Source organism: Toxotes jaculatrix, chromosome 3, assembly GCF_017976425.1.
Source record: "Toxotes jaculatrix isolate fToxJac2 chromosome 3, fToxJac2.pri, whole genome shotgun sequence".
In the NCBI taxonomy this organism is placed as follows: Eukaryota; Metazoa; Chordata; class Actinopteri; family Toxotidae; genus Toxotes; species Toxotes jaculatrix.
The window spans coordinates 29,960,684-30,026,402 of NC_054396.1; the positions used below are offsets into that span (position 1 = coordinate 29,960,684).

A 65,719-nucleotide genomic window follows, 5' to 3' on the forward strand; every position below is an offset into this window, starting at 1 on the left:
AATCATCATGTACATTAATCACAAAAACATAATGAAGAGTACATGTGATAACACACTAATACTTTCACTTTAGCATCAGTAAAGCAGGGGAGCACTTGCCCCTCCTTTATTCTGCAGGGGCAGCTGAACAGTGAAGGAGACGCGCCTGTGCTGCCCCTGAGCAAGGGGCAACAACTTGAGGGAGGATAAAGGATTAAAAACCCAAAAATTTAAAATGAACCTTTGACTGTGCAGCTGTCAGCAGAAGTACCTTAGCAACAGAAAGGATTCAAAAGCTTCTAAATTATACAAACTGTATGTATAATTAAACATAATCAATCATCTAAATCCTCCGCACTGACCTCGTCCCGACCCAGCGGTGACTCCACCCCCGACCGGTAAAGGGTTTGTCATGGTCACTGCACCTGTCAGCCCACCGTCTTCTCTGTGGCACATGTGCACGCTGTCTCCGATCACTGTCGCACTGTTGCACTCTGACAAAGCAGACCGCAGTAAAGGAAGGAGGGCCACAGGAGGTAAAACCAGAAACACCCACAGATGGTTTGGTGCTTTTTCAATAAATAAATAAATACCAACCGAGTAAACCAAGCACTGTTCTGAGGCTGTGTGAGAAGCAGATAAAGTCATGTAAACATTTCCCTTCACACAAACACAAACAAGGAGCAAATCATCAAAATGGAGTCGTACCCACTCAAACTGTGATGTTTGAAACAAGCACACACACACAGGCCTGCACGGTAATCACCGGGTGCAACACAAGAGCACAGAGCTCGGTGCAAAAACCATGTGACAACATGTTAAAACTGAAATCTGAAGTGGGTGGCTTCAGCAATCAGTTTCACAGCAGTGAATGCTGCGAGGTGTAGGTGCAGGCAGCGATGGAACCGTCGCCAAGTGACACAATAAGCCATCGCACACAGTTTTCTGCCGCCTGTCACACACAAGCATGTCGGCACACACACACATGCCGCCGCTCAATCAGACCGAGGCAGATCCAGGGATTTAGGGGACCACCAAGATGCTACCTACCTCAAACATACACACCCCCCCACACAGACACACACACAGACACACACACCTACACACACAATGGAGGACCACCAAAGTGTGAGCAAGTGGAGGGCTTCACCAGATGGCAGCTCTTCTGTTCCACTGTTATGCTCACAGACACACACACACACCTACCTTCACACACAGATGCATCCAGAAACCCACATTTGCTCAGTGGGCACACAAATCCACAGACACACAGGCAGACACACACACACACACCTGAACTCCGAATCACGGCTCTTTTCTAAGCAACTCAAACAACCTCTCCCATGTTCCCTGTTCACACGCCTCAGCTGCTCTACGACCAGATCGTGTTCGCAGTTCAACATGTGTAGACTGAGCTCAAAGGTGTGACCTGGTACACTCTTTGAACACAGCACATACATGTTACATGGCCCAGCTTGGGTCCTGGGTCGGATCGGTTCCTCAGAACCTGTGAAGACTTCTGCTTTAAACACAAGCACCTTCGTCCTGCCTCTGTGGTTTCATGGCAGAGATCTGCTCAGCAGGTGAAGTGCTTGGCAGCCACGGCTGACATGTCCTGATCTGGTTCTCTCAGAATCTAGAACCTAGCCTCTAATGTGTTTTAGAGGTTAGTTAAAAATGTGTGTTTTCTTGTTTTCCAGTAAGTGCTGTTGTTACAGCTGTTGGGATTTTAGGGTATTTGATGTGCTACAAACGCACGCAGATACAGCTGCTGTTTATCTGTTTATGTGGGAGGGAGGGAGGGTGGATGGAGAGAGCAAGGGAAGGAAAAAAGATGGAGGTTGGGGAAGGGGAAGAGAAAAGGCAATATTTCCTTTTATTTTAGAGTCCAAATGTTCCAACAATAATGGAGAACCAAGAAAACCCTCCCTGCTGGTCTGGGCCTTATAGGACGGACATAACTCTTATTTTTTTATGGGCAAGGGATTTATTGGTCAGGTTTTAAAGTTAAAGTTAGGGAAATGAAATTAAGTCTGTATAGAGCTCTTACACGTGTAATAAAAAAGGATGCGTGTGTGTGAGTGATTGCCTGAGCAAAGTTTTGCCTGTGCATTTGTCAGATGGACAAAGCATAAGGGCAGTAAAATAAAACTGGCCGAGCACGTTCCCAGGAACGCCGCCGTGACGGGCAAACGGCTGCCTCATTATGAATACTGATGCATGGCTGGAGGCTAAGTGTTAGGTCGGGGTGGTGGTGGGGGGGTATTGTTGAATCAGACTGGACAACTGGCCATTTATTATCACACAGCCACAAATACAAGCGTTTCTACAGAACTCTGAAGTGGATTCACTGCACTGAACAGGCTCCAGAGTCACGTGTGTGAGGGTGTGACATTACACACAGCAAATCACCGTTTCATTAAAGTGTAACTGAGCATGAGAATTACAGGTGCTCTATGCAAGTATTTGCTATAGCTACACAGCCAACGTTAGCAGCTGTTTACCTTCCAGTCTAGAACGAGCTCAGCATCAAACATCTCCAGAAAGCAACATCAGTGCTAACTCTCGTTTTTCTTCTGTTTCTTCTTTTCTGTTGATTTCACTGCCTAATAAATAAACACTACTGGTTGCTCCAGTCACATCAAACTGGACTGAACCCGGACCAGTTTAAGTCAAGAGCAGTAAACAGGAGGCAAACGAGGAAAAGGTAAAGTAGTGTGAGCAGTAAGAGGTTGTTGCATTGCTGCTCTTTTGTCTTGTGTTGTGTTTCTGAGTGAAGAGCTCCTGTGAAATAACTTCATGATGCATCTTCTCTCTCTGTGAATAACAAACATACAGAGGGTTCTTATTTATGTCTGTGCAGATGGAAGCTTCCACATCACATGGACACTGCAGCTTTATTTTTCAGCGTCAGACCCGACTCTCTTTCTTCCTTTTCCTTTATGGTACTGAACAGCGGTTTTCAGACGGTGTCAGTGTGCTGGTGGTCGACTGTTGAGTTAAACAGACCGAAGCACTGACCAGGCCAGCAGACAACCTCATGCCACCAGTTTATTAAAGCCCAGACCAAACTCATTACTTGTTTCAGTGCATTTTATCATCCCTCTCTACAAATCTCCACCCACCAGGGCCTGACCTGACGTTATTGCTATTGTGTCCTGCTAATTCCCGGCCTTTTCTCACTCATTCCCTCCTTCAGCTTCTCCCTTCTTTTTCCTGCACCCACTCACCTTTCCTATCTCACTCTTCTTCTCTTTCTGTCATCTCCGCCTATCTCTGCCCCTCATTCTCTCTCCATCCTCACAGAGTCTATTTCCTGTGGTCTTTTGCGGGTCACTTGCCTCATTCTCTTTACGGGTCACATGGCTTTGCCTCAGCCAGCCCTGAAAAAGAAAAACACACGAGAAAACAGTGGATTCTGGGAGTTTCTTTAATTAGTTGGTACCAGTGTGCACAGCCTTCCCGATCACCCCCTCCAGCACCACTGTCTTTCTCTAGTCATGTGAACTGAACATCTGGGGGAAAGGTTTTTACAGTCCCACAGCTCTGTAATTCTTTAACAAAACTGGAAGCCACCAGAGTTATTGGGTTTGATGAGCTGTGAAAAAAGAAAGAGGTGGGGAGACACGGAGGGAAGGACGGTGAGACAGGGCTGTGGACTGAGGCTAATTTGTCTCTTAGGATGGTCAGAATGTGAGACAGACAAAAAAAAAGCGCAGAACGGAGAGTGAACGAACCAGCAGCTTTTTACGACCCATGCTTACGTTTCACCGTTGGACGACCTCTACTGGCCGCAGGAGGTTTAAATATTAATCATTTCCTGTGGCTTTGTATGTTTTTTGTTAAAGTGCAACACACATATGAAAAGCAGGTGTTAGTAAAAAAAGCTGTTCCCTTACGTGGTGTTGCTTGTCCAGTTTTATGTTTGCACTGTTACACGGAGCTGTCCAGAACAATCTCCGTCCACCCTGGGGGATCCGTCCTCCCTGTCCTGTGACAGGACAGAGGTAATTTCGTTGTCATGCACAATTCGTGCAGGATGAAAGAAACAAACCTGCGTGGCATCTGAGGAATGAAAGCATTGTTCACAAACATGTTCCTTATTATAAGAGGATTTTGCATTTAATTGGCATTCCCCTTATTTGTGTCCATAATTGGGCCTCAGCAGTGTTTCATTCATGCCTATGTGGCTAACTTGTTCTCTCCGGTTGATTCAGCTGTTGCTGTTGCTTTTTCTTGTCATAGCAACCAAATGTCAGCGAGTTGCTAATAATATCAGTGACCTTACTGGCTCTGGCTGGGTTTGCAGAGCTGCAAGCAGGGACTAATTTTTCTCAACTGAGACAGATTGGATCTGTGATTGAGGATTTTGAGGTTGAATTGAGTTAACTGAAATCCCACTCAGTACTACAGGAGTCACAGCTCCCTGTCAATAACAAAGCACATACACTCTACACCATGTCAGAGCTATGACAGCTGGTTCACATTAACAGGCAGTTCTAATCTGTTAAACTCTTATTTTTCCATATGCAAGAAAAAGGACCACTGTTTTCTTTTCTGGTGATGCTGGAAACCAGATTTGGACCAGAACCAAAAGGTTTATGGGAAAAGCACAGCAGCTATTTCACTCTCTTTCTCCTGCAAAGCTCTGTTACTTTGAATATGGAACAAAAAGAGAAAAAAATACTTTTCTAGCTGTCAGTATCTGTATATCTGCCAGCCTGTCAGGGTCATAACATAACAAAGACGTTCTTTGTCACGTTTAGAAATACGAAGTGTTGCGCCCCTGTTAAAGAGAAGGACACAGAAGCCATAGTTTCAGATGAGTTCCATGTTATACTGAATCTTCCACAAACATCTTTTTAACATGCTCACAACACTGTGAACAATAACACCATATTTTCCTTTTTTCGTAACAATCACACTTGATTTAAAAATTAGAAAAACACCGACATATAACGCGGACGTCGTGTTATTACCGCGATCCTGCCGCGGTCCGCCCCCACGCTGCTAGCAAACAGGCTAACACAACAACGATTTACATTTAGCCGACAAAATACACATGAAATGTTATATAGCCTCACATATTACTGCCTATCGCTTCCTAACAACGTATACACATCGTTATACACGCTAAAACTTTCACTCTTACCGGTAAAAGGGGAGAATAATAAGAACGACACAGAAGCGATAGTTTCAGTCGAGTTCCGTGTTCTGATGAATGAGCGCGAGCCGCGCGCCCCCCTCTGCTGGCCGAGTGAGACTTTAGCAATCGAACACAGAGCAATGGATTACACTGACCCCGATCTGCAAATCAAAGTATATTTGTAACTCTTTCCAACCCCTTTTTAATAAAACAATGAATTAGCAAAACTTTAACAGGAAATTAAAATGAACTACGTTTGTTATAGCCATGAATTAACCTGTTTTTCTACTGGCGATGAATTACAGCACTTTTATCATTACATTTCTAGCAGGTTTATAGCCATGACAATCACACCATTCTTATGACCATTACACAAGCAGCTCCTGTAATTTAGCAGGTGGTAATTAAAAGTTACCCTGAACCTGCAAGTACCATAAAAAATAATAAATATAAAAAGTACATAAAAACCACAAAACAACAAATTGAATCTGCTCTTGATGAGAACATCAGGTACATAAATGAAATTAAAGCTGAGGATGTAAAACATCTGATTTGACAGGAGGGAGGAACGTCGCCGTTCTGAGGTGAAACTGAGGATCTGAGTCTTGGATCAACATTTGAAAACTGCCCCCAGCTCAGCTCTGAATTCACTGTCACTGTTGAATTGTTTGCTGTTGAAATACTCTCCATTTTCAATTTAGGATTAAAATGTTTTTTGATTGCTTATTATTAGCATAATAATACAAGATTAAGAGTGAATGAATTACAAGTCTGACAGCAGCAGCGTCTGAGGAAGCAAACAGCAGATACGGCTTTAATTTGTGAGACGCCAACACAACGGATCGCAGGGCTTAGGGATGCACAACGCCGCGTGTGCGTACACAACTCACATCATGTGTAACACAGCCTGTTACATCAAATGAACAGACATCACACATGTGCTATCACACTTTAACAAATGTTTTTTGTTCTACACTGTTCATGAAGCCATTGGAGGGAAGAGAGCTCATTAACAGGATGTTTACCTGTCAGCTGCACAATCTGTGTGCAACCAAATGCACTGTCATTTTCCAAAATGAAAACAGAAAACTGGAGACACTCGATGCTGCTGAAGACGTCGGGTTTCAATTAGGATGAAGATGCCACACGGTGGAACACAATCTGTGACAACCCTCTTACTGTCTGCTGCCAAGTGACTGTGTCTCAACATGTGTAATACAGAGTTACATTAAAATGGCCATTATCTCGCAATTCCATCCCTTGTTGGATTGTAAGACATACAGGACATCAGCGCTTACAGCACATTGAGCAGCAGGAAATATTAATGAAAAATAAATAAATAAATGATGATGATGATGATGATGATGATAGGCAATGAGCTGAAGGTCTCTTTTTCAAAAAACCCAGTTTATATGATGTGAGTCATCACATCCATCAGCTCAGTCTTACATCACCAAACAAAAGATTAAACAAGTTCCAGTACAAAGAGCATTAAAAGTAAAAGGACACTCATTTTATGTTTGTCTCAGATCAGTCACAGAATCAAATTCATCACTGGACAAATTGGACTGTCTTCCTCCTGAGCAGCAAACTGACCCGTGTCAATATGAAGAGACAGTTTGCCAGCTCTAATCTGGGATTATAAAGAATTACGCAGCTTTGATTTACTGCAGATCTCATGTTTAACCATGTGAATCACTTTCTCCCTCAGTGATTAAGAATTGATCTTCAAACCCATATTTATAACACAGAAATTTTACTGTGTACAGGTAGAATAGACTTTGGTGCCTGGCAGCCCTGGCAGGAAGAATATCTCTGGCAGGAAGTAGATCCCTGTGGGAGCTGATCCTATGGATTAGAGGCTTCCAATGAGAAGGAAACTCCCCTAGAAACTCCCCTGGAAACTCCCCAGATTCCAGGACCAGAGATGACACTGATGATCCACCTCATTCCTGCTCAGCTGCAACTGATCCAAGGAACCAGGAAGAGACAGAGCTGAGGACAAACAGAGCAAAGACTCCACACAAACACTTCCTGTTTCCTTTGAACTGGGTCTGTTATTCCTCTGCAAGCGTGTGAGCATGAACACGAGAGAGACCAAATTAGAGATGAAGTTAATGACACAAGGAATGAGTTTCCTGCTTTGTGTTTGTGAACCTCACTGTGAACCCTCCAGCTCATTAGAACACAGAGTCAACTCATTTAAAATATGTTCTTCATAAATAAGCCGAGCAGAAGAGCTTCAGGTTGAAGCTGCATCCAGAGCCTTTATTCTGCTTCACCCTCTGGTCACTGGACACTTACCACATCCAACACTGAGTCTGTGCAGAATCACCTGAGCCTCCTGCACCTCCTGAAGTCAGACTTCTGAGCCGCTGTGCACAGGTCAGGTGTTTTCACCTGGTGCTCAGTTCACTGACATGTTCCCTGATTGGACAAACCAAGAGCTGAGCAAGATTTAAAAACATCACAAACACAGATGATGCTGACGCTGTCTACATATTTCTTTGAGATATAAAAAAAATTGAATGAATTATTATTGATTTTTATCACAGCTGCTGAACAGGACATTAAGGAGACAGATGGGCCAGTCACTACTGGTTTTAACTCCCTGAGCCACACAGAGAGCAGCTAACATGAACCCTGAATCAAAAAAAGAGAAAATTCAGTCTGATCATCAGACTAACCTTGGTCTGTCTGTGCACCAGATCAATTTTAAGCCTCAAAATCCGCCTTTAACGACTTCCATCATGGACATGGAGAGGTAGAAGAGAAGCTGACATTCAAAACACAGAGACGTCTGAACTCAGTGAACGGCCACTAACAGTCTAACACAGTGAGAGCTGCACCCAACACATATGCAACAGAATTAGAGGCTTGTTTCTTCCCACATCCCTGTGAGCTCTCTACAGAGGGTTCAAAGGTCAGTAGCAACCGCGAGCGATGCCCCTGGAGCAGGTAGAGATGGGGTGACTCACGCAAGGACACCTTCACTGGGCCGAGCATAATGCAATTGAACTGGAAAGCTTCTGGCTGTGGAGCGATCCTCTTTAACCACCAGGCCACCCTGCTGCACGTCCACAGGATGAAAACCCTGGCAAGGTATATAACACAGAGAGCACTCCTGCAATGGCCCAGATAGCCTGAAGAATTAATAAGCTCAATGCATTCCCGTCACACACTGTATAGTTGTTCCCATTTCAAAGAGGAGCAGAGTGTGCGATGTATATAGCAAAGTGTCTGGGGGCTATTTTTCAGCGTCTGCTTCATAATATTCAAACCTCAGACAGCGAGCGTGAAAGCCGGGGTATCTGAATGCTGCTGCAGCAGCTGCACACACATCTGCACTCACACGCACAGCTACTGTGACAGCGTTACACACACACACACAGTCAGAGGCAGCATGAAAGCACCTGAATGTGAAAGAGAATCCTACACTCGTTGAGAGCCATGCATACATAATAAAAACCCAGCAGCAGCAGGCACCGTTAATGGGCTTCAAGCTGAACGAGGCACTTTGAACTTTGAACAGGCGAGAATTCGGTCCCGTGAGGGCTGGTCTTTTTTTTCCCAGCCCCTGTATTATGTCCCCTATACAGATATTCAATAGGTCATCTCAGCTGAAGTTACACGGCCGGAGCAAACCGTGAAAGTGGGTAGCAGCTGCTGTCACAGTGTGTCCGACACTCGCTGCCAAAAAAATGCATAGAAAGAGAAAACCTGTGTTTCTGGGTGCAGAGAAAACAAGAGAAAGGAAAAAGACTTTTCTGGCTGGTGATGATGATGATGATGATGATGATGATGATGATGAGGTCTTCCTCAGTCCTCCTAGCAGCTGACGGGCATGTAAAGGTTGGACAGGTATGAAAACCACGTGTCAGAGAGACCTGCGTGCACCTGTCAGGTATCTCTCCTGACCTGCTGACTTCTCACCAGTCGCTGGCAGGAACTCAGGCACATGAAGGAAATCTCAGACAGAAACCACTGTGACCACAGCAGCTTCGTGTGATTTTCTGTGAACTTTCTTCATGTGAATTGAGTTTGCTGTAAACACTGTGGCTTTGCGCGAACATGCAGTGTGAACACAGTGTGAACAGAATCTGCTGGTTCTGATTTAGTTCTTTGTTTAAACACTGTTTAATAATAATCGTGATATTTGAGATGATTCTGATAACGAGAGCAGATTAATTCATTCCACTTTGTTTTGCTTTCTGTTCATACAAACATGGAGGAAAACTGTGGAAAATTAGTTTCATGGTTTTACAAATTAGCCAAACAATACTTTTTTTTTTTTTTAATAAATGATAAATGACACACATGTTGTGTCAGTTTGAATGTGGTGGATCAAACTGAGGCATCTGACAGAAAATTCTCAGGCTGCTCCCGAACTTGAACTTTGTGTCACCTGCACTGATGAGATATTTTCCACTCAAAGAAAATAGACTCAGCGAGTCATTAGAAGGAATGTGGTGCAGCGAGAACAGAAAAACTACAGGTAAAACTGTGGAGGCAGCATCAGAATTAACAGGCTGTTTAAACGGCTGGTTCTGTGGAGGGGCTCAGCCTGGACACCCCCGAGGCGTCTAATCTGAACTAAACCCCTGTGGTTTAACCGTGAACACTTCAGGTGCTGCTCAGAGTCCGTTACCATCAGCGCTCAGAGCTCACGTCCAAGCAGACGTCGTGAATATAATGATATTTGACGCGTTGCCTTTTTCAGTCATCCCAAAATGAAATCATATTTATACATCAAGTGGCACAATTTGCAATCTTCACGTTTCTCTGTGATTGTATTGATTGTACAAAACACTGAAAATTGTGAGACTCGTTCACTGGACGGAAAGAAGTCAGACAATTTGAACACGAGGTCAGCGCTGACAGTTTTATTCAGGCATCAGTGCTTTATGAGGTAAATGGGTCAGAAAACCACTGACAGAAAACAGATTCCACACTCTGTGCACTGCGAATCGCACCTTGTCTCATGTGGGTCTTTATCAGGAATAAGAACACGTTCCAAAATTCACACAAGAGCACTTCTTTCTCTTTGATACTGTCATGTTGAGAAACCAGAACAGTTTGGAGGTTAGAGCTCATCACTTCTTCCTGCAGCTTCAGATCATTGATCTTCCTCTGGCTATCAGCGCCGGCCCCTCCCCACCCAACGCTGCAGCTTAATGGGGGAAAAAAGATTTGGTATTCGGGATGTCTTCTTCCTTCATTACCCCACACCTCTCATATTCTTTGATTCTCTATGAATAATGCAGAGTGAAGGTTGTTATTCTGAAGCCTTGTCAGGTGTTATCTGCTGCGGAGATTCCAGCTGAGGTGGGATATCAAGGAATTACTCTCCCGTCTGCGCTGCCCTTCTCTGTCAGGCACACACAGAACAGGAGATGGGAGATTAAAGGCTTGCGTGTATGTTGTTGTTTGTGCATGTACATGATTTATGACTTTATTTGTGTTTACATGTTTGTATTTATTAATCATAGTTTTTCTTTCAGAAACAAAATAAATGATGCATGAAAATCTTTTTGGATAAACAGAAAACGATCTGCTGTGGTTTGGTTTAGGCAACAAAAGCACTTCGGTTAAAGTCAGAGAAAGTTGGAGGTTTGTGTTAAATGTTAACTCGGTAACCTAAACGAGTTGTGTCAGGGCCTAAACTGTCATTTTTAAGAAGAATAAAAAGTTGAAATGTGAAGAAAAATCTATACCTTGTTGGAGATATGTGGTAACGGTCACCTGACCTCTGAGGTTAGCTGGTCAGTCAGTGACCGCGACCACCATGAGTTCTGTTACAGCCTGGACACACTCACACATTTCCTCTGACGCCATCAGGCCATGTGAGGCAGAGCGGTGAGGAGTCAGCTGTAATATTTATTCAGTGAATTGTTGTGAAGGTCACATAGTGTGGAAGTTAATGGACTGATGTTTGTAACAATGATTATAGTACGAGCTCAGAGACACACACTGATCCCCAGATGCTTCTGTGTGTGAGCTGCGGCGAGAGGTTTGAATCCCAAACAACTCGTGAAGCAGATGAGATATTGATGTTGTGATATGGTTGAGCTGTTTCACAGGTATCAATATGTAATTTATTCTTCCCTATCATGCACTTCAAATATCTATCTGTGTGTGTGTGTTATTTATTTTCCCATCAATATGTAAAGTATTAAGGTTGCATATAATGCCTCTCAAGTCAATGGACTGCAGTAAAGGGCAGCTTATACAGCAGAGGATGTAGTGTGATATAAAGAGATGGAGAGTGAAAGGAGCTCTGCATCTTTCATCTTATATCTACGTTCCCCTGCATGTGGTGTGAGTGTGTGTGTGTGTGTGTGAGTGTGTGTGTGTGAGTGTGTGTGTGTGTGTGTGCGTTTATGTATGATTGTGCTGTACGTATGATGAGTGACAGCACCATAATAATGCTGAAGGAAAATATGTGAAAGGGAAATGGTTCTGACTGTCAGCACAACAAAACAGGAGAGGAGATGAGATGTGAGGAAAACAGATATTGACAAACATCACAGACAGACAGACAGACAGACAGACAGATAGACAGACAGATAGATAGATAGATAGATAGATAGATAGATAGATAGATAGATGGAGCACTGTGTGTAAAAAAGTGAGTAAAGCTCAAAATCCTTATAATAGCGGATGTACTCGACACCATAGCATGAGAAACATCCCCATACCATGATGCTTGAGAAGCAGAACAATCTTGATTTCAGCTGTCCGCAAAACGTTGTGCCATTTCTCTTTAGAGCAGCTTATCTGGTTAGTGATGTTGGACTGCACATATATGGCACACATATGTACCATGTATGTAGTGGCAAAGTGGTGTCCTACAACGCACAACAGTCAGGAAAAAAACTTTAAAGATGCACACTTTTGTTCGAAAAAAAATCAAGTCCTCTAATTTTCCCTCTTCAGCTGTGCAGCATTTTCAAAATGTGACACACACACAAACACACACTTCAAATGATGGGTTTGAAGAAGACAGGTAGAAACGCGTCAATAGCTGCAGACCAAAAAAAAAACAGGAGAGAAAAAGAAGCATTTCAGTAAAACCAGACAAGAACTCATTATGTGGTTTACAAAAGCAAGAGAGGGGTGGGTGGGGTGGACGGGGGGGTGACAACGAAGTAAGAGAGAGAGAGAGAGAAGGAGAAATAGAAAGAGAGGGAAAAAAGGCTCCATTCACACCCATCTGCTGGAAGATGCAAGGTCAAGAACACTCAGCGTGACAAGATGAGTGATTGGAGAGGAGTTTAAAGCAGAAGCTGTTCCATTAAAACTGCTGGGAATCAGACAAGTGTGAGTCTGTCCAAATATCACAGGGAGACAGACCTGGATCAGCAGGCAGGGACACAGGCAGGCGGACAGGGAGACAAGCAGGCAGGGAGACAGGCAGGCAGGGAGATGGGCAGGCGGACAGGGAGACAGGCAGGCGGACAGGGAGGCAGGCAGGCAGGGAGACAGGCAGGCAGGGAGATGGGCAGGCGGACAGGGAGACAGGCAGGCAGGCAGGCAGGGAGACAGGCAGGCAGACAGGCAGGTAGGCAGGCAGACAGGCAGGCAGTCAGGCAGGCTGGCAGGCAGGGAGGCAGGGAGGCAGTCAGTCAGGCAGACAGGCAGACAGGCAGGGAGACAGGGAGACAGGCAGGCAGGGAGACGGGCAGACAGACAGACAGTGAACTAAAGCCGATGACAAATTACAGTTACACCTAATGTTTCTATTTTCTTTTGTGTGTATTCAGAGGAGGATTTGACAGGACTGAAGCGATGGAAAAAGATCCGACCTTTTCCATCAAACTGCAGTACAGCAGTGTGCAATGCGTCTCCAAACATCAGAGTTAAATGTTCTTTGTTTTTGCATCTACTGTTTTCCTTTGTTGCAGCCATAGCCCACATCTAACAACCAGAGCACAAAAGTAATTCAGCCAAAAGAAGTGTTTGACAAATGCAGCAGAGCCAGTGAGTGAACAACACCACTTCACTTCAGTGCGTCTGCTTCTTCTTTATCTTTGGTTCTCTTCTTCTCTGAAACAGGATCAAGACGTTCAGGCTGTGATGTTCCAAGAGAGCGATGTTTTACTTCTGAAACTCCTGCTGCAACATGACCTTCAGTCAGAAGTGAGCATTGTGCACACAAATTCATTTTTAGTGTCAGTTGAGACATTTTCTTAAACATGACTGAGCACAGTCCTGTGTCCCCCTCTGATCTGAGTTAAGGTTCATTTTCATCCAGTATCTGAGAGTAGGAGCATGAGAACTGGAAGTCCAGAGAACATGAGGCCAAGTTTACAGACGTGCAGTTTGATAACTGATCCTCCTCTGGAGCTTCTGTCCTGAGAAGTATTCAGATGGCTTTAGATGGAACACACTCCGGCCTCTGAATCACACGTGCTCTACACACACTGCGCAGTTCAGTGATTCAGCCTGTAAACTGTAAAAATCAGCTGTAGTCACTGCTTGTTTGCACAGAACATAGCAGGATACAGACGAAATGGCGCTGTCCCTGCGTTAGACTGAGCTTGTCTGGTACTTTGAAGGCGACAGATTAGTTCTGACAACATCAAAACTCAGCACATCTGGAATATTCCAGAATCCCCAGTCAGATTACCAGCACATCTGAGATGGGAATTCGCTTGTTCAATCCTAAACTCACAGTATGTCTGTGGTTTTCATGAAGCCAGAGATGTGTTGACTCAACCCGCTTTAGCTTTAAAGTGAGCATATATCTGATTTTAGTTTGTCATATATACGTTCAACCACCACACGAGATGCTTCAAACCAAGATCAATCCTCCGAGCAGCTGCTAATGTCCCGATCAATACATTCATCGCTGTTTCCCCTACTTTCAACTTAAACTCTGCGGTGAATTATCAGAGGCACGACAGAGCTGGCAAATTGTTTACATCTAATCAATATTCTAAGGAATCAATGCAAATGATCTGTATGCAGTGTGTGGACAGAGAGATGGAGCTGAGACTGTTTTCACAGCGTAGCCTTTTTAATGGGTCGAGCTTTCAAACTGAGTTGTCCAACCAGTCATTCAGTAGCAGAATAATTTAGTACAAAAAGGACAGCAGTGCGACCGATCCAATGAGTCCAGAGGCCGTAGATGGTTGCCAGGCAGCAGGCCGTCTGGGGAGGTGAAACCCTCTGGTGGACTTAAGACAGATTGATTTATCAATTCAAGGCTAAACGGGAGCAGCAGAAAAGTGACAGTGACCAAAAACCTCATCCATAAGTGTCAGTCGGGTTGTGATCGGGGAGTGTGACAGGAAACGACATTTTCCACAGACGGAAAACTCCCAACAGAACCAACACGGACACGTTAAATCAGATACATGAATGAAGAAAGGTTGATTTTTTTTTTTTTTTTTAATCGTACCAGTCGGTTTTATTATGACAATGCACACTTGAAAAGCAAAAGCCTTGGCATCCTGCAAAAACCAACAGTAATTATGACAATATGAGCCACTCGCCTGAGCCTGCACTGGCCAGTCTCTGCGTGGACTGCGCCTTACATTATTATTGCAAAGGGTCACTTTCAGTTAAAACTCATCAGCAAAACATAAGGACACGAAAATAAAATTTGTGATTACATAAAATATGGGTCATTCCATCTTTGTATAGTGGGAGATACATTTTGATATGCAAACACACACACGAGAAAATAAAACGCGTGAAATATGCGACCCATGTCAAAAAAAAAAAAAAAGTGTACATAACTGAATCATAGTTGGACTTCTAGGCTAAGATTTTACAAATCACAGAAGACTAATAATTAATCATCTTTTCTTTTAATCATCAAACAATTTGAGGCTGTATCAAAAACTCTGTAAAAAAAATTAGAAGCAGATTTTCTGTGAGCTAATTATTAGAAATGCATTATTCTTTCCTCCGTCCCAATCTCTGCCTCCACCTCTGCCTCCACCTCTGTCTCCATCATCTCCTCTGTGACCTCTAAAATGTGAATATCTGTACAATCCCATGTGGGACAGTCTCCATGGCACACAATGGTTCTCCTCAGACCGGAGAGTAGAACTGCCTCATTACATACAAAAAATAATAATAATTATACCTGGGCCAAAATAAACCGCAGGGCTCTCCTTCCTGCTCAGGTAACATCTGAATGTTGCTACCATGTAACACTGATGGCAAACGGATGAACTGAAATCCACATACAACGATAAACCGTGCATCCAAATCCACATTAAACTCAAGTTACTTACGGTTTTTGTTTTGTCATGAAATCAGTAGCTCGTTGCTCCCACCTTGCTGCAGACCTGCTGACGCTGTGAGTGCAGCTGGGACCAAGGTGGGTTTTTCATCTCGTGACCTGCCGTTGACTTATGGTCGTAATATCCAAACAGGAATGAAAAAGCTCCTGCCGCTTACTTTAGGGAGGCAATCCCTTTCCTCTCGCTTTCTTCCACCACCAAAAAAATATAACACAATCTATCAGAATATCTTCCAGATATACAGTGAATTTTAAAACCAATGAAACAAACAAATTATTTATTATTCATCTCTAAATCTTTTTTTAGGCTACCTTGTTATTCTCATCTTTACTAGACATTGTGAATAAGGATAGAAACAGACAACTAGTGTTAAAAGGCAAACCGTACTGAATCTGAATAAACACACCCACTCATTCACACGCACACACACGCGCACAGACACACACCTCGGCCTCCCATCCTCTTGTGTCGTCTGCAGGGGTGATCTGAGATCCTCATGGTAGCTTTTCTCATACTCAGAGAATCTCATTCTCCTGGTTAAAAACACGAGTTGTTACCTGCAGTGGTCTGATGGCAGTTCACTGTCTTCTCGTGTTATTTAAAAGCAGGACCAAAGAAGAGTTGTTAGGCAAACGATTCAGTCCAAAAAAAAAAAAAAAAAAGAAGAATAATAATCTTGGGATAAAGATGAAAAACAAACTAAAAGCCAGTATCCAAATCAACAGATGAAAAAAAAAAAATGAAATGCTGGGAAGAGAGCACGTCTCCCGTTTGTTGCTTCTGACCGACTGGTCGACCCGAAAACCAGTGTGACGAGAATTTGTTTGTCTTAGGCCACTGCAGTAGCTGGGCTACCACTAAAACAGTAGTCCCTCCCAGCTGTTTCAACCAATCATCCCATCTGTCTACTGTAAAACCCCACCCGACTCATCGCTCCCCCTCCCAAACCAAAGTCCCTTGTAGCTGTTTTGTACTTTAGCACCTCTTGACATCTCTCCCTGTAAATGTCCAGACAGACACCAGAATGGAAACCGTTACAGCTCCTCAGGCATCCTCTCCCTCCACCCTACGAGGGGAGGGTTAAACAAATCTTAGGGCGGCACGTAGGGAGGTGGTGATCTGTAGGGAGTCATGTTCTTGGGACGGGAGCCCTTGCCTTCCATGGGAGTGGTGAAAGGAGGTGGTGGCTGGTAGGGAGGTGCGTTGGGGTCCTCATCCCGCAGAGCTGTGTACTCCCCCCGCAGTTCCTGGTTGAGGGGAGTGGTCTCTGGTGTGGCCATGTTGGGGTATTCAGGGGGTGGAAGTGGGGGCTTCTCCTCCTGGAGAATCAAGGGCATACTGGAAGATGGAGGCGGCTTAGAGTCATCAAGTTCGTCAGCAAAGATAATCGGCACACCTTTTTTGATGAAGGTGGCCTGGTCTTCAATGGTCAGCTTGCCCTTTCGTTTCTTCCTGTAGCAGATCATTGCAATGATACCTGCTATTAACAAGATTGCTGCCACCACCACAGCAGGGATGACAGTATGGAGGTAGACGTCATCTGTGCTCTGCCGGCCTGTTCCCAGAGCGGGAGTGACTGCTGGAGGTTCTGGTAAATCGATCTCTCCTGGTGGGATGAAGGAATATGTTCTGCAGCTTGCCCTTCCCTTGACCATGACGTCCAGTGGTCTAAATTCGGGCTCCATGGAGTACCTGAAGGTCTGCGAGGGCCTCCCATCAGCATTGGCGAGCATCCTGCTCATGACTGTGAGCTGCTCTTTTGGACACGGGTGCTGCGGGAGGCTGGTGTTCGTCCACTCCACCACAATGGACCCTTTACTGATATTCCGGAGACTCACTCTGCTGCTGTTGCGGTCGCCCAGGGCGTATGCCAGCTTCTTGACCAGACTGATTTTCTTGTGAATGTCATTGGTTACTGAACGTGGCTCGCCTTCGAATCGGGCTGTGAAGATCACAGGGGTCTTGTCATTGACGGGCCAGCGGTTCACACGGACCTCAAAAGCATCAATTGCACTCAGGCCGCCTTTGTCAGTTGCCTGCATGAAATATTCGTGTTTCCCCACATGCTGGGCATCAGGCAGGCCATAGAGAAGCTGGTTGGTGGTGTTGAACTGGATCCAAGAGCCCTCACCGACCACTTCATTGTGGTTCTGTCTCAGGGTGAGACGCAGCTTGTCTGTTGTCCCGTCCTCTTTATCAAAGAACGTGTCAGATGGGATCTTAACTTCGAAATAGGTGCCCACCAGTGCATTGACCTGGTCGATGGGGTTACGCAAGTCAGGCTTCTCGTTGAAGGGATCCGGGATGACGCCAGGTAATGGGGTGGCACGTGTGGACGGCTTTGCTGTGGTCTTTGGCTCTCTGGGCACTGGTGTGGATTTAGGCCTCCTAGGTTTTTTGGTGGGTTTTCTGGTAGGTATGGATGGTGTGGCAGTGGCTTCCACGTAAGTAGGTCTGCTCATGGTTGCCTGGATGGGAATGGTGCTGGTGGTCTCCATCACCCTTGTTGGTTGAGGAGGCCCCAAGGTTGGAGTGTGGGCAATAGGATCACGGACTCTGATTGTAGGCTTTCCTGGAAGGGGGACGGGGCCTCTTACAGGGGGAGCGGAGCTTTCAGTTGGTGCAGCGATAGAGGGAGAGGACAGGGTTGGGACAATCCTCACTGGAGGCTCCACTACAGTTGTTGGAGGAAGCACTGCCAGCACAGGAGTTGGAGTGTTGTTTAATTGGCGCCTCACTCGCTTAGGGACATGGGGTTTTTTGTTGGCGATGTGCCACCCCACCACAGGGTAGCCCAGCTTGGCTGACATTGTGCCCTCCTTCGCAGGACCCTGAACACTGTTGATGTTTGGGACTGTGCTCTGGTCCAGCGAGCAGCCGAGCTTCCAGGACAACAGAGCGCCATTTTCCACCACCTACAGAGACACAGAGAATCGTTAACTGAATTAACCACCAAGTGATATGAAATATTTATCAATTCACTGACGTGCAAGTATTTATTTATCCACAAAACTATATGTGCATGCTCTTATTAGCACTCACTCTCAGTATCATTCACTCACCTTTTTGGCATTTCCCGGCCCAGCCATGAATGCAGACATGTCAAACAGTCTGTTGTTGACCACGGGGAGTATCTTCATGTGCTGGAGCCCCACCCCAGAGAAACTCCTCATACTATCCAGGAGCTCCACCCTCTGTTCCGAGCTCATCTTGGTTAAATCGGCGTCCAGGATCACTGTCAGCACCGTCACCGGTTCCTCGTTGCCGCACATGAACGGCTGGACGTCGTCTTCAGTGGAAGCTTGGTTGGATGCCAGCTGGGCTGAATCTGCATCCAAATGGTCTTCAGGGTGGACCTCAATGGAAAACACCTCAGAAGAAGAGGATTTTGTGTGGTTGGAGATGGACACTGAGATGTAATGGACACCTTTGTCCTCCTCCAAAGGGAGACCCTGAAGGACTCTGCTGCTGGCATCCCAGTGCAGCCAGGCCGGGAGGGAATCCTTCCCCATCTCAGTGATCTGAACAGAAAAGACACATACATATTTATATTTAATGGGACATAATAATAATTAATATTAATATTTGACTGTAAACAAAATACGAAACATCCCGAAGGAAAAACATTATAGAAAAATGTCAAACGTTGATCTGCAGCTGGTTTAAAGAGAAAATAAGTGAATGAAGAAAACGGAGAGACGGCAGCGTGGACTGTCAGAAGCATGTTTGCTAACTGTTGACTGTTAAAATGGTTATGCTTTGCTTATGAACGGTTATGTACACACATGCTAAACTAATACTACACAACTGATGTGTCATTGATGCATATTTTATGTGCTTTCTTGCAACATTTTTGACGGGAATAGAAGACAGATAAAGGAATGAAGAGCTAAAAAACGTGATCAGGATTTACTGCTGTGGCCACGCAACACGGTATGCACTGGTGTGTCTGTGTCAGCCCTACGTCTTACACACAAACACACACGAAGACACACACAAAATCAGTGCTCTGAATTGTTATTTAAACCCCACTAAAATTAAAATAACTCGGCCAATTATACGTCTGGGGACGTCCCCGTGACAGGGGACTGATGGAGAGAAATGGATCACAGGGGAGTGACAATGTCTCCACACACATAAATCCAAAAACAAGAACAAATGCATCCTGTGCTCCACAGCCCCAACAAGTTAATTCTGCGGCTAATAAATCCTGGTTGATAAATTATGTAGAGGCAGAGCTCCCCAGACACATCATTAATGCTCTAACCAGCACACAGGCAGCGCCGGGGGAGAACGCACACACACATAAACACACACAGACAAGTGCACACACCCAGACACACACACACTGTCAAGCACACACCAAGAAATGGACACACACATGCAAGGCCATAGACTGACACACAAGGCTGCACATAGAAAGCTGCATGCGCATTTTCCCTCAGATGTTAAGTACATGTGGTCACCTAGACAAAGACACACACACACACACACACACACACACACACACACACACACACACACACACGCCCACCTTGCCAGGAGCTGGGCTTTTAACAATTATTCCCTTGTGGACAGCAGTTCCTTTAAAAACCCTCCCCCCTGGACAAACGTCCACACCCCTGGACAAACGTCCACACCTCCTCAGGCCTCTTCCCTTTTTTCTTAGAAATACTTGGATCTCCTCCTTTTTCCAGAAGCAGAGGAAACAGCAGAGGAGCATAGTGGAAATAATGATTTCATTTTTTATTTATTTGATACTCATTTTTTCTGCCTTTTCTTTAGCCCAGTTCCTTTCCCTTTGTTTTTTACTCAGTTCCCTTTCTGCTCTCCTTGTTCCCTTCCCTCTCTTTCTTTTTCTTTTCTTTCTTTCTTTCTTTCTCTTTGACACCTAGCTCCTCCTCCTCCTCTGTGTCCCTGCTTTTCTCTTTCCTGCTGCTGTTATTTCAAAATGCCATTATCAAAATGTGACAGTCCTTTTCAGTGGTAGATAAAAGCTCATTTCTGGGGCGGTGATGTGGGAAGATGTCATGATTCTTGTCCAAGATTAAAAATATGGCTTGAAAATTAGCCTGAAACTGAAGGAAACACACAATTCATTTACTGGAAAACACGCAGGACTGTTACAACCACAACATCAGTCTCTCTTCTTCAACAGTCCACTGCTGGGAACAGAAACCCCCACAATCAGCCCTGTTGGGGCAGATTGTGGGGGTTTTTGACTGTAAAGAAAAACAAAACAAAAATGCTTGTCTTCTAACGTAGGCCCCTCCAGCAACGTACGATTTCATTTGTCACAGTCTTCCACAGCCTCAGAGCTTCAAAGTGAGTGTCTCTTCACATGGCATTGCAAATTAAATCACAAAGAGACAATGAAGGACAAGTGAGTTGCAAGGCATTAATCTCATCATAACTGTCATAATTGCTCTGTAAATTACTCAATTGCATCCTGGATCGCTTTCTCATCTGCTGCCAGTTCAATGTAGGAAAAAAAACATTTCTCACATCACAAGCTTTTAACAGAAAATGCTGCAGATATATGAAACGACAACGTGGTTCATATCGGGCGACTTCTGAGTAACATGGGAAGGACAAACATAAGCTGCACCTTGAAATCCTGCTTGGACATATGTGCAGAAGCAGTGAACAGCCGCTGCTCACACTGAGCGTCCAGCTGCGATGGGTCAGTGTCTCCCTGCCATCACAGATTCTATACGCTCGCCAAAGCTGCCGACCAAAGGCAATGTTCTCTGAGTCAATGTTAACAAACAGAAACACAATAGTGCCTTTTAAACTCCTGCATGAACCCAGCAGAGAGCTTGTCTCCTGCCTCCTTAAAAGAACATGAAAAATACATCAAATCCCCCAAAATGTCAAGAAAAATATTTCATATCTTTTCCTGGCACAAGGCTTCAGTGCAACAGAGCTTGATGTTTTGGCCCTAAAGGTTATCGTGTGCTCTCGCAGACTCCTCTAGCCTCCCGTTCCTTCCCATACAACACATACCACTGGCAAGGTTACCGCCTAAGCCCTCCGAGAACAGCCAGGGAAAACCTGCAGTTTGGAAGATTTATTCAGAGAAGCACAGAGAGCCAGGCAGCGAGAAGGAAGGAGCCTGAACTACTTTCTGGGAAGCTATTAACGTGGATCCAAGGGCAACTTAGGGCAAAGACGCAACATATAGCAGCAACAATCAAAGTAAATTTACCAGGGTCTTGGCCGAGCAGTATGATGTTCTTTCAAAGCACCATTTAAATGACTTGTTTGAGGACTGTGAGAGGGAAATGATGGGTTATTCCCCTAAAAAGACTCAAACTCTGACCAGCTCTTAGCAATGTGACTCTTGAGGAGCAACACAATTACTTTAAGTAGCATGTACAATGTTAATGTTGATGGCACTAAAAGCCCAAGCCGCTAAGAGATAAGAGCCTCATGGACGATTCAAAGAATGAATCGCTGACATGTATAAAGAGGTCTAAGCATGACTGTCACCCACAGGGTGAGTGCAGCAGCAAACCACATCCATTTTGCCCCTCCAACCCCCCGACTTAAAAGACTGTTAATTAAAATGAAATAAACGATAATCTCGTCAAAGTTAGGACGTGTTTGATCATATTTTTTCTTACTGACGCATTCGCACGTCAGCCATAAAGCCACCGTGACTATCAGCGCTATTAGCTTCTGTGGTGCAACAAACCCGGGTGAAAACGTATTTGAAGTCTATGTGAGCGACAGGCATGAAACACTGCGAGACGTTATCACATATCACTGGCATCATCCTCACTTCACTCCCTCTGCCTGCTCAGCTGTTTAGTTTAGAGTTACAGTCCTGAGAGTAGCTGCTTTCTGCAGGAAGACAGGATTAAGAGCCCGGACAAAAAACTCAGAGACGGACTGCAGAGCAGCCTCGGTGCTGATGGTACAGATGGTGAGTTCAGAGTCAAAGACACATCTATGGAGCTGAGGTGTGTGAGGCTGCAGGTTTAACGTGATGATCCCTGATTAAGAAATCTCTTCATTTCTTTCTGTTGGTTTGGTGCAACAAATGTCTCGTTATGAATAAAATATTCACGACAGAATGTAACGAGGCACATTTATTCACGTACTGGACGACTAGATAAACTACCCAGAAGTCAATGCAGCTACAAAGCACAGGAATGCATCTGTAATTATTACCCAGTATTATAATTATATGATACTAGAACACGGACAGGATTCCCTCCGCTACATAATGAGAACTTTAACTCTGGATATTTTAAGTACATTTTGAATTTTAAGCCGATCCAGACTTTTGTTTAGACGAAGAAGACACTGAGTTGGACGTTCGTCTTTACCTCCAGAACCAATTTGCCTCAAACGCCTCCTCCAACTCTGCTGCTATATATAGTTTCGGATCTCTGCCAGAACCTTAGAAACTATATATCGTTACCGTCGAGTGGAGAAATACTGTACTCTACAGTCTCTCAGTCTCCTCGGATCTGCTGCCTTTCCACCCAGCTCTATTTACGTCTCACGCACTCGTGACCTGATAACACAGAACATATCTACAGTGCTGCCTTTATCAAAGGCAAGATTCATCCCCACAAACACACACCTTTATTATCCCAAGAGACGCAGAATCACAGAGCTCCTTCCAGGAGAGAAAGCTGGAAGAGTCAGAGACGGAGACACAGAGAGTGAGAGACAGTAAAACGACTGGGGTATTGACAGAGAAGCAGAGGCAGACGTAGGGATGGAGAGAATGAAAGAGGGAGGTCAAGCAAGAAGAATGAGAGATGAGACAATGAGACAAAGATCTCCTAAACACAGAGATATTACGAGGAGGCGTCAAGTCTCTCAGTCTTCGGGGAAAGAAAGCAGCTCATTGTTGCAGCAAGAGGAGAAGATGGAGAAAGGAGGCCATTGTTACCGGGGACTCGGCTGACAGCTCCACTGATAAGCCTCATATTTTGGAGGAGGCGAGGGAGGAGGAAGAGGAGGACAAGGAGGAAGAGGAGGTGAGGCACCGCTCTAATATGACTCGGATGAAATGAAACTTGGTGAGGGACTGGGAGGAAGGAAGACGGGGGGGCATGAAGGGAACAGGGAGGCATGGAGGTAAGGAAGAGGAAGGGAGGATAGACAGAAGCAGGGGAAGACGGAGGGAATGATGGACAAGAAGGAAAGGTGAAAAGAGAATGATGGAGGAAAAAGCAGAGGAAATGAGAGAGGATGTGAAGAGGGAGGTGAGAAGTGGAGCGAGACCGAGAGAAAGTCAACGCAGGGTGAGTGAGAAAGTGAGAGAGAAGCGAGAAACAATCCTATGGGGGAGGGAGAGATGGAGAGAGGGAGAGAGGGAGAGAGACAGAGAGGGCGTGGAGGAAAATGCTGGCATAGTGAAGTGTTTCCAGTGGAAAATGTGAGGCGAAGAGGGAGGGATGGAGGGATGGATGGATGGATGGGTGGATGCAGGAGCTATAGAACCACAGGACGGGGTGGGGGCAGATGTTTTTGAGGGGGAATTCATCGTACAGCCCATTTTCAACCATTACAGATTCACTGGTGTCCAAGGTCCAGAGCAGGGACAGCAGGAAACGGGACGGGACGAGTGAGGCCGAGCCCTGTAGCCTTGAGACGTCAGCCGTGTCCGATTCACGTATGTTCACATTAACTCTGGAAGTTTGGTTCAGTCCAACACTCAAACAGCACAGAACAAAACGAGAAGCTTCATCACACCTTCACTGCTGCTTCAGCTCAGGACAGGGCAGGTGCACGGAGTCCAAACGTCGACACAAACCTGCACAGTGACAAACTACTCCACAGGTGAGTGAAGAACACGCGTCACGCAGTAATTACATGTTATCTACACTGAAAAGAGAAAAGTCATTATGACCTAATGGATCTCTGAAGATCAAACCTGTAACACATGTCCAGCACTCTGCACATGCAACTGACACGCAGCTGAACAACACACCCTTTCTGTTAACAGTTCCCACCGTGGGACTGTGCACCGTCACAGATCCACAGGAATCGGCTGCAGGCGGAAACGTTTTGGGTCCACTCAGAAAAAGTCACTCACATGTTTGTGACGGCTGAAAACTACAGGAGAGAACTGAGGTGTAAAAAAAAAAAAACCACTCCTGGTTCCCAAAGAAACTCTCATGTAAGTGTGCGTGTGCATTAACTAACACACACACACACACTCAGAACCACAAATACACCCCCACAGTACTGTCATTAAAGTATAATGATAGAGGGTCCTAACACACGCACACACACACACACACACACACACACCCTGTGGTAAACCTCTTTGCCAAGATCTGCAGCAGAACTCATAAAGCTCTCCCCCTTTCTTTTTCTATCTCTCTCTCTCTCTCTCTCTCTCTTGCAGTACAACAATGAACAGATACTCAGGAGCAAACAGGAGTCGGCCATTGTTTGATTCCAGCTGCGTGGGTGAGACAGATGTATGTATGTGTGTGTGTGTGTGTGTGTCAGCTGCTCACACTGACCGTGTAAGAGCATCAGAAAAATACTGTGCGACTGTGTGAAGGCAAAAGACGGGGGCGGCTGCACGTGTGTGAGAAGAAGACAACAACTGTGGAAGAGTGTGTGTTTTTTCTGTTAGGACAAGGACAACAGGAAGACAGGTGAGGAGACGAGCAGACCGCCCGCTGCCTGTGCATCAGACGCTCCGAGGACCAGTCCTGGCTTCACACTACCTCACTGCCTACTGTGCTACGCTGGACACCGGGAGGAAGGAAAATAAAGCCAAGTGTAAACAACGTCCCGGGGACACAGATGTTGTGTGTGAGCGTGTAAAAGACAGAGACAGAGTGTGAAAAGGAGAGAGAGGGAGAGAGAGAGGGAGGTACAGCAGAGAGGAGGAAGTGAGTGGGAAGGGCATAAAGATACAGGAAGAGTAAGACGAACACACACAGGCAGAAACACACTGTATGAACTGTTTTTACATTTGTGTATGTATGTTTGTATAGCTGAGTGTGTGTGTGTGATCTCTGTCTCAGGATGTGGCTCATTTTCTGCAGAGTCTCAGCTTCAGCTCTGAGTAATGCTGCAGCACACACACACACGCACACACACACACGCACGCACGCACGCACGCACGCACACAAACACACACACACACACACACACACACAAACACACACACACACACACACATGCACGCACGCACGCACGCACGCACGCACACGCACGCACGCACGCACGCACGCACACAAACACACACACACACACACACGCACACACACACACGCACGCATGCACACACGCACGCACGCACGCACGCACACAAACACACACACACACACACACACACACACAAACACACACACACACACACACACACACACAAACACACACACACACACAAACACACACAGGTTTGTCTTTGCCCACACAAACACTATTTCACGTCCTAAGAATAAAGGCTGCTGCATCTGTTGCAGTAAACAAGGACAAACCCAGTTTGCTGAACTCGTCCTCTGAAGTGACAGAAACACACACGTTCCACTTTAAATTCTCTCTCTGCTGCTTTCACTCTTTTTCTGTGATTCTTCATTTCGCTTTATGATTCAGCGAATTGTCTCTTTCTTTGCAAATCTCTGCGAAGTGATTGCTCACGCTGGTCGCTGCAAAGATTCTTTTCATTTTCACTTAATCCTCAGATTTTACTTTCTGGATGAATTGCTTGTGTTGGTGAAAAATAAAAAATAGTCTCAGATGAGAGCTGATTTTTTTTGTTTGATGTGTGTGAGACGTCCGCGGTGACGTCCTCAGGTTACAGGACTTACTGTCACACAAATCCTCAGAATGAGAAGCTGAAACTACTGATGTCAAACGATCCCTCATCAACACGGTGTCCTGATGTTGATTAATCAGCTGATAAAGTTTCAGCTGAATTCAGAATGAACACAGAATCAATAAGCGTCACTGTCCCTTTACGTTTTACTGTAACCGCAGAGTAAATCGACACACACACACACACACACACACACACACACACACACACACACACACACACACACACACACGGTGACAGGACCTCACAGAAGCTGAAGAAGAGAAACTACACTCAGTGTTAAATGTGGTGTAGGTCTGTGTGTAGCATGTTGTGCGACGCAGGAAGAGAAGAGTGATGCTCAGTAAAGGAGGAGCTGCGGGCCACATCACAACGCTGTTAAATCCACTGTGACACAGCTACAATGGAGGGAAATTCCACAATTAAGCACATGTCATCCAAAGTTAAGTTCCCATCATTTCTCCTGACCTGCGAATAAAAAGACCTTATCTACAATTGGACTTCGTCCTGCTCACATTAAGATGTTTGACAGACTCACTTTCCCTCCAGCTGTCTTCATGGCTGCCACCCGACAGGCCGAGCGCATCCTTAAAGAACGGTTTCTCCTCCTGACGATCGGCTCGGCCGGGCCCTCGCTTGTCCCTAGGTCAGCAATTATCCCCTTTTTCTTTGATGCCGTGTGAATAAAACATTAGCTATCTTTATCCGGCTAACGAGCTACAGTGCCGACACAAACCATTAAATCTTAAACACATTGCTCAGGGATAATGAGAGACGTGATATATCAGGGCCGGTTTTTTGAAGTGGTGGAGATGCAGTGAGCGCTGCGGCCTGAAGAGGAGATGGAGGCCGGTCACTCCAAGCAAAATCAATACAGTGTGAGATGAGAGGAAAAACACGGAGCGCTTTGTTCCAAACCCAGATCTCTGGCTTTTCAACACACTGCTGCTACTGCAGGAAACTCAGCTGTGCAGTTACACTCAGTCATCAGCTTGTTATTCTGGCCTGTGTGTTATGACCTTTACAGGGAATGTGCAGTTGGTGAAAAGCCTTAAAAAGCCTGAATTCAGTTCCTAAAAATAAAACAAATGAGTGAAGGCGGCAGAAACTTTGCAGTGATGATCAACAACTTGCTCGGAGAAGAAGTGCCTTGATAGGCTGATCTATAATCACAGAGTCCAGCATCTAAATATAATCTGCTACCGTAACCTTAACACACCAAATATGGCCGGCCTCTCTCAGCCTGGAAAACCAATGAACGCAGCCCGTGCTGCAAATCTGCTTCCTCTTTGGGTGACGACCAAGCATGCTGGAGGATACTGGCTGGTCCACAACCTGTGGTTGCTAGGCTACAGAAGGACACACCACAACAACACGAGGAGACTCTGTACAACGATCAGCAGAAACAAAAACTCTCCACGTTTACTCTTTTTTTTTTGGAAACTAAAACCAACACATTAGCTCCTGCTTTCTCTCTGACTCTGGCGGAGGTTACAGAGTCAAACAGTGGCTGCTTGGCTGTAATTATTTGTGCTAAAGGTCAAATGGAAATTACAGCCTGAAATCCAACACTGACATGAAGGCATGTGTGTGACTGCAGTCGCCTCCTGCTCCGGACAGAAGGGAACACACAACCCTCAGCTGAGAGCAAGAAACACCAAATTCTGAATGAATCTGTGGGAGCGTATAATTTGGAACATATGAATCAAAAAGCTTCGCCTGCTGTATGTTTAATTACATAGCAACATGGCCACCTCCAATCTGGTGCCAGTAAACCGATCGCAGCGTGCTAGCTTACAGCGAGGGTGACTCATATGTTCTGGGGTGTGTGTGTGTGTGTGTGTGTGTGTGTGTGTGTGTTTTTATCTTGGGGCTGCCTCCTCCCTCCTGCTCTCTTAATACCACTTTTCCACTGCTGCCCTGCCAGCTAACAGCTACAGAGCTGCAGGAGTCTCTGCTCAGAGATTTTAACGGCAGCAGCATTGTTGTCACTCTTTGTCCTCTTCCTCTCTGCTGTCCTGCTTTACAGGGAGACAGCCTTGAGAATCAAGAAGTTTCTTTTGCAAACTAAACTGAAGAGAAATGAATAAATGGAAAGAGAGAAGAGTCAGAGTGACGGCTGTGGTTTGAAAACACATCAAAAACAGAAAATGTGGAGTGAGTTTGGAGAAAAGTAGAGAGAAGACAAAGAAGGAAAAATCACTGTTGCTCATGTTGCAGGAAAAACGCTTGTGCTGCTGATGTGGAGGAGAGAGGAAGAAAAGAAAGAGGTTCCTTCAGTTAGAGGCAGAGAACAGAGGAACAGAGAACCACAGAAAGACGGGAGGGGGAGGAGAAAATGAACTGAGAGGAGAGGACGCAGTGGGGAGGACAAGGGAAAGTTTTCCCACCAAAATGCCCCGGGGAGGGGGGGGGGCGGTGGGTTGGGGGGGGCCTTTTACAACAGCAACAGCTACTGTCTCTGTTCATCAAGAGGAGAGTGATCCAGACAGTGAGTCAATGGGCTCTGACACACACACACACACACACACACACACACACACACACAGAGTGTACTTTTTCCCTGAGACCTACAGTACAAAAGAATTTTCACCTCACGCCTCTTATTTATTATTTATTCATTCATCTCTACACTGGGGGGGGGGGGGGGGGGGGGGGGGGGGAGGGGGTCCAATGCTCGCCTGCCAGCCAGCCTATCAGCCAATCAGCTAATTATGCTGGTAACTGTGGTAATGAGGCGATGGAGAGTACTCATCTGTTGGCCAGGAACCCTGTTCTCTGTGGATCCCAGCAGCACCTGCATACAGATGCTGCAGCCGCACAGGTCCTGCCTCTTCAGCAGAGTGAATTATCACCGTGCTGCTGCCCCCCACGCACGACTCGGCTAGAAAAATCCAAAACGGTCTCGTCTGCAGCTGATGGGAGAATTTTATTCATTACAAGACCAAAAAGTTTGAAATCCTCCACTTTACAAGTATTCAGGTGAGGTTACGCGGCCACAGGTGTTCTCAGGAGAAGGAAATGTTCCAGAAATCAAATCAGAAAATGTGTCTGGATCAAAGAGAATACCAAACATCATCTACAAACACAACAGCTTAATGCTTTAACACAACGTGACCGACACCACTAAGACACAGACGTTATACTGCAGAGGATCTTCACTCCACAGAACCTGGACGTCTCCAGGTTCCATCGTGTGTTTCCACTGAACACTGGTCTGATCTCACTACTCTGTGTTCCCAGTTTAAAAACTCAGATCGTCAGAGCTCATATACAATGTGATGAGTTCTGGTGTCAGTGTGAGATGATATTATTTTGAGGAACACAAACTTTATTTTTTGTGTCTTTGTTGATGAAGCTGCCAAAAGAAAACAATCGAAAATCTGGAAAATTCTGATTTAAACTGTTGATTATTGGATGGAAGAATGAGCAGTGTGTGGAAAGCCTAACCCTAACCCACATTACACTGCTGTGAAATGAACCTTAAAGCAAAGCAGAGGGTAAAAAGTCACGTGTGTATCACAGATGCTTCTGTGTGTAACTGATAAGAGCTTCTGAGATTCTGCTCTGTATTTTCAGGTTTGTTTAATCGCACCGCGACCTCTCTGAAACCACCTCCTCCTCTGAGGCCGACGTCCCGCCCTCCCAGCTGAGAACCCTCGGCTCTACGCGCCGTGAATGGATGAACGGCGGTGTGTTCACTGACGGGCCCCCGTGCTGCTCTGTGAAAGGTGAACGGGCAGGCGGGCTGTCACGGAGCTGGAGACCTCTCAAATTCTGGCAGATTTTCATAAGAAAAGGCCATTAGTATGAGTGCAATGCCAAGCACAGAAATTGATTTGGCCTTTCGCTCCACAACCTTGAGCACCGACCTTCGAAATACCTGAGGGGGGACTCATGTCTGAAGACGGGAGGGGGGGGGGGGGTGTAATGGAGGACAGAGCAGCAGTGGAGAGGAAGGGGAAGGAGGGCTGAAGTTAGAAATGGAGGGGGAAGCAAACGTTATTGCAGGTATTTGGCTGGAGGAGGAAGGAGGAAGGTGTTTGAACAGGATGTGAGGACACATTGTCAAGATCTGATCTGTGACCTTTTATTTACAGGGCAGCAGATTGTCAGTGAAGCCGGCCTCGCTGCTTCTAAGGTCACCACCTTTGTTCTCTCTTCAAGCCTCCCTTCATCTCTCTGCCTCCTTTTCTGCATCTCTCTCTCAAACCCGCCTCCATGTCCTCTGTCTCCCCTCCTCTCTCTTCATTGTTCCTTCCCATCCTTTTGGCTTCTTTGCCCACACTGTCAACTCCTATTGGCTGTGATAGGAGGCCCCGCAGCTTACAGTGTGACAGCTTTCATCTGTGGGACAAATGGAGAAGGGGGAGGAGAGGCAGAGGACGAGGTGGAAATAGTGATGGAAAGGGAGATGGGAAGATGAGTAGCAGGATTAAAAATAAAGAGGGGGAAGAAGAAGAGGTGTGAAGCATGACTGCAGGGAGGCAGGAGGAAGAGGAGCAGGTGAGGACAGATCAGGAGGAAAAGAGTGAAGATCGCAGAGAGGAAAGGAAAGTGACCGCGAAACGAGGAGATGTGATGACAAGGGAAGACAGGAGAGGAGAGGTGTGAGGAGAGAAAAGGGGAGGAGATCACAGAAAGTAGAAAAGAAGAAGAAAGGAGAACTAAAGCAGAGCCCAGAGAACGGATTCACACAATAACGGTTACACATCCACATTTTATCTCAGTCTCCACAAGCTTAGATAAGCCAGGCCACCGACCCAATGGCTTTCATATCAGCTGTCACATGAACTACACATCATATCATATCCCGTTAAATTCCCAGACAGAGCACACACGGTGTGCGCTGTGTGCCAGCAGACCACATCAAGTCAGCCCCGATCGGCTAGAACTCTGCAGCCTCGTTCAGTCTTCGGTAAACTGCATGAAAACATGGAGATTAATGAAAAACTGAAGAACGGTTCCACCGAAAAACAGGAGCTCGACCCTTTGGAACGAGAGCTGAGTCTTTCCACATCTCTGATCATTTCAAAACACACAGTTTCAGACAGAGATAAACTTCTCTATGGTCTGTGTGTAAATGAGCTGCACAGGGAATCACCGGCTCCCGCGGCCTCAACGGAGCAAGACAGCTCCTGTCTGACCACTCGCACCCGGGACATGGTGTCTTCCACCTCCTGCCCTCTGTCCGGAGGGACAGGAACACAAGGAGCTGAACGAACCGGCTGAGGAACAGCTTGTACCTGCGGGCGATCCTGAACCACAGAATATCCAAACTACAGAGCAACACAGAGCCAACGCTTCTTCAAACACAGCAACTTATTCTTTATTATTCTTTAGTCGATTATTTGACTATTTTTATATTTTGTTCCACCGGTCTCGTTGTGCAGTCTAAGTGTACAATGACAATAAAGACGATTCTATTCTATTCTATTCTATTCCTGCACTTTAAACTGTGAGAGTATTTTCATGCTGCTCAGGTGATTGATATGATCTGATGTGATTTGACAGGTGAGAGTGATGACTGGATAGAGGGATGAGACGGAGAGAGGAAGGTGAAGGACAAGAGGTGTGCGCAAAATTAAAGGTTTAGCCTGGAAGGAGGTATGGATGGGAGGATGACGGGAGGATGGAAGCTGAAAGAAATAATGTCGGGTGTGAAAGTGGAAGTGAAACAGAGGATGAATAGGTGGGATGAGGAGACGGCAGACGCAAGGAAAGAGGAGAGAGGGAGGAGAATGACAGGCAGTGGCAGAGTGGCCATTGTGGAAAGGAGCTTTGAAGCTGTGCTGCCCCCGGGGGCAGGTGACTGAGCCCGTTATCCCGACCATCTTTAACCATTTTTAAAAATTATACTTAACATAGTTTTATCAGCTTAACGCCTCAAGACTGTTCCTAATTTTATGAAAATGTCCACTTTTCTACAAGTTGGTTTGAGTTTTTAAGTAACGTGGAAAACCTGTGACGCTGGAACTCACCTTGACAATATCACCCAGGTAAACATCCTCCATCTTGTTTGGCACCTTCATTTGGAAGATTCGACCCACCACCGCTGAGGAGTCTGGGAAGGCTGTGGGCACTGCCACGTTCTGACGGGTTGCTGCCGTCTCGCTGGTTTCTATGGCAACAGCCTCCATCGCTCGGACACCTTCCGTCACCTCCTGGAAGCCCCCAAGCAGCGAGGAGTGCATGGAGGCCTCCAGCTCGCTTCTCCCACCCACCCTCTCACTCTGTCCACCTGCTTCCATTAACACCATCTCGCCCAGCACGTCGATCTCCACCTCCGCGCTGACTGGATGGAGCCAGCCCGCCACGGCCAGAAGCAAGCCCAGCAGCAAGGCTCTAGTCCTGGGTAGTCTCACGTCGAGGCCCCCGCTCACCCCGACGCATCCCAAACTTGGTTTATTGTGCATTCTTTGCCTTTTGTCGGTCTGTCACTGATGCAGAAAAAAAATATGTCCAAGTAGGAGGGGAGGACTTAGGGGGGAGCATGCACCCCCAACAGATACAGCAAATCCTTCCTTTCAAATCTCCCTCCCTCCCTCTCCTTCTCCACCCACTCTTCTGCCCAAAAGCTCTCCTTCTGTCCTGGCGCCGGGCAAGAATCTTCCCTCCGTCTTCTGTTCCTCCTCCTTTGTCCTCTGTCCCCCCTCCCTTGGCTTTGTTCGGCCTCTTCCCCTTGGTCTTTTGTGCTCGCCCCTCAGAGGTTCAGTCCCATTGCACCAAGCACCTCTGAGATCTGTGAGGAGACAGAGGGAGAAAGACAGAAGGCATGGTTAGAGGAGCACGGGAACCATCCAGCTTCTCACTGCTGGATCCTCAGTCTCGTCTCTCACACACACACCCACACACCCACACACACACACACACACACACACACACACACACGCACACACACACACACACACCTCAACTCAAAGCGTCTCACACTGAATCACAAGTCAATCCTCTTGATAAGTTCAGCCCCGTAAACTGATTCGTGCCTCACAAATCTCATTGTCGATAGAAATCCATCATGGGGGAGTGGGGGGGGGGGGGGTAATATTATCAATGCTGTGGAGTAATCTGATTAGTTCTTACAACAATTCTGGCTCTCTCTCACTTTCACCCTCTCTCTCCCATCAGACCAGAGAGAGGGAAAAGACAGAGAGTGAAAGAGAAGAGATGGAGAGAGAGAATGAGATGGATGGATGGATGGATGGAGGGGGGAGAGTGAAGGTGATATACGGTGGGACCTTGGATTATCCAACAATGCCCAACCAGTCAAAGCTTTCTTGGAACCGCTAATGAATGCATGCCTTCACTATTGTGAGAGGGGTCAAACTCAGTGTGTGTGTGTGTGTGTGTAGGTGTGAGTGGGGGGAGGGTGAAGATAGAGAGAGAGAGAGAGAGAGGGAGAGAGAGAGAGAGAGAGAGAGAGAGAGGGAGAGAGAGAGAGAGAGAGAGAGAGAGAGAGAAAGGGAGAGAGAGAGAGCATGTGCTGATGTGCAGGGTACCTTGTGTGTTTGTGTCCATTGTGAGTGTTGAGGGCTGAACTCAGGGGTTTGTTATTCATTCAGCTCTTTCATGGAGGAAAGGAAAGGATCCCCTCCTGTGCAAGTGTGTGTGTGTGTGTGTGTGTGTGTGTGTGTGTGTGTGTCACAACACAAATGATTTCCCCTGAGGGCTTTCGTTACAGAGAGCGAGAGACACAGAAAGAGAAAGGGGGGAGACCCCCACTGTGACTCCATTTTGCCCCGTAGCAGACGCCCGCTGGAGAAGGTGAAACCATCGCAGGAATTCCCCGGCTACGACAACACACGGCCTCCCAGGAAGCTTTTGACCAACTTCTCTTTGCTCCCTCGCCCTTTCTGCGCTTCACCTTTGGACCAAACTTTGTTTTTAATCACGATCACCGCTGGGCGGTTTCCCTGCTGCTAAAGCTTTTATCCAAAGTCAACTTCAGAGCAAAATAATCTTCTTTCCTTTCTCTACAACTTTAGTTTTTCAGCTTTGTGAAAGTCTTTGAATTTTACTTTCCGTTGGTGCCACCTTGGAATTTTTTCCTGCACATTATTTTCAGCGTTAAACTTTTACCGAGCCCCCTCCAAAGTAGTCCAAGATGGCTGCCAGGGATAAACTCCATTGCTTTCATGTCGGTTACCTTCAACTGCATCGCCAGGGGCAACATCCAGCTTATTTCCCCTTTCCCCTTATTGCTTTTCCACCGTTCTCCAGCCTGTCATCTGTTTCTCTGTCTTTTTAAAGCCTTCACTCATTCTTTCATTGCTTTTCTCTGTCTCTCTTGGTCTCAGGATGTTTTCCAGCTTTTCTTTTTGTCTTCTCTGCCCTGCACAGATTTCTTTTTCCAAAACATTTTCTTGCCTCTCCCCGTCCTCTGCATCACACCTTCCTTCTCCAATCTCCAAAACCTTCAAGGCCATTTTTTTTCTTTCCTCCTCACACTCACTCACCTATCAAAAACAGAGCCTGTCTATTCATCGCGTGACAATAGAGCTGACGATGGTGGAGGAGTGTGGCTATGAAAGGGCCCTCTGAGCTGTCTGTGCTGTCGGATAAAGAAGCACTGTCACCACGGAGAATGAGGGGCGCACACAGGCGGAGAAGTAAAGAGAGGCTGGGAGAGAGTGGGACAGAAAGCTGTCATTACCTTGACACCTACAACGCCGCCCCCAAACGCTCTCCACCCGCCTCGCCGCATTGATCACTCTGACACAGATGGAGCGATTGTTGAGGGAGGAGGACAAGGACATTTAGGATAGGTAGAAAGAAAGAGAGGGTGAGGAGATCACTGGAGAGAGACACACTGCAGAGACACTGCCAGACAGAGACAAGACAAGGAATACTGACAGTTCTCTGTCTCTGTGAGTCAGACAGAAACAGGACGAGGGTGAGGCCGAATGTCGGACAGACAAAACCCGGGGCTCCACTCGCCTCGCCATGTCTCCTGATTGGTGGAAAACATCAAAGAGCTAACATTAAACGGTGCGGTTACACACGCTCGACATGACAGGTCACAGCAAAGAGTTCAGAGTGTGTGTGTGTGTGTGTGTCCACTAACATGGCCCATGGATAACACATTAACATTTGGCCTGAGGAAGCTGGGGCCAGCTGCAGGGAAACTTGGGTTGTGTGTGTTTGTGGGTGTGTGTCGGCTGAACTCAGTTCACCGGGCGCCATGGCGACACCTTAGTTCCGAACAGGCACTTAACGATGTCTCTGAGAGCCTCTTCCTATTGGTCAGGGTCTTTCAGAGCCTCTCGCTGCCCTGCAATTACTGAACCAGTGAGTGCTGAGATTTATGGGACTCGAGGACGGACGGACCGGAAGACTTTCCCACATGTTGATCATGTTTGGGCTGCATGGGCGGAAGGATGGGCAAGGAAATTAAAAGCCACTAAAATCTTAGCATGACATTTATGTTGAGTGTTGACATGAACCAAAGTACTGTACAAAAAAAACAAAGACTCTGGAGACGGAGAGGAAATAAAGAGCTTAGTTTCACTGTGACCTGTGACTGAATACAAAGGTACTGTGTTCACTTCAGGGCTCGAACGTAGTTGAATGTAAAATCAGGTTTCTCCCTGAGACTATGGCAGAATAGTTTTATTAATTTCAAAGTTAATACCAGGCTAAAGTCTTGTTTCCTCCTGTGTTTTTATGTAAAACGATGATTTTCTTTCTAAAGAAGAAAAAAATCCCAGAGGTTAATTTATTTTCTCTGAAAGCAGAGCAGCTGTTCTGCTCACAGAACTCAGGCAATGCAGCACAAATCAACCCGAAAGCAATGGAAGTGTAAAGACAGCGGACCGGTGAGGCACACAGGGAATGTCAGAGTGACGGCGATGGAGTCGAAAATAAAATAAAATACATCTTCCATGTTGGATTCTTAGACAATTATCCAAAGAAGTTTCATGATATTTTTATATGTGCTTCAATTATTTAGTTTGTCTTAGCTTCATGATGTAAACACGAGTGGTTCCCGTCCTGCGGCTCACAACACGATTAACAGAAAAAAAAAAACCCCTTTCTTTAATCTTTGCTTTGTCTTGTAAATGTGTACGTTTGCTTCTTCAGGCTTTTTCAAACCTCTCAGATAAAACTGAGGAGGAAGAATCTGATTAACTGAAATGCAAACAACCCAGAAACACAACCTGTGGTTTTATTGTGGGTTAAAATTGGACATGGTTTTGTTATCAGGGGGTCAAAGGTCAAACGGTTGGTTGGGAACTACTGGTACAAAACTCAGTCGTTAGGGTTTTCAGCCATTTCCTTTGCTGAGTTGTTTGAACCAGCCTGAGGTGTAACAGAGCTCACACACAGTCAGACATGCAGAATACGGCGTATCTTCACCCACACTGACGTCCTGAACACGAGCTGCTGCTCACAGATAAAAATAAATATCCAGACATGACACCAGCTCCCCCACACCCATCCCCACGATCAGGTTGCGAGGACATCTTTATAAATAAACAGTTAACCGGACACTGGCACGCTTTTACTGCTGCTCTTCCTCTGCAGGGTATTGAATGGACTTGGACGAGGAAATGGGGGAGAGGGCAGAGGAGGCACGATGGAGGCAGAGGGGTACGAGAGAAGGGGCTGGGGATTTGGGGATGAGACACGGGGCTAAAAGGAGAGAAGGAACAGGAGATCTGAGAGACGATCGTTTGTTCTCGGTTACAGGACACAGCATGAAAACTGCTCGCTGACGTCCACAGTTAGCAAAGTGCAGATGCATTTCCTGGTTTGTGTTAATAACAGGGTGAGCGCTGTGCATCTTTCATCCTCAAGCCACTGTGTGTCCAAAGATAGCTGAGGTGTGTTTTACGCCTCGTTACCCGATAACACTTACAGCCTGCAGAGTGTCTGGCTAATTGTCGATGGTGATACCACACCCTTTCCATCCGTCAGGGACAATCTGTGCTTCTGTCTCTGAGTGACACCAGACAACAAGGGTTCAACCTGGAGCCAGAATGTGAGGGATAGCTGCATCATTCATCCTGTCACCTGACCAGGGATCTGATCTGTGTGCATCTTGTTAACCCTCTGCCCCTTCAGCCTCCACATATCTGGATGTTTGACAAATACACAGCAGCATAATCATAAAGCTCCACAGCTCCTCACAGCCACAGTGTCTGTACACAGATACATAAACAGCACAGAGAGACAGCGCCTGTTTAAAACTCTGAGGAAATTACTTCTCTGGAATTCCCCTCAGCAGCCAATAAGGACACAGGAACCCACTCAGCGGCCAATTAAAATCCCCCGATGGCAGCCAATCAGAGAGATAGACATCTTACCAAGGACAAAACATTTACAGAGCACTTCAGTAGCACTTTAAAGTTCTGTTAGTCCCTCCTTCAGTCTCGTTTTCACTCCACTTTCTTCCTCTGTCCCCTCTCTGCTCTGTCCCCTCCCTGCTCTGTCCCCTCCCTGCTCTGTCCCCTCCCTGCTCTGTCCCCTCCCTGCTCTGTCCCCTCCCTGCTCTGTCCCCTCCCTGCTCTGTCCCCTCACTCCTCTGTCCCCTCCCTGCTCTGTCCCCTCTCAGTCTTCCAGAGTCACAGCTTCTGCCTCCATTACTGGCTCAGACAGGACGAGAGACGCCTGAGAAACTGAAGGAAGGCAGAGAGAGAGAGAGTTTCTAAAACAGTCACATTCCTGAGGAAGCTTCCAGACTGACAGGTGACACTGACGCCACACAGGACACAAATATTACTGCTGTTACACACACACACACAGAGACACACACAGACACACAGAGACACACACACACACACACAGAGAGACACACACACAGACACAGACACACACACACACACACACACACACACACACACACACACACACACACACACACAGACACACACACAGAGACACACACACACACACACACACACACAGAGAGACACACACAGACACACACACACACAGCAGTGGCTGGGCTTCCTCACTGTGACACACCACAGGTTGTATCTGACCTTCAGACTGAGACATTGAGCACAGATTAGACTCGTATGTGGTTTGCAAAGTGTAAACAGGAGCTGAGTCTGTTCTTGTGGTGTGAGGAGAAGTCAGCATTGTTGTTTCACAGTGAGTGGGAGAGAGGGTGTGTGTCCGTGTGAGGATTTACTCCTCATTACTGAAAACTTATGGATGAATTTCAAAACCACAGCATCAGGAACTAAACTGTGACGGTGACGGAGCGATCTGTGTCGACTCCAGTCACCTCCGACACAAACCTACCGGAGACGGACTCAGATTCATCTGTAGTCCCACTCATAATTACGTCTGTAATTAGCTTGGCTGGATTTGGAACGAGCCGATCCAGCTACAGTATAATACAATGCAGTCCCAGGAACGCAATCAATCATAATGCAAATCCAGCATCCAGTCTGCGGCTGCGACACTGTCAGCTGCTACCAGGGCGAGGATGGGCCATATGTGTGAACATAAGGCAGCGAGGAGAAGGCCTGTGTGTCATGCCAACAGTGAACCAGCTCAGCCTGAAAACACTCCCAGCAACCCGAGGAATTATCAAGAGCAGAGGAGAGGAAACGAGGAGAGGAAACGAGGGGCGAGGGGAAAGGAGAGGAGACGACTGGGAGAGTGAAAGGAGGGAGGAGAAAAAAAAAGATACAGATGAGAAAAATACTAATGAAATGATAATTACATGGTAATTTCATTTTCTCTCCAACTTTCCGAGCTGTAAAACAGATCCTCCGGAATAAATTACAAATCACTCAGTCTACAAAAAAAATAAACAGATTAATTAAAATGTTGACTCAGGACACAAACGGTGCACAGAGGAGGTGAGAGCGGAACAAAAGAGCAGAGCAGTGGGCGTCAGGAGAACAACAAACATGGATGAAAAAAACAAAACAAAAACAGAATTCTGAGAAATGATGAGAACAACAACTACAGATCCAGCTGAGAGGAATAACAGCTCCCAGCAGAAAGCTCCGGCCACTCCTCGGTCGCACCAGCTTTGATACCGGAGCGGCTAAAATCTGCGTGCGACAGACAGTTGGAAGCAGATGTGAACCTGCCTCATAAAACACAGGGAATTCTGGGAAAGCTGTGGAGCGGAAAAACACGACAGAAGGACAAGAAAACAGCAGCATCACCTCCCACCAGACTCCTGGGTGGGGCGGCCGTTTGGGGCTCAGATGTAAATATGATCTATCTTGAAGCTCAGACTGCACATCAGGGTGTAGCAGCCATTTTGGGACATGCAGATGTCCAATCAGGCTGGGCGATGTGAGGCACAGATGTTTATGCATATGTATAAGAAACCTGAGCCTGAAAATGAGGAGCGGCGACACAAGATGAACGTGCCATTCATGTGTTTTAGTGGAATGCCGACCTGCTATTCACAAAGGAATGAATGAAAACAGAGAAGAAAGCGTTGTGTTTGTGTTATCAGCTCTGCTGCACGTATGCAAATAGATAAGTTAAAAACGGGAACAAAAACTTCAAAATTGCATGAAAAGTTCATCTGGGGAAAGTGATGAAAGGCCCCTCGCTCAGGCGTGGCGACCGTTTTGAACTCCACATGTACAAAGACACAACAGGGAACCTGTGACCTGACATGCTGTAGGTGGGGTGGCTTTTCCGGACCTCCCAGCGTTTCCAAAAACAAGACGGGGAAGATTTGCATTCTAGAGTTACACAGACGACCTGCAGCGACTGGGACGCCATTTATTATCTCCAAAAACAAGATCCGTATCTATCAAATGATCCTTTGATCGAGAAGCAGGACCGCCTGACCACAAAAGCATCATCCAGCAGCTCGTCGGCGTGGCAACTAATCACTTTGTTGAGATGAAGGAAACAGATCAGCATCCTGCTGTTTGAAAATGTTGTTCCTATCGATGTGTAGGTTTCAGTTTCCTGTAGCGCTGAAGTGTGTGCTCGTCCTGTCGGTGCACTGCCTTTACAAAGCCTGTTTGTGCCCCGCAGGGCTCAGTGTGCTTTAAGTTCCTCGAAATGAGGACTTAATTTGAGGCGAGGCAAAAAAAAAAAAAAAAAAATGAAAGCAGCGGGGAAGGATCATGGGAATTGCGGTTCTTTTTGCGAACACAGCCAAACACACGTCCACTTTGATTAGAGTTGTGTTTTGGAACGACGAAGCATCAGCGCTTTCAGCCGCTCGCTTATAAAGCTCATAGACTTTTCAGAGAGACAGAGAGAGACAGAGTGTGTGTGAGGACGTACACGTGTGTGTGTGTGTGTGTGTGTGTACGTGTGTGTGAAGGCTAACAGCTCATAAGGGGAAAGTGTTGCGATGCTTTGCACGTCTCAGTTGGATAATTATAACAGTGCAACCGCTGCAAAAATGAAACATGAAAGAATTAACAGTCAGAGAGAGAGAGAGAGAAAACAGAGGGAGGAGGAGACTCAGGTGTTCTTACAGAATGTGTAGGTAGCAGGAGCAATTACATCTCACTCCAATCAGACTGCTGAAGTTGTGTTTTCTGTGTGTGTGTGTGCGTCTTGTTAACTATTTAGTATGTTTCTCATGTGGAAGTAGCAAAGTGCAAAACACAAGGATGTGTCACTGTGATATAGTGTGTGTGTGTGTGTGTGTGTGTGTGTCCCTCGTCCTACTGGGACCACCAGCTAAGACTTGAGATACACTGACAGCTGGGGGCAGCTGGTCACGTGTCTGTGTGTGTGTTGGACAGACAGCTGGGGACAGTTGTTACTGTGACAGAAAATGACAGCCGGGCAACACGAGACCTTCTATATGCACCAACACACACACACACACACACACACACAGCCCTGCAGACCTGCTAATCTGTGCCCTTTAATCTGAGGGTGCGCTTCAATCCATGAACTTTCCCTCCCAGGTGCCCTGCCCCCCCCCCCGACAGCTCTGATGGGGGTAAATAACCTAAGAGTGACTATTTTTAGACTCTGACTTAAACACAGTTGGAGGTCACAGTAAGTGATGGTGAAGTAAAACTCTTCGCTGTTTATAATTCGTACGGGCGTCATTTAAAAAACGCTTCACTGTCTGACCTTCACTCATCATTTCAAACACGCAGCTATTTATGTCAGATGAGTGAGCTGGCACACTTTATTTTTGTATTCTGAATCATTTCATGAGAGTAGGTGTCAGAGTGGGTGTTTACAAACGGGGAGAGGTGTCTGATTTTAGATTAAACGGTTATGACACCGAGCTACATATTCATCTTCTGCTGCTGTGGAAGAAAAGCATGGAGCTCCCTCCTAAAATGGATCTGCCATTGATTTTAAAGGCTGCGTCATGTTTGACACATTTCTCAGGAACAGCTGTGGACTCTCACTTCACAGGCGGAAACTGCAGGATGAGGCTGGAGCGAAAAACTAAGAGAAGAACCGATTCACTGTGTTTATGATGAGGCCTCATCTGCTCTGCACAAGTCAATGAAATCATTCAAAACACAAACAAGACACAACACAACCGGCCTTTCCAAACGGAAATGATGAAAATATAACTGTTGATTCCAGGAGTGAGCTGATGTATCTGAAGCCGTCCACCCAAAGTTCTGCACAGTTAACACAAACAGTTAAACACATCTGATCTTCTTCTTTTTGGGCACAAAAAAAAGGGACTGCAAATATATTCTGGGGTCACAAACCCCTAAACGACAGCTGGAATCTCTCCCATGATCCCTCAGGTGCTCTGAGTCTGATTTAGCTCCCTGTCGGCCTCGGCAGGTTCTATTTCACTCCATAATGTAAACACATCTCTGTCTCTTCCTCTGAGATAAACAGGACTAATCTGGGTCAGCCGTGTGCAGGTACACGTCTGATAACACGGCTCACGTCTGCACTGACCCGGATGCTGCAGGAACCAGCAGCTGCGGCTCATGTGTGGATGCATGTACAGGTATGTTGTTGTGTTTCTTGTTTGCTGCGTGTCCCTTCACATTATGTGTTTGCCTGGATACATGCATCAGTGTGTGTGTCTGTGTAGGTCTATGAAATCGTGTCCCTGTGTGTGTGTGTGATGAGTTTGCAGTGATAGCCATCGCCTTCCATCCCCTGGTGATGCAGGTCATCAATTCTCATCTCCGTGTCTGTCCTATCTGGCTTACACCGCTGAGTTATAAATACACAACCAGGCAGCAAACCAACCAGTCGGGGAGGAACAGACACCGTCAGGCAGCTTCCACCGTACCTGCACACTCATTTCCACAGTAACAGCATGTACCAGCCGGTCGTGCACGTGGATTTTTACTGTTCACGTTTTATGCCATTTGAATTTGTTTAAATTTTTTGTTTGTTTGTTTGTTCCCTGGTTTTCAACACATGGTAACTGTAATCAGTTTATGATAAACGGAGGGAGCAGAGACTGTACGAGCCATGCTGGTGAGTCAGTCTGAGCCTCAGCACCGTCCAAAAACACAGACACAAGAAAAATATCCGTACCGATGGAGTGTGACACTCGTACGGTGATTCTCTGTCTCACTCTGAACTTTGTGCCTGAGGAGCTGCTGCTGTTTACAGCTCTGGGGATGTAAACAGTGAGTTTACATGATGTGAGTTAACTGTGGGCTACAACTGTTTATTCAGCTAATATCTGTTTTCATTCAGTCAGACTGTCCCATTAACAGCAGCCGAATCAGCTGTGATCAGCTCCTGTCTGCGGTGAAGCCATGGGTGAACACACACCTCCCACTGCATCACTGTGACACTGAGGGAAACTTAAAAACAGCAGGATTCTCAGTGAAGTTCTGGAGACAGTACGATTTTTAGTAGGATTTTTTTTTTAATATAAACTTTGTAACTCTGTGGAAACAGGTTAAATCAACCAGCGACAGTCAGAACACACCATCAGTCAGCCACCATCTTAAATACCAGCAAACAGCTCAGTAACAACAGTTATTCATTTATCCAGTCGTCACTCACACAGTCAGCCCATCATCTGCCGCCTGTCGGGCTGTTACACGTTCACTGTTACTGAGTCATTCAGTAACAGACAGTTGTACTGTCAGTGACAAGTCAGGCAGCAAGTCACTCCCACAGTATTTCACTCTCTCTGCCAGGAGTCAGCCACCAAGTTTTTTTTTTTTTTAAACCATAAAGCACATAATTCACTCCAGCCAGCCAGTCCCCCCTCCTCCCCCCGTCCCTCCACCTCTAAGTCCCTCCACGGTCACTGCAGATGTCTCAGCACCGAGGCTCCATTCTTTATCTCTATGATAATAGCAGGCCACGGCTGATAGCCTTACGGACTGAGCAATGTGACCTCCAACTCACTGGCAGGGTTTTTAAAGGTACCACGGCTGGGATTTTTTTTTTCCCCGGCTTAAGATGCCCCCCATCTGCTAAATTCATCACAGTCAAACAGACCGAGACAGCGACGTTCAGCAGCCTCACTGAGATGATATTCATCAGTAGATTTTATTTTTCACCTCTGTGCTAAATGTTACTTAACGCTCCGCGGAGAAGGGATTTAGGCAAATGCCACGAGCAATCAGAGCTGAAACCCCTCTAAACTGCTGCAAATGAAAATACAAGAGGGAACCATGGGGCTAGTGGCCGTTCGTCTGGCCTCTTTCTTTGCTGGTGACAGACACACACCATCAGTAACGATACGGCAACAGCTGCACGTCATTAACATCGGTTATGAGGGTTAGAGGAGGAACAATTACATGCTGGTTGTAATATCACAGCTTGTTCATCTCTGACAAAACAAATGTCTGTTTATATGAAAAGAGAAAATTATTCTGCAAAAGGACTCTGACAAGATGAAAATAGGGACAATGCACTTGAGAAAAAAACAGAAAGTTTCTCTAAAGGCAGGAAAGTTTCCAGTGTCCGTGTCTAGACTTTGGTTTTTGGTTCATATCAACAACCTCAGCTTGAGAGATGTAAGAAGGACAGGAAGACGGAAGATGTTACACTATGAACACGCTGGCGTTTAGCAGCTACCTGTGTTCTCCATGTTGGTTTATCATGTTCATACTGCAGCTATTAGATTAGTGCAGACTGATCTTTATCCGATCACATGTCGGCTGATAAGCAACAAGATAAAAACAAACGCAGGTCCGAGCTCGTTCCAGTGATACATAAGTGGACAGTACAAGTGGAAACAGAGCGTCCTGTCTGTAAAGGCAGCGAAGATGAGTCAAACAGTGAAACCAGGAGACGAAGGAGTGAGAGGGAGGTGCTGGTGTCTCTGCTTAATGTGCAGCAGAGAGACGCTGAGGGATTCAGAGCATCAGGAGACGTCCTGCAGGCCTCAGGATAACAATGGTATTTAGTTTGGTGTAAAGCAGAGAGTGCGACACACAGACCCACACATACTGACACACGCACACATATGTACATTCACACACACACAAACACACACACACACACACACAGTCTGACTGGTGTCTTGAGGGACTGTAGGCAGCAGCCACACAGTTTCAAACAAACTGCTGCTCAGTGCGATAGCTCGCTCGCTCGCTCTGTCTTTTCTGCTCTCCCTGCCCTAATGACTTTCTCTCTGCCTCCACTGCCACCCCCTCTCCCTCCTCTCTCCCTCCTCTCTCCCCCCTCTCTCGGGTAAGTAGGTGACAGTCTTTTAAAGAGCAGTCCTGTAGCTTCCGATAGCGCAGAGCAAACAATGAATGTGTTAGCTATGCTAGTGAGTCTGTTAGCATCTCAGAATAACAAGGAAGCATGAGGATGCTGTGGATGAATAACTGTACTGAGAGCAGTTCACCCTCCCTCTCTCCCTCCCTCCCTCCCTCCCTCCCTCCCTCTCACTCTCTCTCTCTCACTCTCTCTCTCTCTCTCTCTCTCTCTCTCTCTCTCTCCTCTGAAAATACATTTTGTCTTTTCAATTAAAAATTAAAATTGAAAAATTACAGATTTTCCAAAAGATTTTCTTTTAATTATTGAACTGTGTGCAGGAGGCCCACGGATTAATCAAACATCAGTGAGTAAAGATTTTTGATCTGTGCTTCATTTTTATATTGACAGAACTTTATCAGTCGCTGCTCGGTTGGTAAGACAAAGAACAAAGGATCCATCAGTAACTAAAAATGGCTTCCACACCCAGTTCTCACTGAAAAGAACAGAGTTTTGTTTTTTGGCTTCCTTTACTTTAGCATGACGCTGTGAGGGTTTGAGTCTGCTCCTGAACGTTCAAACAGAATTCATATCATTCCAGCCGGGTTCGGCTGATTACAGGCCGAGCACCGCGGAGGCTAAACACCTGGTTTGAGGTGAACTTCAAGAGAATCCACCTGATGTCTCAGGACTTAAACACAGAGCAGATGATGGCGGAGCGCCTTCGGCTGCTCCAGAAAAGCCTGCTTTCTTCTCTCGCTCTTTCATTTTCCTTGTTGCAAAAGCAGAACTCATTTTGGAGGTTATGAAAACGTTTTCTCTGAGGTTACCTCTGGTATTTTCTCTTTTCTGTTTCTTGTTTTATTGACGTTTGAACTGTTTCTGGTGCTGCTGAAATGATGCTGGAAATTGACTTAATGGGTCACAAGCAGGAAAATAGTCAACGTCTAAATGTTCAAATCCTCAAAGCGAGAACTCACCAAATATAACGGAATTCAGGGCGAATCGTCATAAGAAAATTTCATCTTCATCTTTTGGTGAACATTTCAAAGCAGCTGTAAGAAAATCCCCAACACATGCCACCCACGAAAGACCTCTGCAGACCCCTCGGGCCGTCGTCGAGAAAATCCCATTTCCCTGACACCCCTGATGACTTCAACATCCTCACAGAGAGCAGAGCTGGAAAGACTCCACTTCTCACATCCCATAATTCTCACACTAAAAGGGACTGAAGCTAAATTGCATTTCAGTAACTTTGAATATCCTAAAAGTGAACTTTACAGGAGATTTAACTGCAGATAAATTAGGTCTGTAAAAACTGTTTTATGAGACAGCACACAGCCGTGACCCGGAGTAACGACACCGAGCTGAGGCGTCCATCTTTAAACAGAGGGACAGTCGCTGTTCTCACTCCTCTTCACTTCAATTCGAAGTGACTGAAAGTGAGTTTGCAAACACAAATACACATCAACCGTTCATAAAGTATATGTATACAAGTTTATATAACAGCACAAAGACACAATCTGTCAAAGATCAACTCACTCGCTCAGTGAACGGGACATTTCCTGTACAGGGAATCAAACACACGGCTTCTGATGCTTCTCCGAGAACTTTTGTCTGTCACATGTGAATAACTGAAAGCTGCACTGACCAAAACAACGTGCTGGCATCAGTGAAAGTTTGAAAAACATCCTCAGAAAAACGGTTTAAAATCAGTAAATGACACTGTGCTCGCTCTCTCACGTCTCATCATCACTGGGACCAGTTAAAGCCACAGCTCTGACTTTCTGACCAGTAAAAAACTAAAAGTGTGCAGTCAGAGTGAACGGCTACAGAGAAGGTAGCAGCGTGAGATAAGAGAGAACCGTTCTGGAGAGTTATTTTTGAAGCTGTCTAATAATAAACTTGAGATGATAGTTTGTGATAAACAGCTTTAAACAAACCGTTCCCTTCAGTCGGCGGCGCGAGGCTCCGTGGGGCCTCTGAGGTTCTGCTGCTGTGCTGTGAACAGCAGGGATCTGGGTGTGTGCTCCTTCCACATCACAGTCCATTTGCCCTTGAAGATTATTGCCTTATTAAACTGTAATGCTCTTTGAAGCAGCGACTATGTAAACAATACCCCCCCTCCCCCACCCGCCGAGGTTCAGAGCAGCAAACAGAGGTCAGAGTGAACACCTGAAGGACGTTCAGTAAACTGCTCCACCCCCCCCCCTCCCCCTCCTTTCCCTGTTACTCTCACTCCCTCACTTTCTATTAACCCCGTTTCTCTCTATCTCACCCACCTCCCTGCTTTCTCCCCGTCTCTGTGTATTTCTGCCGTCTCCAGTCCCATCAATCAAGACATCCCATTACTACTTCCTGTCACTCCCAAATTCTTCCTGTCTCCACCGCCTGCACACACACACGTGTTGGTCTTACTTCAGTTGTGAGGACCCTCACAGAGCGAATGAGTTCCCAAACCTAAACCTGATTCTAACCTGGACCCTGAAACCTGGTCTGAACCTCCAAACAGCCACACAAACAGTGTGCGCACACACACACACACACACACACACTCACACTCACACTCTCACAGCTATGGCGTCTGCAGGACGTGAATCATCAGAGCACACTGGCAGACGACAGCTCGCGTCCCTTTGAATGACTGCCCATCAGAAAAGACAGATTGACGGATGAATGGGTGGGATGAATACATGGCATGATGGGTGGATGAGTGTGTGGATGGATGGGTGGGTGGATGAATAGAGGGATAAACGGGTGGGTGAATAACTGGATGAATGGGTGACTCATGGCATCCTGATCCGTAGCACAAATCTGCAAATAGGCTTGAAGATGAGCATTCATGCCCTGTGACACGTTTCCCCGAGTGTTTACTTCCTGGTGCATCAACTGTGCTCTGCGAAGCCGCACTTCACCCGAGAGGACGGAGGTTTGAGTTTTTATCTCCGCCTCCACGCAGACCTCGTCTGCTGCGACGTCTGTCACACAGGCCGAGGCTTCGAACCCGGTCGTCAGCCAATTCCACTGATTTCTCAGATACAATATCACATCGCTAAATAATCAATAAATACTTGACCCGAGGGCCAAACGTGCCAAAGTGATTTAAACTGTTTAAGTGCTAAAATGATTGAGCTCGTCAATATTAGTGATAAATGATTAATCGTTAGCAAAATCAATCAGAAAAAAAAATGCTGACATTCACTGGTGTCTGCCTCTGATAGGCCGACTGAGTCTGCTTCTCTTTATCACTGCTGGTCAAAGACGTGACGTCAGCTCAGGTTTATGACCGATGTTTTTCACAGTTTGTTCACTTTACAATTCTCTGAATCGTTGGAGAATTAACTGACAGTTGTGCTTAATTAAAATAAACATTAATTAAAGCTGTAAACACTTTGTTTTCCTCTGCTGAGCAGGAAAATAACAATAAAGTGACATACAACACAAAGAAAACCAGAAAACAAAACAATTTCTAAACAAACTTCTCTCCCAGTTTCTCAGGCTGGAACATTTACTGGTTTTCCTGGTCGTCACTGACAGTAACATCGGTGTGATGGGATTTCTGAGAGAACCTGTGACCTGTGGGCTGCGGCCTGACGTCACTCACTGTTTAACTCTGAGTCTTTTTCTTCTCTCTGCTGGAGGAATGTGTCTCTGTAAAACCTGACGACTTGTCCAAACCTGCAGAATGTGTGTAACCTGACGCCTTCACTCGTGTGTGTGTGTGTGTGTGTGTGTGTGTGTGTGTGTGTGTGTTAACATACACCTCCTGATGTACGTATATGCCCCTGCTTGTGAGAGTGTGTGGCTTTGCCTGTGTGTGTTTGAATCCACGCCAGGAACAATGTCATCTATTGACAATCTAACCTTAGTTCCCACCCACCGAGACACACACACACACACACACACACACACACACACACACACACACACACACACACACACACACACACACACACACACACACACACACACACAGAGCGGGTCGGTGTGAAGTCGACCTGGTGATGTTTGACTGTTAGATTTAACATGTCAGGCTCTCTCGGCTCTCATTTCCTTGGCCTTCTGTATTTGTCTTTCACCAACACTTTAAAAGCTCCCAGCCAGGTGGACGGGACGGACGATTTCCTGAGTCAACACAATACACACATGCATACACACACACAGAGACACGTCGACAGAGACGGATGAGACCGCGTCCTTTTAAAATAGTGACGAATGTGTGAAAACTCTGCAGTTTGCTCTCAGTTTGAGTTGCTCTCTGCAGCGTCACTCTGCCGTTACTCATTTTTAAAAATACACCACCGGTCAAAAGTTTTTGGGAACCTAAACTTTTCCTTTTTCCACCTCAGGCTGTTCATCACTGACCTTTGATCTGTACAAGCTTTTCACTGGATTCAATGAAAACTGGGCAGCGTAGTTTAAAAAGCAGTAACACTGTGTGTGTGTGTGTGTGTGTGTGTGTGTGTGTGTGTGTGTGTGTGTGTGTGTGTGTGTCTGCATCAGATTTTTCGTTCTTTTTCAGGCAGATAAGCCGAAACACGCACTCAGCATTTCATTTCAGCGTGTCTGACGATCAAACACGTCTTCAAACCAAACGTTATGCAAATATTTGTGAATCCTTGCACTTTTCTCTCGCCTCTGGAACATAACTGCTTAGAAAACGCTCGCCGAAGACCCCACCACCCCCAGCCAGCAAACCAGACGGGTCTCCATGGTTACTGCACCGGTATGCTTTGACATTCTGTGGCTGTTGTGGCGAAGCTGAATTCCTTTGGTGGATGACCAAGCAACATGCCTCCACATGCACGTCTGTTTCCAGGGCTTAAAAAGAACAAACATACAGCATCAACTGGCAGTTTCAGGACCGAGCCACGGTCTCTGCGTGGACACGTCACCTCCTGCAGACCACTCCTGTCTTCCACTGTGTAAAACACTATGAAGAATATGTAGAGTTACTATTGTTTCATGGTACTCTGTCATAAATATAAACAGAAACTATAAAAAAGTGTTAAAATGCATCAGTGATGATAAAATGTTCAGCACTGAATCGACTCATCGCGTGAGGCACTGCGGTGAAATTCCTCCATCTCTGATCGGTTTCCCACTGTAGAACCAACACACACTTCACCGTCTCATTACACACACACACACACACACACACACACACACTCTGACAGCACTGTTTAGGATCAGAAAACTACGTCTTCATGGTAAAAAGAATGTGAGCGTTTAACATTTCTCAGCACGCGGCTGCTGCATCGTAGTGAAGTCCAATCACATCTAGGTCTTCTCGCTGCATTAAGGGTTCTGGCGTTGCAGTGAATTCCTCCACGGTTGACCGGGCAACTCGGAGCACTATTTGGCTCCATGTCCAGAAGGCTAACCAGCCAAAACAAGGGGGCTAATAAAACTGTCCACTGATAAGCAGTTAATGCCCCAGAACTAATTACTGCACTGCCACCCCGTTTTCTCTCTCCCAAATCAGCGGCGTGACATGAAGACCCACACACACACACACACACACACACACACACACACAAAGACTGTGATGTCTGCTTCTTACACAGCTTTAATGCTGTCGCTGGACTACAGAGGAGGCTTTAAGTAACGAGGGGAAAACAGAAGTAGGAACAGGAATTCTGGGAACTTGGACGAGCTTGTGTAGCCAGAAATTTAAGGACAAAGTTTTATGTTTAAAAGAAATTTCAGCTCATGCAGAGGGAACAGCGTCAAAATATCTGACAGATGTCAAAGTTGGAAGTAATGAAAATCCTAAAATACAGCCAACAAATATGGAGCCGGTCTATTTTCTACAGTACAAGTGTCAGTGTCAACGGCAAATGCAACAAAAACCTGTCAGAGTGTGTGGAGAGCAGAGGCACAGGTTCGTCACTGAGCTGAGTCCAGCTCCCTCGCCCTGCTCAGCTCCAGCACTAAAATGGCCTCTGTACCAGGGACGCACCGGCCCGAGCAGCGAGCTCCACCGGTCGCTCGTAACGGCTCAGCCAGCGTGACACGCCGCCTCCCTCTGCAGCAGCACGCAGCTTTGTCAGCTGCATTTACACAGGAAACTAATGCACGGCCGTTTACACATGGCAAAAGTTTGTCACACTCCCTTGTGCTCACAGCTTGAGCTCTGAAAAAAGAAATAGGTATTTATTTCCCACACCGTCCAAAGCTGGACATCGTCTGTGGCTGGACATCGTCTGTGGCTGTGATGCACCGACACCATGGCGCTGTGGGACGGGACTTCCCAAATTTAAGGACATGCTGATGAAACAACGTGATGCACAGGTATTTACTGTCCGGTCGATTTAATCAATAATGAAAAGTCATCTTTAAAATTACAAATAAAATGGAGGATTAATGCCCATAAGAACAGACCCCTGAGCTTCCTGTGGAAGCTGCTGCTCTCCGGCCCATCACAGCTCCTGTGTGACGCCTTCTGTCACTGCACAGCATCAGGATCAGTTCACTGATCACTGATGATCACTGATGATCACTGATGATCTTCCGTGTTATGATGATTGTGAGAAACATCTTGTGTCCAGGCTGATTTTCAGCGGCTCTGAACTCGCAGCACATTTTCCAGAGTTGGTGAGAGTGACAGATCCAGTGACGATTATTTGACATTGACAGGTGTTGATTAGAGTGTTGTTTGCTGGCTCACAGGATTGATGTGGCTCCAGGCGAGTGTTCAAAACTCTAAAAACGTTAAATTAACTCTGAGGGCTGTGAACTTTTACAAACACTGACACCGTGCAAATTTTCCCACTCTGACTGGAATTAACTGTGACAAATTTCCTGTGTAGAGATCGGGCTGAAGTATTCTGCACACACATCAGCTGCTGCCTGCACATCAGGAGCGCGGTGGAAACACACCTCTGACCTGCTTTCGTGACTTCTGTTGGCTGTGAGTTAAAATGCTGTTGATCCCACAGCGCCGCTCGTTCTCGGTGACGCTGACTAGCTCCCAACAGGTGAGTGAAAACAGCAGCTGGAGACTCCTCAGCAGAGCAGGGAAAACCACACAAGCTCTGACAGACGGACAGGATCTGCACTCAGCTCTGCAGCCCAGAGGAAAAGCATTCTAAAGAAGCACAGCTCACAGCACTAACTATTGTGAAGTGCAATCAGAAGACAGCAGCACAGCCTAAAGGTCTGGCAGTGAGCAGGCAGTGAGCTGTGTGAAGGTCACATATGCTACATTATGGATTAACCCTGCAAACAGCAACGCAAAGCAAATCAGCAGACTGTCTGTTTGGTTACAGGTTTTTATTGGCCTCTATTTTAAACCACGCTGAAACCATGACAACAGCAAAAAGACCAACTTTAGCTCTGTGTCCCAAATGCACTCCCAGTTTACACACAAAGACCCCCTGAATGTGCGGGCCAACGTCATCAACCAAAGCCCGGAGCTTTGTTTCCCTCCTGGCATCCGAGACTAGGAATAACGGCAGCTACGGTCCAGGCTCACACCTCTGAAAAGCCTCTGAGGCTCTTTAAACGTCCTATGACTGTTTTATTTTCGAGTTCTGACAAATGTGCCGTATGTGCATCGACAAGTGGTGTTTCAGTCATGGCAAGAGCATGACTCACAGCGACGGAATTGTAGCCAACTGTGGGCAGAGAAGCTCTGTAGATGCCTCATCCCCTATTTTAGCCCAGAAGGGCCGAGGGAGGAAGAGGAGAGGCAGAGAGAGAGAAGGTGCCTAAAGGATCTAAATCTCATCTCCCACTGTGATAAAGTAGGCTTATTCCACCACACATTTTTTAGCTTCCTCCTAAAGCTTTCCAAATAGGAGAGAAAAAAGCGATCCTGATCTCTGGGCTGAAAGAAGAATCCTCCTTTCCACTTGTACCTAAAGTTTGAAAAGCAGGGAGCCAAAGATTAGACTTATCATTTGGAGGATACACAGGGCTTTTCATAACAGAAGAACTCAATCCTATTTTGGATGATATTGATTTCTGAAATAGGAAGTAGCTCAGACGTAGTCAGAAGAAACACCCTGAGAGAGGTGGGGGAGGAGGGGGAGGCGTGTGTCTGGGGAGTATGTTTGACTCCAATCTGCCTCGGCTTTTGATGAAAATCTTGTTTGCCAAGATGGAAATGGGATAAAATCAAAGCTGTTGTCAGATTTTAAAAAATGTATTTCCAAGAAGTGAACTCTGAGAAAAGAAAAGCAGCCTTGTTAGCACAGTTATTGGCAGGAGTGTTTCAAAAATTCTACTTGGATTTTTCAATGGCATGCTAAAGGCCACGCTACCGAGCATTTAGCAGATTATGTGAGTTTAAAACACTGTCATTCCTCACGCGAGGTTTATTTCTGGAGCTGTGTAATTCCTGAAATGAACGTTGTCTTCATAAACAACGTGCAGTGCTTCGAAACTCAACTACAAGTTCATACTGGGCTTCTCTGGGCCATTTCAGGTCAGAAGTTACTCAGCACATTAAAGATTATGTAAGCTTCAAGAGGGGGAAAAAAAAAGACAAAAACCAAAGCACAGTTCCAGGGTTTCCTTTCAAAACCACACGACAGAGCCACAGGCTTTGTGTTCCTCCTGCACCACACAGCAGGCCAAATCCAAAGTGGCTTCTACATCTCGTGCAACACTGTTCAATACCTATTACGCTGATCATCACCTTGAAAAGATGGCTGCAGTGGCAGCTCAGTTGCCTTCGAGAAGTAATTTAAACCTCTTAGGCCAAGACGAACACCTTTTCACTGAGGACTGAGGAGCCTTTCAGAGGCCAGCGCCGCTGCTGTTGACTCTGTGGTACATGAACACACACACTCACTGATGCACAGTGTTTATTTAACCCTGAAAGCTCAGCACAGAGATCTCTTCCACACACACACACACACACACACACACACACACACACACACACACACACACACACACACACACACACACACACACACACACACACACACACACACAGGAAACTCACGAACAACTGGACCTCTTGTCAATGCAAAAGGAGCGAGCACAACATACCGACTATTTCTCGCCTCTTTGTTATTACAGCTCTCCTACAGTGCAAATACACAGACAGATGATTCTGCTGTGTGTTTGTGTGTGTGTGTGCTGCAGGCTGTGTGTGTGTGTGCTCTGCTCCTCATCAAAAAAAAGACAAGATGTGAGGTTATTTACTGCAACTGCCTGGGACACTAATCTGTTTTTTAATCCGGGGAAAGTCGACTGAACATGCTTTCCCTTTTCCAGCGAGACTCAGCTTCATACTCGCACACTTTCACATCCGAGTGCTGCACAAGGCGACAGTGACGGCCCATGATCTGCTAAACTGAGGCTGCGTGTGTGTGTGTGTGTGTGGTGTTGGTGGGGGGTGTTGAGCTTAGCACAGACCCACACCAACAGTTAGCACACACATATAAACAAACTCATCCTCGCTCAAAAACCAAAGACACATCTGTGCACACAGGACGCCCAAACCTGAATATTCAAATTAACAATCAACACACACACACACACAGACACACACACACACACACACACACACACACACACACACACCACCGTCATCAGTGATGGAGGTTGTTCCTGCTGCTCTGGGGGGAACAAACACTGTTCTCTGTGTTGAGGATTAAAGACAGCTTGTCTACAAAACACACCAGTCCTATCAACATGACGCCTGTTTACACACACACACACACACACACACACAGGAGCAAGTGTACTCAGCTGCAGGCCTGTCTGACTTACGTCACTACGGGCTACGTAGGATAGAGTAGGATAGAATGAAACAGAATCCAGTGTCATATAGTGAGAAGGTATTGATTGTACATCCACTGGGGGTAATAGGAAAACAGGTGGACCTCTGAGCCTCCTCCACAGGCTTCCGACAGAGAGTAATGGCCCCCACGGGACCACTCAAAGCCCTCCAAATTGCCCATTACTGAAAGGCCGAGTCCTTTAATGTATTTAGGGCCTGTGGGATAATAGAGCGGCCAAGTTTTTTTGGACAATCAAATTCCATTAAAAGAGACACAGCTACAACATGCCAGTGGAAACGCTGCGTTTCAAACATGCTGCACACTCTGTCCAAATCACAGTCAGGAAGGCAGCTAAGCACAAAGCAAACTGCTACCACGGCCTTGGTCTGGTTATAACTCCTCTGTCGTCAAACCAGACAAAAAACTATACTGGTCCCAGTAAAAATATAATGGGTAGAAGACATTACCAGTCCCATTCAGCTTCTACCTGAGGCTGCAAACTCACTATAGAATTATTGACAAGTCATAAAATATAAGTGTCCCTCATGTTGCTGCAGACAGTGAGAGGCCCATCACACACACACACACACACACACACACACACACACACACACACACACACACACACACACACACACACACACACACCATAGAAACTGAAGTGGTTTCCTATTCACCGACTCCTCAGCTCAATAACCAGCCTTATTCAGCTTTCTGCAGGTACTTTTCTCTGAGACTTCATCCTCCCCTTCTCACCCAGCAGCCCCTCTCCCGCTTTGTCTTGTCCCTTGGTCAAAGGAGACATACCCAGACCGCGGCAGGCTGTCAAACGTCTCCATGGCAAAGCCTACGTGAGAGGAATCACGACGCGGTGGGCGCAAACATCCTCCCGGTACGCTCAGCCTTCACCTCCACAGAGGGAAGCCTGATCCGGGCTGGCGGTCCTCACCCACAGCGGAGCCGCTGCCTCTGCGCACCGTGTCCTCTGGAACATGGCGGGAGTTTGGCGCTCGTTACCGGCCTGTAATGCTCATAATGATGGTTCCCGTCCGTGTCATCCGACACGTTTCCCTCATCTGACTCACTGTGGCCAACTTCAAATCCCACAGGCGCACGGGAACGCGCGCACGCACGCACACAACAGCACGAGCCACACACAGGAGATGGAACTGTATGAAGAACAATAAGGTCAGTCACTGACCGAGGAGACACCAGCTCCACTCTGACCGCACGTTACAGGGACTGCTCACATCTTAGGGGACACTGTCCCTCCACACGGTGCCAAAAATAAACCAGAGACAGAGACAGAGTCCGAGCCTGTGAGATACAGTCAGATTATAAAGAGGCCCTTCTCCCTCCCAGCCGCTTGGACTACAGCCTGTCCTGGCCTGGCTTTAACACGCACCTGTTCGGGTTTGAAGCCAGAGGAATGAGCCTGGTGGGCTTCAGCTGTCCCCCCAAAAGCCGGGCACCGAAGGCGGGTAGGGAAGACGGGAGGAAACAAGGAGAGGAGGCGAGGAAGGAGGGAGCAGGGCAGAGAGCGGCGGGTGGAAGCGGTAGCTGGGATAAGTAGCAGAGAGAAGAAGCTAATAACACAGCGATTGCCTAAAAATACCCTCGACCACAGAGCTCCGCTGCCGCCGCCGCCGCTGCTGCCGCCGCCGCTGCTGCTGCAAATCACGGCGCACACAAGCCCCGCGGAGCGGCCCCGGATCTCTTATCAAACGCACCGAATCGTGTGTGCACAATAATATTCGTACAGGAAGCACACAGGACAGCTGAGCGCCACGGTGCCGAGCGGCTCCGCGTTCCCTGCGCCGGTATCTCCTTGAATGTCTGCCCCGGTCCGACGAGCACTTTCTCTTTCCAGCAACGCATCGACCCGAGCGGCAACATTCAGGCGCTTTACCGCCGCGGCTTCGGCAAACCGAGACACACACAAGCAAATGCAATCAGACAACACTGAGCCGTGACTGGGAAAGGAACTGACCGTCAAATCTCCTCCAGGTTTATATCCCTCCCCGTTATTCAGCCTAAATCCTCCGCTCGCTTCTCTTCAGGCTGGTGGCGGAGGTGGCGGCAGGAGCCTGCTTCTCCTTCCTTCCTTCCCAGAGTCGAGCGGACAAATATAGGCTCGCTGCTCGGTGTCAGATCTCCCCTCCTCGCTGCTCTTCCCCCCCGGACTGGCGACAGGCTGTCTTCAGGGATCCAAAGTTTGTAGTCTCAGCGGAAGGTCTGAGTTTATTCACAGTAAAAAAAAAAATAAAATAAAAAATAAAAAAAGTGTTACCGAAAGCACCGTATGGAATAGTGCCCGGAATTAAACGCCCAGCGGCCACAAAATCCTACAACGTAAGAAAAAATGTATTTTAAAAAAACGAAGAAAAGAAACGAGGTTCGGGCTGAGAATAAAAACAGAAATCACATCGTTTCCTCTGCTGCTGTACTTCAGGAGCTGGTCGCTGAAGCAGGGCTACGGAGCCACCGGAGCGGCCGCTACACCCATGAACACGGCTGGGGAGGTTGCTGCTGTCGGACCTCAAGCCTCCACGACTGAACACGTCCCGCACTGCCGAGGTCCTCCACACAAATGTCCGCTACCGAGGCTGAAGGATGAATTTCCACCCGGAGGAGGAGCGGAGGGAGGGAGAGGGGGCAGTGCCTTGCATTCTCTGGATCACTCCACCCCCAAACCGCCTCCCCCCTTCTCCCTTTTCTTCATTCCCTCCATCTCTCTCCCTGTGACTATATTTGCTCTGTTGTCTCCCACATCATATACTATATACTACCATATCTTTTTCTGTTTCTCTCTCAGTGCCCCCCCCCCCCCCCCCCAGCACAGTGTGGGCCGTGGCCTAATTGTGTCTGTAAACGCACGCGCCCTAATCATCAGCAGATAAATCAATATATGTACTGAAGGCCTCCTCCCGTGGAGTTATGATGATGCCATTGATCTGGGGTGTGAATGATCAGCGTGCAGACTTTATCGATATCTGTGCATTGCAGTGAAGTGGCAGTATACTGACATACACTAGAAGCTCATTGGTGCAACAACTAAAATCAGACTAAGTTAGATTTGATTAGTCTGATTGATAAGGCTCAGCAGAGAAGCTACACTAATGAAGAATACATTTAAATTAAATAACTGATCCAGCTCATCTGTTAGCCATTATTTTCAAATAGGAATATACACTATACGGACAAAAGTATTCGGACAACTAGCCATTACACCAACAGGGACTGTAATGACAATACACATACTTTAATATGGAGTTGGTCCCCTTTTCCAGCTTTAACAGCTTCCACTCTTCTTGGAAGGCTTTCCACAAGATCCCGGAGTATTTCTGTGGGAATGAGTGTCCATTCATTCTGTAGAGCATGAGGTCAGGCACTGATGCTGAAGGCCTGGCTCACAATCTCCATTCCAGTTCATCCTAAAGATGCTCGAAGAGCTTGAGTTCAAGTTCTTCCAAACTGAACTCATCAGACCACGTCTTTATATTCCTCGCTTTGTCATGTTGGAATAGAAAGGGGCCTTCCCCAAACTGTTGCCATGTTGGAAGCATAGCTTTGTCCAAAATGTCTTGGTATGTCGAAACATTAAGATTGCCCTTCACTGGAGATACAGGGCCAAGACCAAACCCTGAAAAACAGCCCCATACCATTATCCCTCCTCCACCAAACTTCAGGCAGGTAACACGGGTAACGTTCTCCCGGCATCAGCCAAACCTAGAGTCGCCCATCTGACTGCCAAACAGAGAAGTGTGATTCCTCACTCCACAGAACACATTTCCACTGCTCCACAGTCCAGTGTCAGTGAGCTCTACACCACTCCATCCGACGCTCGGCATTGGACTTGGTGATGTGAGGCTTGCATGCAGTTGCTCGGCCGTGGAAACCCATTCCACAAAGCTCCCGCTGCACAGTTTCTGATCTTACATCAATGCCAGTGGAAGTTCGGAACTCTTCAGCTATGGAATCAGCAGAGCGTTGGCGCCTTTTACGCGCCATGCGCCTGAGCAGCCGGTGTCTCTGCTCTATGATTACTTTTACTTACCCATTTTGGATCGCAAATGGAGGCTGCATGGCTAAGTGTTTGATTTTATACACCGGTGGCAACAGGTCTGATTGAAACACTTAAATTCAATATTTAACAGGTGTGGCCAAATACTTTTGTCCATATAGTGTATCTCCACATCCCCTTTAACACAACGGCAAGAGTAGCTGAGCTGCTTTTCCAACTGTTCCTGTGACCAAAAACAACAAATCCACATGGTCATTCTTTGTCTGTAAAAGCCTCATGTTTTTAATGGTCTTTCTGGTCTTTATGAGGGACAGAAATTCATGGTCACCACTCGAGTTAACTGTAGCCTCATACTGGTGACCACAAGCATGAGAAACACAGACATTTCATTTGGCAGGTTTGCCAAGAATTGTGACCAAGCGTTTTTTTTTTTTTTTTTTAAACGGGTTGTTGTTGTGTTGTTGTTCCTCATAGCACATGGTGCCGTTCACACTGGTTTCACTGCATTCGCTGAGCTGAAGTCAGAATTAAAGACAGAATTTTGGCTGGAAGTTCGCTGGTCCATCATCTCAAACGCGGTCATGAGCAGTGAATGAAAAGGACCAGGCCTGAACCTAAAACACGTCCGGACCGTCCCCTGTCCTTCTCTCTGTCCTCACATATACAGTCACTGAATTCAGTTGGATTCACAGTTGTTCTCATTTACGAGTTTCTCTGTCAGACAATGGAACAAGTGTGAAACAGTGACAGAATCAGTGACAGGCCCATTAAGTTACATGTTAACCAGCAGTCACATTATTTCCAAGCTGCTGCTGCTAAAATCCTGCTTTTATAACCCCATGTCGTCGGACAGAACCTCCAGACACAGAAGTTAGATGTCTGTGCTTTGATTCCACGTGTACTTACCTGGAAGATCATCAGTTAGAGAGAAAGTTAGAAGCTTATTCATGTCTATGTCAGCTGACCCGTACAGAGGTGTGTCTGTGGAGGGAAAGCCCGATCTCGGGTTCACGGGACAACACTGGCAACTCCCTTCTACAGAGAGTAGGCGAGCAAGCATTCAGCATCCTGTGAAGAGGATCCAGGAACCAAACCAAAAGCTTTACCTCCATCGACTCAGGTGTCAACAAGTAGGTCAATGGATCTGAGAGAGACAGGATTTTCTATTTCTCTCTTTGTCTCTGTACAGTTATGTTATCATGGTGTCAAATATAGACTTAAGTGGCTGAGTGTCTTCAGGAAAAGTGCTTTAATTTGATTCAGCCTTGTTCTATCAAATCTTTTGTACGAGACGAGCGTAGGTGTCACTTTTAAGTAATGTATGTCTAATTTCCAAAGAGAGAAATGTGAAACTTGAATCCGCTCATTAAATTTGTTTCACTTCATTTAGGTTAAATTGGTAGTTAGGTCTTCTTAGATCAAACAACAGCGACTGTGTTTCTGTGGCAGTGATCATACAAGAAAGACAGAAGGTAAAAGAAAAGCAGAGCCAAGTAAAAAGGTTCACGTAGAGTGGATAGTTCCTGAAGCAAAGAGGAAAGGAGGAAATGTGGTTAGCTTTGACAATGTTCAGAATCTCTGTCGAGCCATTAAAGCGCCCACTGAACTGAAGTGGAGAGATAGGAGAGACGAATATGGATTTGAGGGGAACCAGAGGAGTGAAACACGTCCTGAAAACTGTTGGTATTTTCAAAAAATATGTTCCATGACTCTGGGCCTGAGTCAGATAATTGAAAATAAATTGTTAAATGTCACAAATGAAAGAGCAAAAATTGGACAACTGACCATTTAATCCTCAGTTTTTAAAAGAAAAAGCCCAAACGTCTGAAGCCACAGAAGGTCACTGGGACACTGGGATTATGTGACAGGAACATTAAGGGACCAACTGTATAAACGTCTGTAGCTGAGAGAGTTCTATGAAAAACTCTGTCATGTTCTTTTGAATAAATTATTATTTATCTGAAAAATCTCTTCATAATTCAAGAAGAAGGCAGTTCACCACCCATGAAGAAAAGGTTGATATATCGAGCTTTTTGCTGCAAAGTCGGTCTCACCTCATGTGGTCCGAGGCCAGAGCAGATCCTGGTAGAGAGCTCTGCAGAAGGGCGTCTGAGCCGGCCACTGTGGGAAGTCCTGAGTCATCTGATGGAAGGTGGAGCTGAGGTGGTGGTGGGTGCCTACGAGATGAGCAACACACAGAAGAAGAGAGAAAAAAAGGCCGGTTTACAACCCAGGCTGTGACTGGTTGGACGAGACGTCGTGGGAGGAGAAAAAAGATGCTGAACCAAAAATTCATTCCATTTTTTTTGGTTACCAGTAAAGCTGGATAAACTAACACGTGTCCAAATCATAAAAGCCTGGCTGTTCTGAAAACTTGATGTGTGGCAAGTCTTTCATTACAAAACTTCAGTGTTCATGGCCACAGCTCAGCCGTTTGTGAGCTAAATGCTAACGTCAGGATGCTAACATGGTCACAATCATAATCCTAACATGCTGATGTTAGGAGCAGGTATTGTGTTAACCATGATTATATTCTTAGTTTAACATTTTAACACGCTAACATTTGATAAAGAGATGTCACTCGTTCAGCAGATATTTGATCAGAAACTGGAAATTTTGGCGCCAGTTGAAAGGTCAGGTGATCTTCAGAGTGATTAGCTTTCATCTCCAGGGCACCGTGGATGTCTGTGCGTCACATCATCACACTCCATCCAGTGCTGTCGAGATATAATTCACCACAAACCAAAAATGTCAAACTCATGGTGGCGCTGGCAGAAAAATCAGGTGATCACCAAAGACAGGTGTATCCATCACCCTGAAAGCCATGAGTGTCTGTGCCAAATTTCAATCGGTCAATCTGATAGTTGGACGAAAGCAGTGGACAGACTGACAGACGGACGAACTTCCACTGCCACTGACAGAGCCTCACTGCTAGCATGGCTAAAATAGTGGTTGACAAGGATGAAAAAGATAAAACTTTAAACTGCTTGCCGACCTCTTACTGATGCTCACAGACATTATAGCAGAGTGAGGTCAGAGAACTGAGAGTGAATTTGTGAACTCCAACCGTAGATAACACAATGGACAACCAGGGTATTCCTGCTCAGTGCACCACCCAAACATCTGAGCACAGAGCAACGAATAGCTGCTGGAGGAGGAATCGGTTGCTCCTAACATCTTCAGACAGGCCAGGCTTTACTGAGGAGTTAGTGTTTCAATATTCATGACGGTACATGACAGAAGCGTCGATGAGAGGAGAAGCACGAGTAAACCAACACCACGGAGGGAGAGAGGAGAGAGGGAGGGCAGGAGAGATGAGGTGGAAGTGGTATAAAGGCTGAAAAAGACAGAGGAGAAAGAGGGCAGGGGTGGTGCGTCTATATATACATATGTATATTACTTCTTATTCCATGTTACTGACTCGTTTAATGTTTCTAACATTAAACAACATTAGTCCAGCTCCTCAGCCAACTTAACGTTAACATTACATTGGACCTAAGTGGTGCCTGGGAGACACATGTGACTTCTGTCCTGAGGCTTCTACGGACACAGGCTTGCACATTTCACTTTTTGTGAAAGAGTCAGATATTTTCTAATGCAGCTGCTCAGCTTTTGTTGTGTTGATTCAACCAGGAGAGATTCATCCAAATGTCAGTCACCTAAAACTGTTTGTGCACAAAATGAATGGGATGTTTACTTCCAGAAGCCTGGATGCCCAAAATAACTCCTCTCCTGCAACTCCACAGAATGAAAGACAAAAGGCTGGTTGTATGAAAAAAAAGCTGGCAATATGAAGACACACAAACACAGGGGACATAGGTAGGACATGAGACATTAAAGTGACAGATGCATACAAACACACAGATATAAAGTCATACACATGCACTCAGAGGGGGAAAGAAGGTAAATCTCTCCAGCTGTACAGCTCTTCGTCTCCCACAATGAATGCAGGGAAGACGTCAGGCGAGCCAGGGCGTCATCCGTGTGACTGTATCTAATGAAAAGTGACAACTCCCTTCTCCCAGAGAGCCTTCCTGTTTTGCTAGGCTTCAAATCCTATTTGCCCCCCCCCCCCCCCCCCCCACACCCCCCCCCACCCCCCCACCACCACCACCTCCCACATCATCACCACCAGCCTCTGTCTCTCTGTTCTCATCTTCCTCACTGTTCTAATGAGTGCACCCCAGCCTCTGGAAAATGTATTGCCAACATACTGTAGCTTTATTATATTTTAAATATTGTAGTTGTCCCTAGGGAAAAGGGAGGAGAGGGAGATAGAGGGCAGGTTTTAAATGTGTAATAATCAGAAAAAACATGTGGGCAGTGACCAGTTACCGAAAGGCTAAAGGAGATTTAGGGAAAGAAAAGGAGACGCAGAGAGAGACAGTGTCATTTGAAAGACTTACTGTCTTTCAAATGACACTGTCTCTCTCTGCGCAAATTGATTATTGAATGGCAGATGTTCAGAGTGTGTCAGATTATCTGATGAGTGTGTGATAGTGGAAACTTGACTCTCCATCTTCAACAGTACGTGGAGTCTGAGCCCAGTGTTCATGTGAATCTCTAAGTTTAACGCACACACGTTGGAATATTGTTGAGGGAAGCGTGTGTGTGTGCGTATGAAAGAGTGTGAGAGTGTGTTTGTGTGTGTTTTCGGCTCCTGTGCCTATTAAGGCAGTCAGATAAAGTGGCAGTGGAGGATACAGTATGTGGGTTAGGGTGCCGTCCTCCTCGTTAATATTTCATCTCAGCGCTGGCAGGAAGAAATGGGGCAGAGAAACACAGAAGGCCTAATGTGACAGAGACGCACCGTGAGATGGGGGGTGTGTGCTTACGTGTGTGGACACACGTCTTTATTTTGTTGTCGCTGTATTGTTGATTTCTTGTTGATTTCCCACTGTGGTGTGCCATTTGTTTTAGAATATATCTTTGCATGTATAATAGGCTAATAAACTGCCTTTGTGCGTGTACAGTACAGTACACACATAACCTACGCCCACCGTGTCCTGGCTTTGTGTGCTTTGTGTTTCTTCACATATCGCGCTCTTGTGCTACAGCTATGATCGTGTTTGTCATGTATGTATAAGCGAAGCTTTCTGTACTGTGGTCGGAATAAATGCGAGTCGACAGTTTTTCCGAGAAGCTGTCAAAGGCATGTCAGTTGCACGCTACATGTGCTGCAGTGTACGTGAGAGACGCGTGGCCTGACTTGCTATAGGGATGTCGTAATCCCACTGCATTAGCACAAAGTTAAATCAACATATCTCAGGAGCCGGATGGAAGGAAAGATGCTTCCAGCCTGTAGCTGGGTTACATGACCCACCAACTATGTTTCTTTATGAAGGATTTCAAATGTTTAATTCTCTACAGTTATGTAAGGAATAATAAAACACCCAGCAAGTTATTTATTCCATGATTGTAAAGGAAGGCACGGGGAATAAGAGCCACCCAACGCAATGTAGAATCCGTTCTACCATGGCCGCAGAGAACTCTGATTGGTTTGCAGGTGTGGACTCAGTTTCAGTAACCAGACGTCCAAATCTACTCATGACAGGACAAGGAAAGCGTGGACTTTCAAAATGAGCTCATATAGCAAAGTTAGCCACGTTGAAGCTGTTAGCCGTGAGCCGGAGGGATGAGCTGCAGGGGACAGGTGAGAGGAAGTGAGGTAAACAGTGAGGTAACAGTAAACAGATGGGAAGTCACAGGTAAGAACGTGAAAGGGAAAGAGCCAACAAGTCCGTACCATAATTTACCCCTTTATACAATAAATTATTATTCCATCCCCTAAACGTACGATAGGAGGTAATAATTCCTCCTCAGATAATCACGGACAGTTGGACAAACAAGTCAACCATCGTCAACAGCAGAGGAGAATTTCCTTCAGCTGTTGAGAATGGCATTTCGGTTGCCAACAACATGTTTCCATGGTGACGGCAACAAGCAACTTCCAGCTGCTCAGGAATGTCAGCAGAAATTCAGCATTTGCTCTGAACTCATCGGATGAAGCATGGAGGGAGAAGAGTCTTCTTCATACCCTGAGTGAGTAATGAAACTGTTCTTACTGCAGATGTCCACAGAACAGCTGCAGGCACAGGTGCTCGGAGACAGTGGACGATGTCTAATGAATATACAGTATATGAATTATGAACGTCTGTAGGTGGAAGACATTTCAGTTTCATTCATAAATATATTGACAGGATTAGACCTGAGAAGCACAGACCACATGCTGGATTCAGCATTATGTCATGGATTCCATGAACTGGCTGCAGGTTGTTGGAAGATGATGTTTGACTTGAAACCGAATACACATCATGAAAACACATCACATCTCCGTCATTTCACTTCCTTCAGTTAACATTAGATTTTAAGCCTTAGCCTTTCACAATGGTCAGCGCCACAGTGTCCTGACAATATTACAGTGACCTGAGAATTACCATGTAAGAGAGGAGCGCTTTAAAGTGAAATAAGAGAAATGAAAGCCAAGGCAGAGGAAGAAAGGATTTAGTTAAGTTCAAGATAAGAGCATATTATAGCCAGCAGAGGAGGAAGATATGGGAGAGCGGATATGATTCAGTGGGGACAAGGGGACGAGACGCACTTCTGGAAGAGATGAGTTTTCAGCCTGTGGTGGAAGATAACTCTGATGTTCTGACTGGAGCAGGCCTGGAGGTATCACAGGGAGCCCTCTTGGCTTCTGCAGCTCTTTCAAAACTCACTCATGCATTCTGAAATACTGTAGTCAAAAAACCCAGTCTGTTTTCCTCTTCCAGACATAAGGTCATGACCCCAGAGCGGAGATTTTAAACTCGGCCCGTTTGATGTTCTCGTGGTATCAGCTGACTGACAGCTCGTGACAGTTTGACAGTTGTTATGTCTGATTTTCCTGCTCACACAGGTCTTCGTTAATCCTGCTGGGGAGAGCTGCACGGTGCAGCCTCATCAGCCATCATGAGCAATCATTAGAACGTCACGAGAACAAAGAAGAAACTTAACAGTCATTTGTCGTATTTGATGTAGCACACCACGCCTGGAAACTCAAATGATGACACATTATTTTTGGTTGGTGGAGGCTGGTAGCGAGAGGATTAATGAGGGAATAACTGATGACACAGTCTGCCACATCGAGCACAAAGAGAACCGTCTTTGTTCTTAGCTCAGTCTTACAGACCTGATACAATGATAACTGCCACGGCCGACCATCACACGAAC

At 46.3% G+C, this 65,719-nt stretch overlaps 1 protein-coding gene across 1 annotated transcript; it reads right to left on the minus strand.

Annotated features, from left to right (window-relative positions):
* Positions 1-14,481: 14,481 nt before the first annotated feature.
* On the minus strand, positions 14,482-57,061 carry dag1 (dystroglycan 1). The gene is made up of 4 exons (XM_041033865.1): positions 56,474-57,061; positions 32,167-32,927; positions 18,444-18,902; positions 14,482-18,296 (listed from the first exon to the last, which is right to left on the minus strand). Exons 2-4 carry the CDS (start codon positions 32,599-32,601, stop codon positions 16,473-16,475), a joined length of 2,718 nt encoding a protein of 905 aa, XP_040889799.1. The 5' UTR covers positions 32,602-32,927; positions 56,474-57,061; the 3' UTR covers positions 14,482-16,472.
* Between the last annotated feature and the right edge of the window lie 8,658 nt (positions 57,062-65,719).

Coding starts and splice junctions, on each gene's coding strand:
- dag1 (XM_041033865.1), bottom strand. CDS start 32,601: ATGCACAATAAACCAAGTTTGGGATGCGTCGGGGTGAGCGGGGGCCTC. Junction 18,903..32,166: donor ACCTGGGTGATATTGTCAAG/GTGAGTTCCAGC, acceptor TTTTCTGTTCAG/ATCACTGAGATGGGGAAGGA. Junction 18,297..18,443: donor GGCCGGGAAATGCCAAAAAG/GTGAGTGAATGA, acceptor GTGTCTCTGTAG/GTGGTGGAAAATGGCGCTCT.